The 71,294-nt window shown below is 41.3% G+C and overlaps 5 protein-coding genes across 6 annotated transcripts in view; 2 read left to right on the forward strand and 3 right to left on the reverse strand.

The window, feature by feature from the left end:
* Window positions 1–11,405: 11,405 nt before the first annotated feature.
* Window positions 11,406–16,723, reverse strand: LOC116565758 (putative tetratricopeptide repeat protein 41). The gene has a single exon (XM_032299571.1). The coding sequence runs from the start codon at window positions 15,187–15,189 to the stop codon at window positions 14,365–14,367; it is 825 nt and encodes a 274-aa protein (XP_032155462.1). The 5' UTR covers window positions 15,190–16,723; the 3' UTR covers window positions 11,406–14,364.
* A 14,128-nt stretch (window positions 16,724–30,851) lies between these two features.
* HSP90B1 (heat shock protein 90 beta family member 1) lies at window positions 30,852–49,146 on the forward strand. Its single transcript, XM_032299583.1, has 18 exons — window positions 30,852–31,077; window positions 32,030–32,132; window positions 32,756–32,897; window positions 33,751–33,867; window positions 34,833–35,164; window positions 38,216–38,327; window positions 38,857–38,976; window positions 40,025–40,141; window positions 42,032–42,169; window positions 42,251–42,328; window positions 42,454–42,519; window positions 43,156–43,425; window positions 43,695–43,940; window positions 44,372–44,508; window positions 47,841–47,919; window positions 48,009–48,164; window positions 48,530–48,652; window positions 48,857–49,146. Exons 1-18 carry the CDS (start codon window positions 31,029–31,031, stop codon window positions 48,884–48,886), a joined length of 2,415 nt encoding a protein of 804 aa, XP_032155474.1. The 5' UTR covers window positions 30,852–31,028; the 3' UTR covers window positions 48,887–49,146.
* Window positions 45,118–45,766, reverse strand: LOC116565775 (60S ribosomal protein L17). The gene has a single exon (XM_032299592.1). It carries the CDS (start codon window positions 45,712–45,714, stop codon window positions 45,160–45,162), a length of 555 nt encoding a protein of 184 aa, XP_032155483.1. The 5' UTR covers window positions 45,715–45,766; the 3' UTR covers window positions 45,118–45,159.
* Window positions 49,147–51,981: 2,835 nt separating the features above from the next.
* CUNH12orf73 (chromosome unknown C12orf73 homolog) lies at window positions 51,982–57,951 on the reverse strand. 2 transcript variants are annotated; one of them, XM_032299603.1, is made up of 3 exons: window positions 57,814–57,951; window positions 57,257–57,374; window positions 51,982–52,390 (listed from the first exon to the last, which is right to left on the reverse strand). In XM_032299603.1, exons 2-3 carry the CDS (start codon window positions 57,362–57,364, stop codon window positions 52,283–52,285), a joined length of 216 nt encoding a protein of 71 aa, XP_032155494.1. In that variant the 5' UTR covers window positions 57,365–57,374; window positions 57,814–57,951; the 3' UTR covers window positions 51,982–52,282. The 2 variants fall into 2 exon arrangements, with proteins under 2 accessions (XP_032155494.1, XP_032155502.1); XM_032299611.1 differs by lacking the exon at window positions 57,814–57,951 and adding an exon at window positions 57,512–57,807.
* A 12,462-nt stretch (window positions 57,952–70,413) lies between these two features.
* The window catches only part of TDG (thymine DNA glycosylase), a 23,374-nt gene continuing 22,493 nt past the window's right edge, over window positions 70,414–71,294 (forward strand). The window contains exon 1 of the mRNA XM_032299643.1: window positions 70,414–70,665. Coding sequence (XP_032155534.1) covers window positions 70,643–70,665 — 23 coding nt within the window. The 5' untranslated portion in view covers window positions 70,414–70,642. The remainder of the gene's footprint in view (window positions 70,666–71,294) is intronic.

Below are 71,294 nucleotides of genomic sequence, written 5' to 3' on the forward strand. Positions count from 1 at the left end.
AAATGGCAATAGCTCACATGTTTCAACAGCCACCTGGCGATTGACAACTTTGTGTGCTTTTTAGCAGTGTTGTCTCTCATTATTCAATGTAGGTTTATTGAGAAGCTCTGTGTCTGTGTCAGGCACTGCATATGACAATGGCAAATAAATAGATATGATCCCTGCACTCACAGAACTTACACAGGGAGACAAACAATAAGATAGATCACAGGACCATTTGTAATTCACCTGAGGGACCTAGAGAGGCAAGCTCACAGTGCCTGGAGGGAGACACTTGTGTAAACAAAGATGCAATGGGACGGGGGCTGCTGGTGCCGCCTGGTCAAAGTTAGGGCTGAGGGACAGAGGTACCCATCAGCCCATCTTATGAAAGGGTGACCTTTGAATAGGGCCATAAAAGATAAGAAGGATTCCACTGCCTTGAAACAAAGGAAGGGGCATTTTAGGAGGAGAGAACTGAATGGACAAAGGCATGGAGGGATGGATGTGTCTGCTGTTCTCCAAGGAGACCAAACGTGTGGGGCAAAGGGAAAGAGACCAAGATTTTCACCTTGGACAAAAAGCAAGCTCTGCCAAGGATTTCTGTCCATTCCACACCACCAACTTGAGCGGAGACTTCCCGATGCTGGGAGAGGAGGCGGATGAAAAGTATCCATAGGAGGGAAGTCGTCCCTGGCCGGCTCAAGGAGGAATGGCAGTGTAGCGATGAGGACTAGGGGCTTCGATCCCAACAGAGACCTAAGTTTGCACTCCCTGTTCTGCCCTTGCGTAGCTGTGTGACCCTGCCATTCTGAGCCCCATTCCCCCTATGTGGGATGATAATTCCATGGGTGGATCATTGAGAGCATTAAATGAGATGCTGATAAAGCCCTTAGCATGGCTACGTAGAAAGCCTTCAATAAGTGGAACTTAATCAAAGCTGTCCCCAGGTTCCATGGGGTCATATGGTGAGGAAACATCCAAAGAAGAAAATCAGTGACTGTGCTGAGCATGGTGGCTCACGCCTATAATTCCAGTACTTTGGGAAGCTGAGGTTGGAGGATCGCTTGAGCCCAGGAGTTCAAGACCAGCCTGGGCAACATGGTGAGAACCTGTCTCTAAATTAAAAAAAAAAAAAAAATTAACTGGACATGGTAGCACACCCCCGAGGTTCCAGTTACTAGGAGGGCTGAGGTAGGAAAATCACGTGGGCCCAGGAGGTCAAGGCTGTAGTGAGCTGTGATCACACCACTGCACTCTGGCCTGGACAACAGAACAAGACCCTGTCTCAAAAGGGAAAACAGAAAGAAAAAAGTAAGTGACTCTACTCTGACCTTCCGTGAAGCGTGCCTTCTGTGACACCAGTTGCCTGCAAGGCAGGCGAAGGCATGGGAGTCAGTAGAGCTGGCTACAGGCAGTTCCCATCTACAAGATCCCTTTATCCTGGCAAGCAGGGATTGAGGACTGAAAAGTAGAAATGTGAGCTTCACTGGGTGTGTTTAGGTCCCCCAGATAGAGAGGGTCCCTGGCTCACAGCCCACATAGGAGCTGCAGCTTCAGACAGCTGAGGCGGGTTGCAGAAAAATGATCTCTGCAAAGAGGCTGAATCTGCTCCGAGCACCTGGCCTCTCAGGCTGGCTGTGTTCACAACAGCAGCTCCTCCTCCTCTGCCCACATCCACCTCACCCAGGTGAAACCAAGTCTCAGCAAAGTCAGCCACAATAAATGACCCTGGGACCAGCCTTCTCCACTCACCTGCTGGCTCTCTGGGTTGCAGAGGCGACAACTGCAAAGTCTCTTGTTTTGCAACCCTTCCTCTCTTTGCTCAGTTCATGAACTAATGAGTGTCTTGTTTCCCCTAGCAGCCCCAGATCCCTGCTCCTTCTAGCTCAGAAAGAAATAATAACAACAATAATAATCACAGCTGTGTGCCATGTACTACTTTAAATTCCTTATTGTATTTTGTGTTATTTTTTTTAACATAGTTTTTTTTTTCTTTTGTATTATGTTTTAATTCTCACATAGCCTTATGAGGCTGGTACTATGATCCCTATCTTCATCCTACAGATGAGAAATTTGGGAACAGAGAGCGTAAGTAAACTGCCCAAGATCACACAGCTAGTAAGTAACAGAGCAGAATTGTGGACCAAGTCCAGGACCAGCCCTTCTTCTTGTTAATGAGAGCAGGTGTTCTCTCGCGGTTAAAAACGTCAAGTATTCTCAGGCTGGTCTGAGCTTATTCTACTGTTGTCAGCCTAAAAATCTGTTTGTTTGAAAGACAGCAGCTGTTTTTATTACGAGTTCTTTGCACCCAAAAACAAGTTCATTAAAATAACAATTCACTTTGGGAATAAAATCGTAATTGAGCATGTAAACCATGGAGTTTACATCATCAGCGTGGCCAGACTGAACACCTTTGGGCTGTGCCAGAATAGGATTAGTCATTATGTAGACACAGTCACACCTGTTTCTTGACTTTATCCATTTTATACGCCCTGAGAAATGCAACCATAAAGACCTCATACACACGTTCTTCCCTCTGTTTACTCACAGACACCCACCACACACACAGAAATTCAAATCCCTGTACCCTTGTACAGAGATAAGATACATCCATCAAAACTCACCGTGGGCACCTACATAACTCACTTAGGGCCCAGAGCACACATGGGTACATGTCCCTGTATGACAAGAGATGAATTCCCAAAAGCAAGAAAAGTCAGACACATACAAACATGGAAATACACAGCAGGTGCCTAATAATAGTAATAGCTAGGCTGGGCATGGTGGCTCACGCCTGTAATCCCAGCACCATGGGAGGCCGAGGTGGATGGATCACAAGGTCAGGAGTTCAAGATCAGCCTGGCCAAGATGGTGAAACCCCATCTCTACTAAAAATACAAAAATTAGCTGGGCCTGGTGGTGGGCACCTGTAATCCCAGCTACTTGGGAGGCTGAGGCAGAGAATTGTTTGAACCTGGGAAGCAGAGGTTGCAGGGAGCCGAGATTGTGCCACTGCACTCCAGCCTGGGCAACAGAGCAAGACTCATCTCAAAAAAAAAAAAAAGAAAAAAGAAAAAATAGTAATAGCTCCGATTTATCAATGCTTACATGCCAATGCTTACTAAGTGCTTTGGTCTTTCATACTTTATCTTAATCTTGTCAATTACCTGTAAGGCACATTTTAAAAATAATTATTATCCACATTTTACAAATAGGAAAATTGAGCCACTGAGGGTTAAAATAATTCCCCTAGGTTCACACTGCTAATAAGTAGTGAGACAAGGTTTGAATGCAGGTGGTCAGACTCCGCAGCTGCTTCTAGCACCGTGAGGCACAACACAGGTCCCACACGATTGTTATTACGCATTGGCACACACCTGGCAACTTAAGTTGCCCAAAGTAGAACTCCATTTCCCTCAAAACAGCTTCCCCTCCACCGCCCCACCAATGCTGGCCCATCTCAGTCAACAGCCGTCACCACCCATGTAGCTTTCAAAAGCCAAAAGCTATGAGTTCTCAATTTCTCCCTTTCCTTTAACGAACACATTCGATTCATCAGCAAATCCTCAACCCACCCAAAACCCTCCACCTCCACTGCTACTGTCCCCTCCCAGCTCTGTCATCCCTGGCTTGGACTACTGCAGTAGCCTCTAGCACCTGTCTCTGCCTCATGCTTGTCCCCTAAACCCATTTTTGACACATCAGATTGATTTTGATCTTTTAAAAATATCAATCGAGGCCAGGTACAGTGTCTCACACCTGTAATCCCAGAACTTTGGGAGGCCGAGGTGGGTGGATCACGAGGTCAGGAGTTCAAGACCAGCCTGGCCAAGATGATGAAACCCTGTCTCTACTAAAAATACAAAAAAAAAAAAAAAAAAAAAATTAGCCAGCTGTGGTGGTGGGCACCTGTAATCCCAGATAATTGGGAGGCTGAGGCAGAGAATTGCTTGAACCCAGGAGGCAGAGGTTGCAGTGAGCCAAGATTGCAGCACTGCACTCCAGCCTGGGTGACAGAGCAAGACTCAATCTCAAAAAAAAAAAAAAAAAAAAAATCGAATTATGTCATCCCCCTGCTTAAAACCCTCCACTGGCCTCCCACTGCACTCAAAAGAATCCAAACCTAATGTTATGGCCTGCAAAGCCCAGATACAAAGTCCCCCCCACCCACTTCCTGCAGTCCAACACCGTCCAGCCACACTGGCCCCTTTCCCTTTCTAGTTCATTCAACTGGCTTTCCAGCTGAGGAGCTGTAGGACCCAACTGTTTTCTTTGCCTGGATTGTTCTTTCTCCTGGTTTCCACATGGCGGCCTATCTTCTTGTCAATGGGATCTCCACAGAGAAAGTAGCAGAGAGGATGGTAACCTGTTCCACAAAAGCTCATGCTCCCCCTTCCACAGGGCAGGACTCATGTTCTGTCCCTGCTCAATTCCTGGTGTGCCATGTCAGCTGGGTGTGGACAAGGGCTTGTCAAAAGAATGGGCGTGGATGTGGCTAGGAATCCCTTCCAGCCTGAGACTTCGGAGGAACAGGTGTGCTTCTCCATGCTTTCCCCTCCCCCTCACACATGTGGAGGGCTCTGAGGCCCCAGAGGATGACATAGCCTCAATATGGAAAGAAAGCCTGTGTCTCCAAGTCACCACATGGAGGAAAACTAGGAACTCCATATTATACTGTGATATGAGTAAGAAATGAGCTTCCCTTTGAGAAGCCACTGAAATGGGATTCAGTTGACAAGGCGGCTAGAGTTGCCCTAAGTCAGAGACATCGTCCCTGACTGCTCAGATAGCCACCCTGACACCTTATCACCACACTGCATGGCACTGATTATTATTTGACATATTCCCTATTGATCTAACCATGAAGGCACCCTTGAACCATCCATGATTGCACAGTCTAGTGTTTTTGGCTTCCCGTTAGGTAACAACTCCAAGTTTCCTTTGGATAGTTCACCTGTTCGAAATTGGGGAGATGGAGAGGGAGATTTTCAGTTCAGACCATTTTTTGTAGGTTCTCCCACAGCACCTGAATCCAGCAACACCTTTTTTAGTTTTGCCTCTCCAAGTCATGAATTAGAGCAGCAGCAAGTTTCTAGCAGGGCCTTCAAAGTAAAAAGAATTTGAGTCAGGCATGATTTCACGCACCTGTGATCCCAGCTACTTAGCGGGTTGAGGCTGGGAGGATCACTTGAGCCCAGGAGTCTGAGGCTATAGGGATCTAAGATCATGCCACTGCACTCCAGCTTAAGCAATAGAGTGAGACCCTGTTTTGAAAAAAAAAAAAAAAAGTAAAGATAAATTAGCCAACTTTACAGAATGTTTCTATGTTCACTTTCAGTGATTTCATTTAGCAAATTCTTTTTCTAGACAGGACTCCCCAAGCCTCCCTGTGCTTTTAGGTCTCTGAAGTTGTCTTCACATTATCAACATAACCAACTCATTGGCAGTGGGGGGTGGTTTAGAGTCTGGTTTCTTTGTTTCTATTATTTAAAGCATGAGCATTTTATTAATCTCAATTCCAATGTGAACTGCTGAATTTTCATCCCTAGTGAGAAGGTTACAATAGTATTTGTTTCAATGGATAACTGTTTCTCTCTGGGCTGTTTCTGACTGAGCTGTGTGGTTTGTGCCTTAAGTACCTGTGTTATATGCTACATGTATGTCACTTTGAATTCTGGTATTTATACATGTCTATATATGTAAGCATATTAATTTACAGTGATATTTTGCTGTATTTGCCAGTATGTTTATATGAAAATTTTGGTCTCAGAAAATGGTGGGTGCTGTGTGGCTTATTTCGGTATGTGTATTTATTTGTATATATTTATGTATTTACCTTTATATTAACTTGTTTGGAGGTATGCTTATGTCAGTGTATGAGAGTACAATTTGATGCATGTATGTTCAGTCCCTATTTATATCTAAAAGTAACTCACATTGCTAAAGTTATTTTTTAAAGTTGATTTTTTTGGCGTTTATGGTTGGCCCTCCGTCCACATGTTCTGCATCTGCAAATTCAGACAACCTTCTATCAAAAATATTCAAGAAAAAAAAATAACCTAACAATAAAAAATACAAATTAAAAACCAATTCCGTATAACAACTATTTGGATAGCATTTACATTGTAGGTATTATAAATAATTTAGAGGTGATTTAAAGTATTTGGGAGAATCTGTAGGATATATGCAAATATGATGCCATTTTATAAAAGCGACATGAGCATCCAAGGATTTTGGTATCTGTGAGGGTTCCTGGAACCAATACCCCAGGGATACCAAAGGACACTATTTTAAAATAAAGCTACTTCTTTACCTTTTTGTCAACTGTTGCCTTGGGTTTACTTATTTAGGAATGCACTTCTGCTGAAAGTTTACCAACGTGTGACTGCTCTCAAGAGACTGTATTAAAATAATTTAAAAGATAAAAAGATGGCCGTTTAGCAGCAGCCCAGGATTGCAGCTCCGGGCTGCAGGGAGTGAGTGGACACCAGACTTGCAGACAAATTTTTGTTGCCCACGGACCAGGAGATTCCCAGTGGAGGAGCCCCACGGGTCGCCGGCGTGGCTGTTTAGCTGGCGTCCGGGCACGGCAGTTCTCAGTGCGGAGTATGCGGGACTGAGTGCCCTTTTAGTTAGCGTTTGGAGCTCTGGGAAGGCAGAGTCACCCATTCAGCTGATTGAAGGGGGGACTGAAGCGAGGAGCCAGACCGGGAGATTCCCGGGCAGAAAAGCACCACGAATCTCAGCGCAGCTGTTTCAGCCGGCCCGGTCGCCCCCAAGGGAAATTGCATAGATCCCGGTGCCTTTTTGGCAGGCGACTGGGCACCTGGGAGAGAATCGACCGTTCAATTTGGAAAAGAAAAAAAGGGACTCCGAGGCGGGGAGCCAGGTGATCGGACTCAGCTGGTCCCACCCCCACAAAAAAACAGTAAATGGAAACGCTGACCGTTGGGAGTTTCACAGCAAGCACAGCTGAACCTGGGAAGGGCCAGCTCTGTGGGAGAGGGGCATCCGCCAAAGGAAAACAAAGAAACAGAAATAACATCATCACCAACAAGCTAGACGTCCACTCAGAGACCCAATCTGAAAGTCAGCAATCACGAAGACTACAGGTGGATAAATCCACAAAGATGGGAAGAAACCAGCGCAAAAAGCCTGAAAACATCCGAAATCAGAATGCCTCTCCTCCTTCAGAGGATCGCAGCTCCTCATCAGCAAGGGAACAAGGCCTGCTGGAGAGTGAGTGTGATGAATTGTCAGAATCAGGCTTCAGAAGGTGGATAATAAGAAACTTCTGTGAGCTAAAAGAACATGTTCTAACCCAATGCAAAGAAAATAAGAACCTTGAAAAAAGGTTTGACAAAATGCTAATGAGAATAGACAATTTACAGAGGAATATAAGTGAATTAATGAAGCTGAAAAACACAATACGAGAACTTCGCGAAGTATACACAAGTTTTAACAGTCAAATTGACCAAGCAGAAGAAAGGATATCAGAGGTTGAAGACCAACTCAATGAAATAAAACAAGAAGACAAGATTAGAGAAAAAAGGGTAAAAAGGAATGAGCGAAGTCTCCAAGAAATATGGGACTATGTGAAAAGACCTAATCTACATTTGATAGGTGTACCTGAATGTGATGAAGAGAATGAATCCAAGCTGGAAAATATTCTTCAGGATATTATTCAGGAAAACTTTCCCAACCTAGCAAGGCAGGACAATATTCAACTCCAGGTAATACAGAGAACACCACAAAGATATTCCTCAAGAAGGGCAACCCCAAGGCACATAATCGTCATATTCACCAGGGTTGAAATGAAGGAGAAAATGCTAATGGCAGCCAGAGAGAAAGGTCAGGTTACCCACAAAGGGAAAGCTATCAGACTCACAGCAGATCTCTCAGCAGAAACCCTACAAGCCAGAAGAGAGTGGGGGGCAATATTCAACATCCTCAAAGAAAAGAACTTCCAACCCAGAATTTCATATCCAGCCAAACTAAGCTTCATAAGTGAAGGAAAAATAAAATCTTTCGTGAACAAGCAAGTACTCAGAGATTTCATCATCACCAGGCCCGCTTTACAAGAGCATCCGAAAGAGGCTCTACACATAGAAAGCAAAAACCAGTATCAGCCATCCAAAAATATACCAAAAGGTAAAGAGCATCACCATAATGAAGAATCTATATCAACTAATGGGCAAAACAGCCAGCTAGCATTAAATGGCAGTATTAAACTCACATATATTAATATTAATCCTAAATTTAAATCGACTAAATGCCCCAATCAAAAGACACAGACAGGCAAATTGGATAAAAAGCCAAAACCCATTGGTATGCTGCATCCAGACCCATCTCACATGCAAGGATACACAAAGACTCAAAACAAAGGGATGGAGGAAGATTTACCAACCAAATAGAGAGCAAAAAAATAAAAATAAAAAATAAAAAGTAGAAGTTGCAATTCTCGCCTCTGATAAAATAGACTTTAAAGCAACAAAGATCAAAAGAGGCAAAGAAGGACATTACATAATGGTAAAAGGATCAATGCAATAAGAAGAGCTAACGATCCTAAATATATATGCACCCAATACAGGAGCATCCAGATACATAAGGCAAGTTCTTAATGACTTATAAAGAGACTTAGACTCCCACACAATAATAGTGGGAGACTTTAACATCACATTGTCAATATTAGAACAACGAGACAGAAAATTAACAAGGATATCCAGGACTTGAACTCAGACCTGGAATAAGTAAACTAAATAAACATTTACAGAACTCTCCACCCCAAATCCACAAAGCATACATTCTTCTCAGTACCACATCACACCTACTCTAAAACTGACTACATAATTGGAAGTAAATCACTCCTCAGTAATTGCATAGCATTTCACAGGTTTAAATGAAATATTGGTTGGCCGCTTGTTTGTTATTTTCCTCCCTTATTCCTTCCTGTCTCCATTGTTAAGCACAATTATTGGCATAAAAGAGGTTTTTAATACCCATTTTAAAAAAAGATTAAAAAAAAACAGGAACATTCCTTTTCTGTTGACCTAGACACACTATTCAGGAACTTCAGGTACAGAGCATTGTTTCCAAACAGCAAAGCAAACAAAGCCCTGAATGTTTTCATGTATGTAATGTAAAAGAACTTATTTAATTGTTGTATTTGTATTGAGCACAATAATTTGAGTTGTTCAACTGCAATAAAATTTATTACATTTATCATCCACTCTGAAACACTGAACATTATAACCTAAGTGAGAAACAACTCATAGGCTACAAAATTCACCATTTTAAAGTGTACCCTTCCATGGGTTTCATTACATTCACAAGGTTGTACAAACATGACGGCTATCTAATTCCAGAACATTTCAGCATCCCCAAAGAGAAACTCTGTACCCACTAAGAATCATTCTCCATTTCTTTCACTACTCTCTTCCCCCAACAGCCACTAATCAACTTTCTGTCTCTGTGAATTTGTCTACTTGAAACCCAACATTCTTAACATATGACCTACATATTTCTCCTGTAGTCTGAAAATACTGACAGAGCACCATGTTGTATTAACTGAACAAATTGTCTTCCTCTTGGCATGGGTTCCCAGAGCCACAAGAATGTTGGTAGCCCTACACCTGAGTGAACTAGACCAGTAGGTTCTGAACCCAGGGCAGCAATGGTGAAAAACAGCCCTTAGCCATCCCAGCACTGCAGTTTTATTTCAAAGCACAAATCTCTCACAGGACACAAGATACATGATAAGAGCTGGAAAATGAGAATGGAAGAAATAACGCAATCCTAAGAACCTCCCGTTTCCAGAGATGAGACTAGCAGGGATACCATGGATAACCCCAGCTCTCTCACTGCTGGCCTCAGCCTCCTAATGGTGGTGAACACAGTATTTCACCACCCAGGGTGAGAAAGATGGAGGTTTTATTGTAGAGGACACTGGATAAAACAATGAAGGAGTGTATATATTGGGTAAGATAACCTGTTTTTTTCTTTAGAGATGGAGACCTGCCATGTTACCCAGGATGGGCTCAAACTCAGGCTCAAGGGATCCTCCTGCCTCAGCCTCCTGAGTAATTGGGATTACAGGCATACACCACCATGCCCAGCTCAAGATAACCTGATTCTTTATACACAAACACAATAATAATATGGTCCATATCATTTTCATAAGTGCTAGCTGAATATCTGAATGTAATTAATAATGAGCTAATACATGTGAAAACTCTTTGTAAATTACACAATATTATGCAGATACATTATTCATATTTCCTCATCTAATTTTTTATCTTTAAAGTCACTCCATCATTCTCAAAAATTACTTAGACAACCTTCGACGTATGGAAGAAAAAAGAAGGTGGTTCCCTGAACTCTGGAAGTGTCTAATCTTCTTGAGGACACTGGAAGAAACTATGTGAAATACCAGAAAAGCTTTGCAAAATGCAGAGTGATATCTGATAAGAAAATTCTAACCCTGGGGTGGCTTTTAGGGGGTCTCTCTTGCAGGAAGGGATGAGCATAGAATGGGGAAAGTTAGAAAAGGCATTTCAAGTGTGGGGGATTGCGTTTACCAAAGTCAGGCTGTTCTGCCTGAGCTTGGGATTTCTTGACATCTTACCTGGGGACAACATCTAAATTGGAACCTGCTGCAGTACTATTAAAATCAAGTTCCACATCCTTCAAGGCAAAATTTTCCAAGATTTCAAAGGTCCTGTTGGACTCCTTGGAAATAACAAACATTTGCTCACACTTCTCAGAAAATTCTTCATGATAGAAACATTCAAAGTTGTGCTTGTAATCTTGATAGTCAAAAAGATACGTTTTAATAACTTAGATTTGTAGTTTCACCTTTTCGATTGCACATGTTATTATGAATGCCCAGAAAGGTATCTCCGTATCTATATCACCTTCTATTTGGCTCCATATTTCACAGTCCATTAAATATACTAATGAAAGAAAACTACAGGAAAACAATTGAATTTTTCTTCTGCTTTTGTACATAGAATCCTACTTAGGATTCCAAGTTATTTCATGACCTCAGAATGACAAGGGCAAAAAAAAAATAGGCTTACTATACAATGCAAATCATTTTTTCAAACAGTTAGCTAAGAAGGAAGTTATCTAATTCAGTCTTGCAGGTATGTATGTATGCCAATCTATGACAAAGGTTAAGAGAGTGGGGTATATTTTTAGGGCAAATGCCCTAATAAGGATTACAGCCATGGCAGCTCTGCCATTGGGCAAGTTTTGAAAACTCTTTGGTAAAATAAGGGTGAAGGGCCAGACAATGGGTGATTTCTGAAGTTTCTTCCAGTTTCAATTTACTGCAATTCTAAATTCATTGCCTAATTTAAGTCAGGGTGTTCTGGGCTCCCAAAATGCCCTCCTGTCTCTGGAGACACCCAGGTTCCCTATGTTTTTTCTTTTTCTTTTTCTTTTTTTTAAGGAGTGAAGGCTGTTATCAACACATGCAGGAAAAGAAACACCAGAGAGTCTACTCTGACTGGTTCCCAAAATACTTACATGGTACCTTCATAGTTAACTGGGCTGCCTCATGGCTCAGACAGGACCAGAACAGACCTGGAGGATCCACAGGCTGGCCAAGGTCAGCTTTGAGTTTCAAGATCTTAAACAGAATTTGGATGACCACACAGTCTAAGTCCTCTTGCACTAAACCTGAACCTCGTGCACTAGTCTCAGAGATCTCCAAGGACCTCGGAAGTACTTCTATGGGTCAAGAGTGTAAACTGATAGTTCCATATTGTCTTACAATAACTACCAGCTGCCCAAATGGCCTATCACTACCCTAACTGCGGACTAGGAGAGTTTGGAGCTACCTAGGTGATTCAAGAGCACTGAAGATCCAAAAAAGAATGAATTTAGGACTTCTTTCTAATGGAAGGAAGGATTATTTTTTAAATAATCCATCCATGCCATGCCTTCTAATTCAGACATTTAGACCACATATATACATTCAAGAATAAAGTCTAAAACAAGCTAACCTTTCAGTGATATCCAAAATCAAAGACTAAGAATGTTACAGAGCAATAATATGACCTTAACCCCAAAACACAGAAAGGCTACATTCTTGAACACATTAGTGGATATTAATCAACAGAGGCAGTTCGGGTTGATATGACTAAAAGAATATTAATGTTAATCATGTTTCTGACTTTAACCAAATGTATATATTCCTCTAGAACCCACTTGTTATTCATCCTCACTAGTTATTAACTCTGTGCCTGATATGTGCCCGGTGCTGTTTTTAGTGGTTTAGATAATTACTCTCAAAGTGGCTGTTAACCCATTTTACAGAAGAAAAAACTATGGTTTACCAATGCTAAGTAACGCATTCAAGGTCACATAGCTAGGAGCTGAAAAACACAATACTGAAGGACATGTCTGTTGGATTCTAAAACCCTAAGCCTGTTATAAATATGTGGGTTCTTTCTGGCTGCTCAACATCCAACCACCCTCCCCTAGTTTCAGTAACAGCCCTAGATTATCACTGGGGATCTACCCAACCCAAATCTCAGTTCATACAATTCCAATGAGTCTAACTCCACTTCCAGGTCCAACTAGCCAATCAGAGCATCACATTCCCTCGGCACCAGTGATTGAATCAGATGCAAGCATATGGCCCAGGTCAGACTAATCAGAGCCAGAAAGACTCAGTGTTAGGAATGCTAGGACTTTGAGCCATTTCTGCTGGACTTGAACCTGGAGCTGCTATGGCCCATCTTCCTCTGCCTTCACAATAGAGGAGCCAAGGCGATAAGCTAACATCAGGACAGCAGGGCCAGGTTGAGTAGTCAGAGAAAAGGATCTGGTAACATCATTTGAGCAAATGAATGAAGCTTGAGCTGAATCAGACTTAATCTCGGGCTTTGTAGTTATATAAGCTAATAAATTCCCTTTTTGTTGAAATCGGTTTGAGTCACTTGCAACCAAAAGAGTTGAGACTGATACAATGTTCTTTTTCCAGGCCCAGATGATTTGGCTTCTAGGCAGAGTTTTGTCTAGCCTGCAGAGGTTTGTCTTCACCACCACCACCCACACTGAATTCAAATGATTCTCCTGTTCAGTACAGATCCATCTGCTCCCTATCACGTTACAGGGACTACTGTGTGCCTGGTCCCTGAAAGCATTTGAGAATGCACCACCTGCCAGCATTTTGCATCCTTATGTTAACTGGGCCCTTTCATCCGGAATTCATAACCTTTTTTGGGTCGCTAGCCTTCTGAGAATATGATCAAGGACACAGGCCATCTTGTTATCCCCAAGACACACACAGGCATATACACATTCTACTTTTCATACAATTTCATATTACTTTCATATATTCTATTTTTCATAGAATCATCACAGATCCCTCCTGAAGTCTGTCTAGGTGACAGACTCTTCCCTTTTTAATCTGGTACATGTCCACAGGACATTATTTCCCAAAATAATGGTAATCATTTCATTTAGAGGCAATATGATCAGGCAACGATTCTCAAACTTTAACGTACATGTAGAGCTCCTGGTCATCTTTTAAAATGCAAATTTTAATTCAGTTGACCTGAAATGGGGCTCAAGATTCTATTTTCTAACAAGCTCCCAGGTGATGCTGAGGCTGTCAATCCATGAATCACAATTAAATTAAAAAGGTGAAAGAGAGCAGGCACAGATTTTAGAGTAAGAGGGAACTGGTTTCAAATCCGGGATTGGTCCCTCACTAGTTTTGTGGCATTACTAAGCCACTTCACTGCTACACAGCAGCTCTCTTTTGCTCATCTGCAGAATCGGAATTATAATATAATACTTACTTGCAGGGTTAAACCTTGAAGATTAAATGTAATAAAATAACCAAAGCACCAAAAAATTAATAAAAGTTGATTCTCTTCCTCTTAGCTGAGGATTTCTCCACCTCATCACTATTGACATTTTTGGTTGGGTAATTCTTTATTATGGGGCTGTCCTGTGCACTGTAGGATGCTTGTCAGTATCCCTGGCCTTTCCCCACTAGATGCCAGTACCTCTCCCCCAATTGTGACAACCAAAAATGTTTTCAGACATGGCCAAATGTCCCTTGAGGGAGCAAAATTAGCTGTGTTTGAGAACGATTGCTCTAGACTCACTTATTAACTGCAGATATTTTGGGTCTCCTCTGACTTCCTTAACTCCCTAAAAAATCTTCCATGACTGACTCATTACTTGCTCTTATCTTCAGTTGCAAAAATCTTCAAAGTGGAGAAATACATGTCACAAGAACATAATAATAATTTTTAAATGTTTAAGGAATATTTGCAATCATTTAAAAATTCCTTTCACAAGGAAGAACTACAAAAATATTACCTTTATGTTGATAACGGACTTAGTTATCTCTACACTTTGCTAATCTATATTTTCAATCATTACAGTGGCTGGATGAAGCTTTTCTATCACAACTGACCAGTCCTTGAAAACCAGCTCACCCAACTGGTGGAGATCACTGTAAAATCTCACAGGGAGCCCTTTACTAATAATCTTGGCCTTAAGCTTTCCAATCCTCAATTTCTCCTCTTCATTCATTAATGAACTCGAGGGCAGCCTCTCTTCCTTTTCCTCATCATCTAAACCCTTCAGCAGGGTGGCTCCAGTCCTAATGTAAAAATACTGAAATTGAGGTTCATTCAGAAATGCTGCTTGGATTATCTCAAACTCCGTCAGACTGCAGTTGGGATTCTCCAGAACCCAAGGATAACCATTTTTTGCAGCAACATAGAGATTCTGTTCTACTTTGGATAAGTTTGACAAGTGAGTCACTTTGGAGGTCATGAAATGTGAGTAGTCAGGGAGGAAGTCTCCGTATGTCTGACCCAGCAAGCAGATGAAAAAGGGAAAGCAGCTGTTCACATAGTCCAGACAGAGCATCAGCTGTTGGGAGTGAAGACAAGAATACTGTCTAAATAGGTGGGTGGGTAAGGATTTCGGAGACTTCAATGCTGACCAACTCAGGTCCACGGCTTTGAAATATGTGCCCCAGGAATTGCAGAGTTCATTAAGCTGAGGGAAGATGTTTTTTGCCAAGAAGTCTCTCTCTTGTTGAAAATCATTCAGAGTCGAACAAATGTAAGGCTGAATGGGTATCTGGGGCTTTTGAAAAAATTGGGTATACCTTTTTATATTCTCATTTGTCTTCTGGCTCATTTCTGTTTGCTTAGGGACAGCCCTACGCATAAAATGTAACAATTTTCATCCTGGAACAGCCACCGACCTCCACCGCTTCTATGTCTTCCTCCCAATTATGTTTGCTATGGACACATGGAAATATTTCTTGAAAACTGTTTCTTATCGGTATTGGAATGTGAGAGATGCCAACCAAGGGACAGGCCAGAGTTGAAAAACAATCCAGTTTAAGTTAGGACTGAAAAAGAAAAAACATTCATTTTAGGTTACAGGCAGTGCGTGCCTCCCCTCTTCTTCCAAAGCTTTTGCTGAAGAACTGAGAACCAGAAGGCGAGTGGGCACAGGCCAGAGGCCTCCCCTTCTTTCCCAAGCCTCCCATTCTACCTTCTCAGTGTCCCTGCGGCCAGCTGCTACTTCTGTCCCCTATACATTTGGGAGTTAGGCAAGGGCACTTGCTGATAGTGTGAAAAAGAAAACAAACCCCGAAAAGGAGCCTAATGTCTGTAAGAGCAGAACAAACCAAGGAAGCCCCATGACTGTGACCAGAAGCAAGAATGAAGGCAGGTATGAAGATGAAGTGAGGACATGAGGAACAAAGGCCCTGGACTGAAAGCAGCTGGCAGCTGAAAGGCAAGGAAACCTGGATCTAAGAACCTGGTAGAATTCAGGGAATTTTTTTTAAATCTTAAGTTGTGCAGGCTCATACAACATTTCACTCACCTCCATGAATTTAATTCCACAGAGCTAACATACACCCTCCAACAAAGTCATAGCTATGCTTGCAAGAGCTCAGAAAAAAAAATATGGTAACCTAGTTTAATGAGCTTTTTCTTGATATGACTCATTTCCATGCCAAATACTGCTTTTCTTTGGTTATGTTTATTGCTTTCACTTGTGGAAAAAAACATATCACATTATAGAACAATTTTTCATCAAGATTACCTGACAATAATATAATAATGCAGCACCTTTTTAAAACGTGTTAACCCTTTGCATGGAATTGTCCTCACAATCCTATGATAACTAGGATTACCACCCTATTTTATGCATGAAGAAGCACAAGTGCAGACAGGATAAACAGCAAATCCAAAGTCAGTTAGCTAGGAAGTGGAGAGCCAGGATTGAAACACGGGTCAGCCTGACTCCAGAACACATATAGTATGCTGCCACCATAGTATAAAGATAAGACCCTGGGTCATGCAGACACTATAAAATTGGTGGGTGAGAAACACCTATCCAATAAGCAGTACTGTAATAAATAGGTGGCAATTTAGAAAAGAGTAATTTAGACAATAATCTCATACCATTTTACCAAAAAAAAAAAAAAGTTCTGAAAGATGGCAGAATAGATAGCAGGGGGGTTTTATTAATAGACATATCACCAGTCATGCAGGAAGCTCAAGATAGATTACTCGCCCTTGCAGATTCTACCTTCTCCTATTTCCCAGTGATCAAAGGTCATTCCTATTTTATTTACCACCAGTCCATTATCAATAGATATATCAACAGAACTACACTAAGAGATGAGTCAAATGTTGGAAACTTCGGATAAGTTTTAAATAGCTATGAGGAATTGGTTAAAAAAAACTAGCGGAGGGCCAGGTATGGTGGCTTATGCCTGTAATCCCAGCACTTTGGGAGGCCGAGGCAGGTGGATCACCTGAGGTCTGGAGTTCAAGACCAACCTGACCAACATCGTGAAACCCTATGTCTACTAAATATACAAAATTAGCGAGGGGAGGTAGCACATGCCTATAAGCCCAGCTACTCAGGAGGTTGATGCAGGAGAATCACTTGAACCCAGGAATCGGAGGTTGCAGTGAGCCAAGATCACACCATTGCACTCCAGCCTGGGAAACAAGAATAAAACTCCATCTCAAAAAAAAAGAAAGAAAGAAAGAAAGAAGGCTAATGGAAAATATGTAAAACATGCATAAATAGATGTAAAGTTTCAGCAAAGAGATGAAAACCGTAAGAAAGAATCAAATGAAAACATTAGAAAGAAAAAACATGGAATCAGAGATGAATTCCTTCATCAGTCTTTTTAGAAGACTAAACACAGCAGAGGAAAGAATCAGAAAATGTGAAGATGGGACAACAGAAATCCAAACTAAAACACAAAGAGGAAAACGAAGAGAGAGGAAAAAAACCACCAAGCACCCAAGAACTATGGCAACAATTTCATCTATTCCAAGTAGATAAAATTGAAGTACTAGAATGAGAAAAGAGTGAGGTAATGAGGCAGAAGACATAGCTGGGGGGAGGGAAGGGAATAGCTAGAATGTTCCAAAATAATGAAAGACATCAAACCGCAAATCCAAGAAACTCATATAAACCCAAGCAGCATAAATACAAAAAAAAGAGAAAAATTAAAAAAAATAATAAAACACCTAGACACATCATATAGAGAAACAAAAGATAATTGAGTAATTCCTTTTTTTAAAATATATTTTTATTTTTATTTTTTTATAGAGACAGGGTCTCACTTTGTTGCCCAGGCTAGTCTCAGACTCTTGGCTTCAAGCAATCCTCCCACCTCAGTCTCCAAAGTGTTGAGATTATAGGTGTGAGCCACTGCACCCAGCCAAGTGAACTCTTTAAAGTACTGACTGGGGAAGAAAAATGGTCAACACACAATTATGTATCAGGTGAAATGTCTATAAAAATGAAGGAAAACTGAAGACTTTTTCAGACAAACAAAACTGAGTAAATTGACTGCCAGGAGGCTTGTGCAATCACAAATGTTAAAAGAGTGTAAACCCTATAGCAACTAATACAAATTTTAAGAAGAAACATAACTGATAAGCCAATAGGATAGACCAACTGGCACCATTCAAAATAATCAATTAGTATAAAAGCATGCTGAAAAAGAGAGAAAAATAAACAGATGGGACAAATAGAAAACAAATAGCAAGATGGCAGATTGAAATCCCATGACGTCAACGATTAAACTAGATTATTTCTCCTAGGCAGCATGTAATGGGGTCTTGCTTTTTAAATCTTATCTCACAATCCCTCCCCACTTTTTAAATCTTATCTCATAAGACAGGTTTTAATTTAATAATATAGGCCCCCTAGTTTACTTTTAAATAGTGTTTGCACAGTATATATTTTTCCAAACTTTTGTTTCATCTATCTCTTTATATTTAGAGTAGATTTCTTCTAGGCAGCATGTAGTGCTGAGATAAGATTATGAGATAATATTTAAAAAGCAAGGCCCCACTACATGCTGCCTAGAAGAAATCTACTCTAAATATAAAGAGATAGATGAAACAAAAGTTTGGAAAAATATATACTGTGCAAACACTATTTAAAACTAAACTAGGGGGCCTATATTATTCAGAAAAATAGCAGACTGCAGAATAAGGACTACTACTATGAATAGAGAGTGACATTACATTACATTACATAATAACACATATAAAAATAACTCATAGGTCAAAAGAAAGTAAAAAGAAAATTAGAATGAGGATAGAAGGCAGCTCATTTAGCTGGAGGAGATTTTGGGAGGAAATACTATACATGGAAAGGAGCACAAGGAGACTCTGGAATGATGGAAATGTTCTATATCCAAATTATAGTGGTGGTTACACAGGTACAGATATTCATCAAAGTTTATCAATTGAACACTTTAAATGGGTGCATTTTATTGAATATAAATTATACCAAAATAAAGTTGATTCTTTTTAAGAATCCAAAAACTATATAGCAAGAGGAAAATGTTTATGTTAAGTGAAAAAAGGAAGAAAATTAATTATAGACCATAATAATAGCAATGTGAATAAAACACTGCTAAATATGGGAGACAGCATAGTATAGAGATTGACGGTCCAAGCTCAGAAGACCAATTCCCTGGATTCAAGTCCTTACAGTCAGTTTCTTAAATCCACTGTGCTTCAGTTTCCTCATCTGTAAAATAGGGATAACATTATATTGCAGAGTGGTTGAGAAGATTAAAGAAGTTATTAGATGCAAAATGCTTAGAACAGTGCCTAGAAACAAATACTCAACCAATGTTAATCATTATTATTAAAATGAATGCACACAAGGGAAAAGAGGAAAGAAAATCAACATGGCAGCTGTCTTAGAATACCCATATTATGGCCAGATGTGGTGGCTCACACCTGTAATCCCAGCACTTTGGGAGGCTGAGGCAGGTGTATCATGAGGTCAGGAGTTTAAGACCAGCCTGGCCAAGACGGTGAAACCCTATATCTACTAAAAATACAAAAATTAGCTGGGTGTGGTGGCAGGCACCTATAATCCCAGCTACTCGGGAGGCTGAGAGAGGGAAGTGCTTGAGCCCGGGAGGCAGAGGTTGCAGTGAGCCAAGATGGTGCCACTGCACTCCAGCCTGAGTGACAGAGCAAGCCTTTGTCTCAAAAAAAAAAAAAGAAAGAAAGAAAATAATACTCATATTATGGCAAAACTGCTTCTCTAATCAAAATTACTATAAAGTTATTTTGTAATTTAAAATTTAAATTAAAAAATAGTCCTCTCCATACTCTGTTTCACAATTGCTGATAAAAAAAAAAATTCTCAGTTTTTGCAGGAGGAAGAAATTAAGAACAGAATGCAGAAAGCTAAATGAAAAAAGAGTTATTTGAGTGGATAGAAAACACAGAAAAATAGGACATGTGTTTTTATTTTTTTATTTTTTTTTTTGAGACAGGGTATCGCTCTGTCACTCAGGCTGGAGTGCAGTGGTGTTATCATTGCTCACTGCAGCCTCAAACTCCTGGGATCATGCAATCCTCCTGCCTGTCTCTCGAACAGCTGAGACTACAGGTATGTGCCACTGTGCCTGGCTGAGTTTTTTTTTAAAGAAAAGGTCTCACTACGTTTCCCAGCCTGATCTTGAACTCCTAGCCTCAACTGATCCTCCTGCATCAACCTCCCAAAGTGGTATCCACCACGCCTGGTGTATTTTTCTTTAAAACAATTCAACTCAAAAAAATTTTATGCCAGCCAGGCGCGGTGGCTCACACCTGTAACCTCAACACTTTGGGAGGCCGAGGCGTGCGGGTCATGAGGTCAGAAGTTCGAGAGCAGCCGGGCCAATATGATGAAACCCTTTGTCTACTAAAAATACAAACAAAAAAAAAAATAGCCAGATGTGGTGGCACATGCCTGTAGTCCCAGCTACTCAGGATGAGGCAGGAGCATTGCTTGAACCCAGGAGGCAGAGGTTGCAGTGAGCCACGATCGCACCACTGCACTCCAGCCTGGGTGAAAGAGTGACACTCTGTCTCAAAAAAACAAAACAAAACAAAATTTTACTAGAACTATTTCACTATTACTGTAAGTGGGGGGGGGGAAGCCCTTATATGGCACAAATAGACAGTAGCTGTAAAAATAAATGCATTAAGGCCAGGCGTCATGGCTCACACCTATAATCCCAACACTTCAGGAAGCCAAAGAGGGAGGACTGCTTGAGCCCAAAAGTGTCCAGGCTGCAGTGAAGTATGATGCAACTACTGCACTCCAGCCTGAGTGACAGAGCGAGGCCCTGTCTCTAAAGAAGTAAGTGCATTAAAAAGAAAACAATGTAATTAAATTCTAGTTCAATACAGTTCTTTTTATTGGAAAGGGAGATTAACATGTACTTAGACAGAGGTACCAAACTGACTTTCTCTTCCCATAATCAGTAAGACTGAAACAGAATTGAAAGGGTTCAACTTTTGCACTAGAGAATCAATGTTATTTAATATTTTGTCCCTGGCCCACCTGATAGCAGCAACTGGCATCACAGTGGCACCTCCTACTTTTGTTTGGTACACTCCCAGAGGTCCAGCATGGACTTCAGAGTCATATAAACCTTGCCTCGGGCTCTGACTCTGACACAGTTTTTGCAGCTGTAAATCTGGAATATTGACCATACCCATGTGATGAGATTAAATGAGGCCTTGTATAATAAGCACCTCGTAAGCCTTTGTCTTTTAAAATTTTTTCTTTTAACACTGTGAAGGTAGACTTCTCATTAAGAAATATCCTTCCCAACAGATTCTCAATCAAGCTATCACTGTTTAATACACATTTTAGAATCTGCAAGGTCTACACAAAGTCCTCGATAAATGTTTGCTATTCCTATTATTGTTAATTATTATTTCTGCTGTAAATGTCTAAATTCATATTTTGTGATAAAACAGCCTCAATAATATCACTGCATGTATTGTAGCTCTTTTTTTTTTTTTTTTTTTTTTTTGAGACAGAGTCTTGCACGGGTTGCAGTGCAATGGCGCGATCTTGGCTCACTGCAATCTCTACCTGCTGGGTTCAAGCAATTCTCCTATCTCAGCCTCCCAAGTAGCTGGGATTACAGGCACCTGCCACCATGCCTGGCTAATTATTTTGCATTTTTAGTAGAGATGGGGTTTCACTATGTTGCCAGGCTGGTCTCAAACTCCTGACCTCATGATCCGCCCACCTCAGTCTCCCAAAGTGCTGGGATTACAGGCATGAGCCACTACACTCAGCCTTATCATAGCTCTTTATAACTAAAAGTTATAAGACAATCTATTAACTGGTCAAAAAAGCCTCTGATCTTTTTCAGAAATTTATTGCAACATTTTAAGGCTTAGAAATTTCTATATTCAAATCCCACCTCACACCCACCCCACAATCATTTTAGTATCATTTTATTAATTTTACCTGACAACCCCAAGTTGTATTTTTTCTTTTTTAAAAAGTTTCTTATAGCCTGGCCAAATGGTGAAATTCCGTCTCTACCAAATAATACAAAAATTAGCCACGTGTGATGGCACGTGCCTATAGTCCCAGCTACTCAGGAGGCTGAGATGGGAGAACTGCTTGAACCCAGGGGGTGGAGGCTGTAGTGAGACAAGATCATGCCATTGCATTCCAGCCTGGGCAACAGAGTGAGAACCTATCATAAAAAAAAAGAAGTTTCTTATGCTTAAAATGTAAATTGATGGGAATGCAAGTTTGTGCAACTTTCCTAGGGGCAATCTGTCAGTGTATAGCCAAAGCCTTGTAAAACAAATCATATACTTTTACCAAGCATTCCAATTTTAGGACGTCATTCTATTTGTCTATAAGAATTTACCTCTAAGGATTTTCATTGAAGCAATATTTATAGTGGTTTTAAAATTGGTAACAAACTAAAGGTCTAACAATAATAAACTGGATATCTTGTGGAAAATGTTTACCACATGTTGGTAAGTGAAGAAGATAATTACAAAACCGTATTATTGTATGATCCCATTTTTAACTTAAAATGTGTTAAATATTAATAAAGACATCAAGATGCTAATAATGATATATCTGATTAAAGAAAATGGGTTATTTTAATTTTCTTCCTTGACTTTTTCTTTTCTTTTTTTTTTTTTTTTTTTGTTTTTTGAGGAGTCTCTCTCTGTCGCCAAGTCTGGAGTGCAGTGGTGCCATCTCAGCTCAATGCAACCTCTGCCTCCTGGGTTCAAGGGATTCTCCTGCCTCAGCCTCCCAAGTAGTTGATTTACAGGTGTATACCACCACACCCAGCTAATTTTTATATTTTAGTGGAGACTGGGTTTCACCATGTTGGCCAGGCTAGTGTCAAACTCCTGACCTCAAGTGATCTACCCGCCTCGACCTCCCAAAGTGCTGGAATTACAGGCATAAGCCCGGCCCATAAAAGACTGGTAAATATCCATGATAATTTGAATCCATATACTCTTTCACCTAACTGTTCCAAAACTAACAACTGACTCTCCAGATAAACTTGCACAAATAGAAATGGTTATGTGCATTAAAACATTCCTTGCAGCATTGACTGTAATAGCAACAAACTGGAAACCATTCAAAGGCCTATCAAATAGGAGAGTAGATAAAAAGGGATAAGACATCTAAAATCTATTAAATGAAATAACCTAGTGTGGATTGTTTTATTTAATCTATTTAATATTTCCAATTTAATACACATACCTGTATGTACACATACATACACACACTAGAACATTTCTGGAAGCATGCAAAAAAAACCTCTATCAGAAGAAACCTCTAGGGATTAAGAACAGTAGAGTAGGGGAAACCTGGGATGTTTACCTTTGAACTTGTACTTTTCTGTCCCAATTAATTTTTTTAACCATGAAAATCAATTAGTTTTATAATTTAAAGCCAAAAGCAAGAATTGTGTAATTCCATAATTTCTAAGATTCCTTCCAGCACTAAAACTCCAGTAAGTCCTTAATATAAATTATTAACAACATGGCTGATTTGATCACTCAAAATACTGAATTTATTTACCAAATTTTTAAATTTAACAAATCCCTATTTGAAATTCAGTTCTGCTTGTGCTCTGCTAGGACCCAAAATTGACAGGGGACAACCGGATACATATTTTTAAATTGATTTGTTTTTCTAAGGCAGATTTTAGGAAGATTGTTTATTTTTAATTGATAGGAAATGAAACATAAGCTACAAGACTATGGATGAATTTAATTTATGGCAGGTTGAAACTTTCTGATTGCATATACGAAAGTCAGAGCACCCAGAGGTTTTTTTATTAGCAGCTGCAGGTAACTATGTTATAAATCCAAAGTCAGTTCTCAAGGAGGGTAATATGGTGTGAGCTGGGGTAAGAGGGTATAGGGAAAAGATCACAAGTAACTCAAAATTGCAGCTAAAACTTGTCAAAAGAGTATATAATGTAAATTTGGTTGTAATTACATCCAATATTTAGAAACACACTATTGCTCTATAGCCCAAAATAATGCAAGTTCCATAGTTTGGAAACACTGAACATCATATAAATTGCTTCATGAGAAACAACCAAGAGGTTAATATGGGAAAATAATTATGGTTGCTTAACGTCTTCGCTGAAATCTGATCTTTTGGAAACATGACAATGGGACCAAGGACTTCAACATCTACTATGTAGATCTACATCTACATTCAACTGTGACAATTTCAAGCAGAACTGCCCTCCTCCCAGAACCACGAAAGAGGCTGAAGGAGATACTTGAGAAACAATTGATTTAAAGGCATCAGATAGATACCTAGCAGCCAGGATTTGAAGAGACAAGGTTTCAGAGAGAAGGGAAGCTTTGAGAAGTGGACCCCACCTTCTCCTGTTGCCTTTCCCCGTTGAAGTGTTTGCTGATTCTTATGCCACACAAAACAAATATTCTTAGAAGGCACAATGCTGAGAAGCTCAGCAAAGTTCAGTGGCCTCATGGTGCTTGCTAGTGCTAGATGGACAAAAATTGGAGCTCAGAGCCTACCCAGGAGGAAGAGGCATGGGAAACACCCTAGGCTTTCTGTTACACGTTTTCTGGATGCTCATTCTTGGTTAAGAAGGTGTCTCCTGCCAGGCACAGTGGCTCATGCCTGTAATCCCAGCAGTTTGGGAGGCTGAGGCGGGCAGTTCAAGAGGTCAGGAGTTCAAGACCAGCCTGGCCAACATGGTGAAACTCCATCTCTACTAAAAATACAAAAATTAGCTGGGTGTGGTGGTACACACCTGTAATCCCAGCTACTCGGGAGGCTGAGGCAGGAATATCGCTTGAACCCAGGAGGCAGAAGTTGCAGTGAGCTGAGATTGCACCACTGCACTCCAGCCTGGGTGACAAAGATTCCATCTCAAAAAAAAAAAAAAAAAAAAAAAAGGTCTATCCCATCCCTGCCTTGTATACTCACAGGCTCTCTTAATTTCTTGTAAGCAGGAATTTATTTTTTATATGGTGCAAGATAGGAGTTTAACTATTTTGATTGAGATGGATAACCAGTCAAGGCTAGCACCATTTATGATATTAACTATCCTTTCCCCTCCTAATTGAAATATCGCTTTTGTCTTATCTTTTTTTTTTTAAGACGGGGTTTCACCATGTTGGTCAGGCTGGTCTTGAACTCCCTACCTGAGGTGATCCGCCCGCCTTGGCCTCCAAAGTGCTTGGATTACAGGCATGAGCCACCACACCCGGCCTTTTGTCTTATCTTAAATGAAAACAATCTATTTTTAGATTATTTGGTTGCACTGATTTTGTTGTTTTTGAAATAGTCTTGCTCTATCACCCACGCTGGAATGCAGTGGCGCAATCTCCACTCACTGCAACCTCTGTCTCCTGAGCTGAAGCAATTCTCCCGTCTCAGCCTCCCAAGTAGCTGGGATTACAGGTGCACACCACTACGCCTGGCTAACTCTTGTATTTTTAATAGAGATGGGTTTTACCACGTTGACCAGGCTGGCCTTGAACTCCTGACCTGAAGTGATCCACCTACCTCAGCCTCCCAAAGTGCTGGGATTACAGGCGTGAGCCTCTGTAACTCTGGCCGGTTGCAGTAATCTGTTTGTATATTCAAATATGTTGGGGACACATCATTCTTTTTCACCATACAGCATCTGAATCCCATTCTTATATGAAGGAAACCCGCACCTTATGATTCTGAGCCTCCCAGAAGAGAAGCTGAAAATGCCATGTAAAACCCTTCCTAGCTTCCCTTGCAACTAAGGTATGATAAGCAGCCTCCAAACGGGTCCCAGTGATCTCTGGCTGCTGGTATTTACAGCCTCGTATAACCTCATTGAGTAGGGTTGTTTCAGAAATGAGGGTGTGCGACTTCTGAGGTTGGTTATGAGTCGCTGTGCCTCCTGCTCTGTTCTCTGCCTTGGCTCACACACTCCAGGGGAGGCCAGCTGCCATGCTGTGAGCACACTTAAGCAGCCCTACAGAGAGATCCATGTGGTGAGGAACTGAGGCCCCAGCCAACAGCCATGTGAAGGAGCCATCATGGAAGCAGAGCCTCCAGCTCCGCTCCAGCCTTCAGATGATTTCAGCATTGGCCAACATCTTGACCACAGGCTCATGAGAGACTCCAAGCCACAACCACCCAGTTAGGTGATGATTCCTGACCTACAGATACTGTCTGAGAGAATAAATGTTTATTGTTTTCAGCTGCTAAATTTAGGGGTAATTAGTTATGCAACAATAGATAATATAAGGGGTATGGGATCTGACCCAAGTTCTTCATTTGTTTTATGTTCCTCAATATTTTAGTGTTCTTCATGTTGGAACTGTCTTTCTTAAGTTTATTTCTAAGAATTTTATAGTTTTTGTCTCTAATACGAATGACACTTTTTAAAATTTTCACTTCCATGTGTTTTTTGCAAGATTAGAGCAAAACTATTGATTCTTACATATTTATCTTATAGCCAGTAATTTACCAGATTCTCATATTATTCTACATTTTTTTTTTTTTTTTTTTTTGAGACGGAGTCTTGTTCTGTCACCAGGCTGGAGTACAGTGGCGTGAATTCGGCTTACTGCAACCTCCACTTCCAGGGTTCAAGAGATTCTCCTGCCTCAGCCTCCAGAGTAGCTGGGACTACAGGCATGTGCCACCACATCCAGCTAATTTTTGTATTTTCAGCAGAGATGGGGTTTCACCATACTGGCCAGGATGGTCTTGGTCTCGACCTTGTGATCCACCCACCTTGGCCTCCCAAAGTGCTGGGATTACAGGTGTGAGCCACTGCGCCTGGCACTCTATACTTTTGTTTTAAGGGGTTGATCGGGAAGTGGCTCAACTCGAGGTGGATCACCCGCCCACTTCCAAGATCCAACTATAAGCTTTTTAACAGTAGCAACTTAAATATATGCTATTAGAGCTGGAATTAATCATTTTGTACTTAAAACAGAAAAAAAACCTACTGTCTCCTAGATTTCTGGGAGATGCAACTATCATCAGTAAGAAGGAATTTCAAAATAAAGGACTCCACCTTTCTAAAATTTATGCCAATTACTTGATTTCCTTGTTGTTAAATCCTCCTAAACAGTGTAGGACAATACTGACAATAGCAGGCATCTCTGTCTGGTTCCTCATTCTTAGTGAAATGGTTTTTAGTGTTTTGATGTTTAGAATGATAGTTGCTGTTAGTTTTCTTTAATTGAGGTACATATAACAAAATTCACCCTTTTAAAGTACACAGTTTGATGAGTTTTAACAACTACTGATATCAAGATCAAGAGCATTTCCATCACCCCAAAAAGTTCCCTGGTACTCCTTTGCAGTCATTCTTTTATATCTTTACTTCAGTTTAAATAAGACACTTGCACTTATGACGTAACTCTATTGTTAATATTTGCACAAGGCTGGGCACAGGGGCTCACGTCTGTAATCCCAGAACTTTGGGAGGCCGAGGTAGGCTTGAGCACAGGAGTTTGAGACCAGCCTGGACAACAAGGGAGATCCCATCTTTACAAAAGAAAAGAGCCTCAAAGTTGTTCACAATGAGCTCAAAGTATTTTTTTTTTATTTTTGAGACAGACTCTCTGTTACCCAGGCTGGAGTGCAATGGTATAATCTTGGCTCACTGCAACCTCCACCTCCAGAGTTCAAGAGATTCTCCTGCCTCAGCCTCCTGTGTGGCTGGGTTTACAGGTGTGCACCACCACACCCACCTAACTTTTGTATTTTGTAAGTAGAGACGGGGTTTCACCACGTTGGCCAGGCTGGTCTCGAACTCCTGACCTCGAGCAATCCATCTGCCTTGGCCTCCCAAAGTGCTGGGATTACAAGCCTGAGCCACCGCACCTGGCTTACAAAAAATTTTTTTAATTAGCCAGGTGTTGGTGTTACGTGCCTGCAGTCCCACCAGCTACTTGAGAGGCTGAGATGGGAGGACAGCTTGAGCTCAGAAGGTTGGGCCTGCAGTAAGCCATGATCCTGACTGGGTAATAGAGCAAGACCCTGTCTCAAAAACTATGTAATTTTTAAATTTAAATTTAAAAATTAAAACACATATTTGTACAAGTTCTATATGAACAGAAACCATATCGTATTGCTCACCCCTGTATTTCTAGCACATATTGTAATTCCTGACACACACCAGGCCCTCAACATTTGCTAAATTAACGAGTTAATGAACGAATAAACCCATCGACCAACCAACCAATTCACCTTGGAGGTTGACTCTATTCCTCACTGTTCCCTGATGCCAGCTGCTTTCTTGCCTTAGTCTCCCGAGTCTGCATTCCCCTGACTCCCCACTGCTGGACTCCACCTGCCTACTAGGTAAGCTATCCACTGCCCTTAACTGCATTCCCTTACCTATTGGTTTTATCTTCCAAGTTTAACTACAAAGTGGGGTGCTATCTAGTGGAATTACCTATGTTCAAGGAGAAGCTTAACAACAACAGCAGTAGCAGTTTCCAGCAATACAAAGAAAAAAGCTAAAACTAGGAAGCAAGGGAATCAGATAAAAAGGCAGGAAGCTTAATAACCATCTGGAGTGTTCGCTCTGGAGGAGCTAGGCCAAGAGGAGAACTAGGGATCAGTAATGCGTGAAAAGTCAGAAGAGGTGAAAAGACCACAGCCAGAAACAACAAAGCTGGGAATTAAGTAAGCAGCCTATTTTCTTTACACGGTGCTCAACTGGAAAGCCAATCTTTTTTTTTCTTTTTTCTTTTTTTAAGATGGAGTTTCACTCTTGTTGCCCAGGCTGGAGTGCAGTGGCTGGATCTCGGCTCACAGCAACCTCCGCCTCCTGGGTTCAAGTGATTCTCCAGCCTCAGCCTCTCAAGTAGCTGGGATTACAGGTGCCTGGCTAATTTTTGTGTTTTTAGTAGAGACAGGGTTTCACCGTGTTGGCCGGGCTGGTCTTGAACCCCTAACCTAAGGTGATCCACCCACCTCAGCCTCCCAAAGTGTTGGGATTACAGGCATGAGCGTCCAGCCCAGGGAGCCAATCTTTAAGGGACAGAGCTGAGTCAGACAATGGCCTGCCATCTTCTGCCAGCCTACCTAGCGTCTTGTGCTCTGCCTGCCTCATGAATTCCCACCATTATCTGCAGAAACGTCTACCCACAAGCAGTGACTCTATTTTGAAGGACATGTCACATTCTCAGTTCCCTCCAGGTGCAGCACCAACTCCCCACCACTCACTAGTTAAGGTGGCATTTGCAGTTTCAGAACTGGTTGCTTACTTATTCAGAATTGGAGGAAAACGTGAAGAAGTTCAGCTGTGAAATGCCAAAAAAAGTGAAGAAACTCATTTTTCTCTAAAAACAGAAAATAAATGAGCTAAAATATACAAAAATGCAACTGAAATCTCTGAATGTAATTCACACTGTAGTATGCTCTTTTTAAAAAAAGATGCAAGCACAGAAGCACACATAAAACATTATTTGTAAGCTACTCTTTGCTTACTAATAACAAATGTAGGTAAATTTGGCAGATGTAAATAAGGCACCACCACAACACGTGAGTGCCAACCACAGAACCAAGATCCGCATACCTAAATACGGAAAGTTGTAAAAGACTATGACAGACTGTCACTAAAAGGCTTGTCTTCAGGAATTTGGATGATTATATCTGAAAAGATATTCAGAGTTCAATTTTGTTGGAGAAAGTAATAAGGAAGGGGGTGTCTATGTCAGAGATGGGTGCGGGTACGCGTAGGGGTAATCTATAGAGGACGTAGAAACTATTTCCAAAGGCACAAGTTTAGCATGAGGGACTTCCCTCACAGGAAAGACACCTGGTGTTTTATATGTCCTTCTGAACGCGGACAGGGTATTTCTATGAAGTTACAAAGCTGCAATCCCGTTCTCATGTGCAGCACCACAGGTTTTGCTTTCAAATATCTGCAGGTGCATCCTCCTGCACTCGTTAAACGAAAGGTTTTCCTTTTCTGTGCTAAACCCGCTTTTACCACCGCGCTCTCCACCTGATTCACAGCAGGGGTTCTAAGACCGTCAGATCACCGCAGCCTTTGTATTTTATGGGGGAGTTGAAAGCCTCAGAGCTGCTCGCGATACCTCTAGGGTGGTCGGGGAGGTCCCCACCGCGCACTTCTGCAAACCAGATTAGGGAGGCCTGGGGATTCCGGCCGCGGAAAGGCGCAGAGGAGGTAAAGGTTCGGCCTGCCAGAGTGACGCACTTGTAGGCGGATTCGGAAACGCGAGCTCTCGAGCCGGAGGGACTCGGACCGATCCCCCCAGAACCGGGCGGCCTTGGCCGAGGCGTGGCGGCTTTCCAAGCGCGCTTCTAAAAGCTGTGTACAATGGAGACTCCTGGAATAGCCACAGATCACTACTGTGATCAGAACGAGATGTAAAATCTATGACGCAGGATAGGGCTACGGCGACATTTTGGGAGAAAATGAAAGAGTGCCAAACTACGCAGCGGGTCCAGAGAGACCAAAGACTACGATTCCCAGCATTCAATGCAGTGTACCCCCACCCCTAAGTTGTTGCATGCCGGGAGCTGTAGTTTCTAACCACCACCATCCGAAAGCGTTCTAGGGATTTTCGGTCTCTCTCGTGTGTTTCTCCTGTCTGAGAAGCGCCGCTACACAAGAAAGCTGGCCGCGAAAGTCGTGCTGGAATTACTCCCAACGTAACCCCAGGCGTAGATGGGAAAGGGTAAAGAACACGTTGCCACGACTACCGTTTCCCCTGGTCACGGAATAAACGCTCTCTAGGATCCGGAAGTAGTTCCGCCGCGACCTCTCGAAAAGGATGGATGTGTTCTGTGCCTACGTTCATTGGACGGTTTCCCTTAGAGGCCAAGGCCTCCCAGGCAAAGGGGCGGTCCCACGTGTGAGGGGCCCGCGGAGCCATTTGATTGGAGAAAAGCTGCAAACCCTGACTAATCGGAAGGAGCCACGCTTTGGGCATCGGTCACCGCACCTGGACAGCTGCGATTGGTGGACTTCCGACCCCCCCACGAGTCCCCATTGGGTGCCGTGGGTGCGTGGTGCGGCGCGATTGGTAGGTTTGTGTGTCCCAACCCCCGCCCGCGTGAAGTGGGGGTGAAAAGCGGCCCGACCTGCTTGGGGTGTAGTGGGCGGACCGCACGGCTAGAGGTGTGAGGATCTGGCTCCGCGGTTGGGGGGTGGAGGCGGCTCCTGCGATCGAAAGGGACTTGAGACTCACCGGCCGCACGCCATGAGGGCCCTGTGGGTGCTGGGCCTCTGCTGCGTCCTGCTGACCTTCGGTGAGTGATTCTGGAGGAGCAGACGCCCCCCCCTCCACACGCGCGGCCGCTTCTCGAAGGTTCTGGGGGCGTTGAACCTGGGCGGAGGGGGCATCCCAGGGCCTGCGATGGGCCAAGGGACGTCGCCTTTCCTCGAAAGAGGACTAGGGGATTACGTTTATTCTCTTCTTCCTTTGGAATTAGAAAAGAATAGAATCATCGAAGTTCCCTGCCGGTCTAATAGTGTCTTTCCCGGAGGTCTCAGCGACCTCGGGGAGGGGCCTCACTGGAGCTCGGGCTCCCCCGGGAACTGTGCGAGTCCCCCCCACCCCGAAGGACTTTTTTAGCCACCGCAACCTTCGGCCACCCCAGCTTTCCCGACCCCGAATTCCCCAGACTCCGACTCCTCGCAAGCGCGTGTCCTTTCTTAGATGTCGGCGTCGGAAGCGTGAGGCCTGGGGCCAGCGGAATGGCAGTGTCAGCGTGTTTGATTCGGTTTTGGTGGAGCTCGGTTCTTCACATTTCTCCCCCTTCTCATGCCTCTGGGCTCAATTTCAGTTCCTCTCGCCAGAGGTTGCATAAATCCTGTTTGTATTCTGACCTGTGATAACGAAGGCCGAAGTTTTGGCTTGGAGAGTTGGGAGGACTTGGCTCGGCCTACGAGCAACACGTGTGGGTGTAAAAGAGGCCTGGCATCAGTGTGCTTAACGTTATTTATAAAGGATCGGAGACAAGCTGTTTAGAAGTGGTGGCTGCCTCCGTATTTTAGAATCTACGGGGCACCTCAGCATCTGAACTTAGATGTGCTGTCTTGGCTTTACCTTGGATATTTAAGCCAGGGAATGTGCACTCTTTCATCCCCACCTCCCTTATTTACCAACTGAATTTTGCAATCCCTACCCTTCCGTATTTGATCATCCTCCTTGAAGAAGTGCAATGTTGAAGAGTTTTCCCGTGTTAAATCTTTCTTCAGGGTCAGTCAGAGCTGATGATGAAGTTGACGTGGATGGTACAGTAGAAGCGGATCTGGGTAAAAGTAGAGAAGGCTCAAGGACGGATGATGAAGTAGTACAGAGGTTTGTGTTCATTTGAGCTTACCTACACAGATAAGCCCTGTGAACCTTGTGAGTTATGGTCACTTCTTATGGATCTCTTCTCCAAAAGTCCAGATAAAGTCTAACACCCTTGTATTTAATACTTAGTGAGTTATGTGCATACATACCTCCTAACTTGTACCTAGGAGTGATTAAACTGAGTGAATTCCTTTGAAAACTATATTGCAGAATACTAGCACCATAAACTTTGTAAGACTAGAAAAGACTTTCAGTTGGATTTGTATTCATTAACTGTGTACACCTCGTAAGCTTAAAAATGGGGTTTCTGTCAGTTGAACAGTATTTTAAAATTTGGCCTCTTGGGACTTAATGACAGTTTTGAAGGCCTCACTGTGGAAGATAAATGAGTAGGAAAAGTTGGGATTTATTTTTCTGGCAATTTTAAGAACCCAGTATTTCCAATACAATATTAAAGGTAGCCTACTGCTGTGCTAACATAATGAGATGGTATATCAGTAATATTTTATAAAGGTTTCCATTTTAACTCCCAAGACAATATTCAGAGGCCACTGTGCTCTCATCATAGTTCCTCTAGTTTTGAAGGGAGCTAAGCCATGCTGTATTTGCTTATCTGATTTCCTTAGAGAGGAAGAAGCTATTCAGTTGGATGGATTAAATGCATCACAAATAAGAGAACTTAGAGAGAAGTCGGAAAAGTTTGCCTTCCAAGCTGAAGTTAATAGAATGATGAAACTGATCATCAATTCATTGTATAAAAATAAAGAGGTAAGCAACATGTGGTTAGAGTATTTTGCCTCTGTATGTTGGCATACCTGTTTACTTAAATTTGCATAAATTACTCTGAAAGTAATGTAGTATCCAAGTAAGTAGTAACAACCTTTAAATACTTAATAAGTCCAAGAATTGCTGGTAGATATCTGGGGAGAAAGAGGGTGTCAGACATGTACTTTTTTCTTTACCTCCAAATAGGTTCATGGCCTGATAATAGTTGTGAGTCTAGGCCAGGCATGGTGGCTCAGGCCTGTAATCCCAAGACTGGGAGGCCGAGGTGGGCTTATCACGAGATCAGGAGATCGAGAACAACCTGGCTAACACGGTGAAACTCTGTCTCTACTAAAAATAGAAAAGATAATTAGCCAGGCATGGTAGTGCATGCCTGTAGTCCCAGCTGTTCGGGAGGCTGAGGCAGAAGAATCACTTGAACCCAGGAGGCGGAGGTTGCAGTGAGCCGAGATCACACCAGTGCACTCCAGCCTGGGCGACAGAGCGAGGCTCTGTCTTAAGAAAAAAAAAAAAGTTGTGAATCTAAGAGCAGTCACGTAAACTAAACTTCTTGCATTGCATACCTGCAGATCACTGTTAGGTGAGTAGTGTTACTATCCATGCCAGTTAATGTATCCCTTACAGTTGTCACAGTTCTTTGTGTAAGGAGCTAGGCTTCATTTTTTATTTTTTAAATCAAAAGAGTAATGCCACTCCTATACCATAAGAAGTCTTAAATCCTTAAAGAGTGCTTTTATAAGGTACAGAAAAGAAATAAAATGGGTTTGGCATAAAATTGAATGTCTTAATGCATATTGAAGATAATCTAAGTGTACTACCTCTGGCTTCCATTTAGATTTTCCTAAGAGAACTGATTTCAAATGCTTCTGACGCTTTAGATAAAATAAGGCTAATATCACTGACTGATGAAAATGCTCTTTCTGGAAATGAGGAACTAACAGTCAAAATTAAGGTAAGTGTAAGGCAGGTTTTCTTCCTTTTAAAGGAAAAGGAATTCTTAGAGAATCCATATTAGTCAAGACAGGCTAGATTATATTGCAGTGACAAAAATCTCCCAAGTCTCAGTGGCTTGAGAGTCAGCAAACTATGGTCACATCCGACTTGATTTGTTTTTATAAGCAGTTTTATTGAAATGCAGTCATGCCCATTTGTTTATGATCTGTGACTGCTTCTGTGCTTCAACAGCAGAGTTGAGTTGTTGTAGCAGAAAACATAATTCTCCCAAAGCCTAAAATATTTGCTGTGTGGCCCTTTACAGAAAAAAATTGCCAGGCCCTGGCTTAAATCATCGATCACAGGCTGCCTGTGGCCTTTGCTGTGCCTCATCCTCACGCAGCCAATTGGAGTGTAGCCAGTTGCCATGGTGCAGAGCAAACGTAGAGGGTCTCGTACTATTATATTACAGTTAATGGTTCATCCTGAAAGCAGAGCTCTCCTTCACAACTCATTGGCCAGAACTAGTCACATGGCCTTAGCCATTCTTAAATTTAGGAGAAAGTAAAATCCTCCTAAATTCCTGGAAGGCAGAGAGCCAGAGTGAAAAATATTAATGATCCATAACAGATTCCAAATAGAGGAATCATTCAAGTTTTGTTTTCTATTAAAGAAATGGGCAAAACATAAAATTATATTTTTCTTGAATTATTTTCCTTCAAAGGTAACTTGATTTAGGTCAGTCTCTAACCTTTGACTTTTAGGCCAGTCTGCCCATTAATATTAATACTTTCTCAAATACATAAATTACTTTAAGATGTACACTTTCGGAAAAGGCCATAAAAAACTATGTAGAAGAAAATATCTCAGTTTAGTTTTCTGTATTAGAATTGATGGGACCCAAAGCTCTGGTTAGTTTCTCAATATTTGCTTGGCATAATGTAAATATTAAATACAACTATCTGGTTCTTGTCTTGCTTTTAGTGTGATAAGGAGAAGAACCTGCTGCATGTCACAGATACTGGTGTAGGAATGACCAGAGAAGAGCTGGTTAAAAACCTTGGTACCATAGCCAAATCTGGGACAAGCGAGTTTTTAAACAAAATGACTGAAGCACAGGAAGATGGCCAGTCAACTTCTGAATTGATTGGCCAGTTTGGTGTCGGTTTCTATTCCGCCTTCCTTGTAGCAGATAAGGTTATAGTCACATCAAAACACAACAACGATACCCAGCACATCTGGGAGTCCGACTCCAATGAATTTTCTGTAATTGCTGACCCAAGAGGAAACACTCTAGGACGGGGAACGACAATTACGTGAGTATGACTGATCCCTAATAAGAATTAATAGTCATGCTGAGGATCTTGACTCTCTAGTTCCACTCTCTGAGCAAATGACTTATTCTGGGCTTTAATTTTTCTGCCTATGAAATGAGGAAACAGAACTGTTACCACTTGAAGAAATATTTGAGGACCTGCAAAGGGCCAGGCACAAAGGTTTGTGATTGCTATTGTATATGGAGGGTATAAAGTAGAAAATACCTACGGAGAAGGTGTGGGTTGGTCAGTTTCCCAGGTTAGAAGAGTAGTTTGTCTGTGGAGCATCCTGAATAAAGGCATGGAGGCACAGCATGCTCACTAGATGAACAGAGTTCTTCTTGGTGGCCGTTTCAGATAGAACGTGATGAACTTTTATTTAAGAGTCTCAGGGTGGTGTGGAGGAGGCGAGGATTAGACAAGGGGAGATTCTTTGGAGGAACCATTGAAAATATTCAAGATGAGTGGTAGCAACCAGGGCTGGGCTGGCTTGTAGAGATAAAGGGCTTAAAGTTCATGAAAGTTGTAAAAGCTCTAGAATAAAACTAAGATTCCTTTTAAGCCAATAACTGTTGTTTGTACAGATGAGAACAGAGCCAGTGCCCTACACTGGCTCTCATTGCTTGTAGCACTGTGACGTAGGCAGGGCAGCTTTTTGACTTTTTAAAATTTTACCATCTTGGAGATAAGGATTCCTCATTTCAGAGGTCAGTTGGCTTGCCAACTCCTGCTGAGTAACAGAAGGTGCCTACAGCTTCTTTTTTTTTTTTCTTAATTCAATTTTAAATTTTCTTAACATTAAGGAAAAGAAGTACATACTTATTGTGACAAACTTTCTTCATCCTAGAAAGTAACCTTTCCTGTTTTTACTGCAACATATGTTCTTTTAATGAAGACTAATTAGATGACTGCCTTTTAGTACTTTGAAACTTGTGTTCCCAATTTACTTTTCCCTGCCTTCTTACTAACATTGATATCTCCAGGTCTCATTTGGAGGCATCACTAAGAGTTATGCCCCAGTGCCCTCTCTTTTAAAGCACTGTGCTAGCTGTTAGAGAAGCATAGGTAAATCATTCCTACAGAAAGAAAGTGATGTCCCAAGAGGTGTTAATGTCAGGTTGCTAAGAAACAGGTGAAATTTTCTGGATATAAGTTCTAGGAAGGCAAACATTTTGTTGGAAGCTCCATTCCCAGAGCCTAACACTTAATTGGCAGCTATTTGTGTGAATGAGTGAGGATAAACAGTACACTTCCATGCAGGTAAGATGCAACCTATCCAGTACCTAGTTTCCATGACTATACATATCTTTTTAAAAATTTCCTTTGCCCGCTTCTTAAATGTTGATATGCACTTTCTCCAAGTTAAGTTTCAGCCCTTTTCTCATTGTCCATATGATCCTTTTGTAGTCTTATGTACTGCCACGGCCTCAGGTTCCATCTCTAGGTCTCAGAGTTACATTCTTAGCCTAGATCAGGAGTCAGCAAACTTTTTCTTAGAAGAGCCAGCTAGTAGAAAAAAAGATTAAAGAAAAAACAGCAACAAAAAAGAAAGAGCCAGCTAGTAAATATTTTTAGCTTGTGAGCTGTATGGTCTGTCACATGTCCCATCTCTGTTTAGCTTAAAAGCAGTCATAGGCCATACATAAGGATGTGTCCCAGCCAGGTGTGGTGGCTCATGCCGGTAATCTCAACACATTGGGAGGCTGAGATGGGAGGATCACTTGAACCCAGGAGTTTGAGGTCAGACTGGGCAACAAAGTGGCATCCCATCTCTACGAAAAAAAAAAAAAATATAAATATATATATATATATATATATATATATATATACAAAAATTAGCTGGGCATGGTGGTGCATGCCTGTAGTCCCAGCTACTCAGGAGGCTGAGGTAGGATGATTGCTTGAGTCTGGGAGGTCAAGGCTGCAGTGAGCCATGACCACACCACTGTACATGATCACAGCTGGGTGTCAGAGTGAGACCCACGTCCCCCTCCTCACCAAAAAAAGATGTGTCTCAGTAAAATTTCCAGTGGGTGCCAGCTATACAGTTATAGTTTGCCAACCCCTTGTCTAGGTCTCACTGCTGGGCTCCGTGTTCATGTGTTTAAGTGCCTTTTAAATGCTTCTACCTAAGATAATCTACCCAGCAGCTTCTACTTGCATCCAAAACTGAACTCTTAATCCCTAAATCACTAGAACATGTGCCCTGAGACCAGCAGCCTAGTCACTCACTAGGCTTTGTCATCATATCATGGCTACTTACTGGCCAGTTACCACTAAACTAATGAGCCTTTTGAGACAGGGAGGGAACCACAGATAGGCCATTCCCCATACTTAATTGGAAACACAAATATCAAGATGTGGGCTACCTACTGTGCTTAAGAGTAGGTTTGGGCACAGTGGCTCAAGCTTGTAATCCCTACACTGCCCCGTATAATTTTATGTAATAGTGGAAATGTTCTATATGTGGACTTCCTAGTTTGGCAGCCACCAGCCACATGTGACTGTTGAGTACTTGGAATGTAGCAATGTGACTGGAACTGAACTGTGTGTTTTATTTAAATAAGTCACATGTGCCCAGTGGCTACCATTTTGGATAGTGGAGATATAAATTATCCAGATTAATTTTCTAGCTTTTTTAAGGCAAATGTTTTTATTAATTAGGAATAGTTATCTACAATAATCATTAGGTTTCTAGAACAACAGTAAAAGCTATGAGAGTGCATGATTCCATTTTTCTCCAGAATTTTTCAGTGCTCTTTCACCTTGACAAATGAAAAAAACCAATCTATTTAGAAGATTGGGAATATTTTCATTTTCTACGGTTATTCTCCACTTCGGGTAATGTAGAGGAGATTCCTCTCTTTACTGAATATCTATATGTGTTAACATTTTAGCTCACAAACTCTTATTGGTGATGGAGAGTTAACATGAATAATTAGGACATCTTGGATTACACAGAACTGTTGGCTATTACCATGGTATTTAGATGAATTTATAATCTCATATCCTAAATGTTAGATGTTGCTAAACTTCGAATTTTTCTTGCAGCCTTGTCTTAAAAGAAGAAGCATCTGATTACCTTGAATTGGATACAATTAAAAATCTCGTCAAAAAATACTCACAGTTCATAAACTTTCCTATTTATGTATGGAGCAGCAAGGTAAATCTATATTGATTAAAAACATATATGTATTACCTTGGCACATATTTAAATATTTAACACTAAAAGAATGAAGGCAGGCCGTGCACGGTGGCTAACGCCTGTAATCCTAACACTTTGAGAGGCCAAGGCACGTGGATCACCTCAGGTCAGGAGTTTGAGACCAGCCTGGCCAACATGGCAAAACCCTGTCTCTACTAAAACTACAAAAAAGTTAGCTGGGTGTGGTGGCACATGCCTGTAGTCCCAGCTACTTGGGAGGCTGACGCAGGAGAATCGCTTAAACCTGGGAGATAGAGGTTGTGGTGAGCTGAGATTGCCCCCACTGTATTCCAGCATGGGCGACAAAGGGAGACTTTGTCTCAGAAAAAAAAAAAAAGAATGAAGGCAAAGTGTGGTATATTAGTTGAGGATACATACCCTCAGGGTTTTCTTACAAAGACCTATTTTTTGTCATGTTATGTCATATTCTGTAGACAGGATTGTTAAACAAATGAGTTTAACCATAATTCTCCTTTTATCTCAACAGACTGAAACTGTTGAGGAGCCTATGGAGGAAGAAGAAGCAGCAAAAGAAGAGAAAGAAGAATCTGATGATGAAGCTGCAGTAGAGGAAGAAGAAGAAGAAAAGAAACCAAAGACTAAAAAGGTAAAGTCTGCTTCATCTCCCTGCGTAAGATACTATTTAACATGTATGGGCAAAACCAGGAAAACCCAAGTAGACACTGGCTCTTTTGAGGTCAGCTTCAGTTCTTAAAGTTCTACTTTCTCCAGGTGCTAAGTCCATGGAGCCAGCTTTTAAAATAAGGCGTATGTTTGTATGTTGAGTACATTGTCTTGTAGAAGGTTTTAAATATCAAACCCAGGTCATTTTTATGAAGAGTTTTCTGACTTTTATATATTGCCTAGGACTGGTGGCTTATATGTTTGGAATTTTAAAATATTAAAAAGCTTTCTGAGTCCTCTTTTGTCCTTTTATGATGTAGGGATTAACTATAAAAATAGTTCTGGCTTGCTTAGGTAGCAGAGTAAGAAGTATTGGTTGTGGTGGTTAAGAAATATTTTTGTAAAATGTTGGATTCTTTAAGTCATGAAATAGGAATATGTAATATGTATTTCCTTCTAATCTCAAAACAACTATTTTCAAGAAAAATTTTTGCTAGTTAAAAATAACAAAAAAATTTAGTTGGCTTTTCATCAGTTAACAATTGTCTTTTTGAATTAAATATTGAGAAAAATACTTTGCTTTTGATGGGGGATGACAGAAAACTTACTAGATAACAGGTATCTTTTGGTGCCTTTTTTTTTCTTTAATCTGGAGACAGAGTCTCTGCCACCTAGTCTGGAGTGCAGTGGCATGATCATAGCTCCCTTCAACCTTGAACTCCTAAGCTTAAGCAGTCCTTTTGCCTCAGCCTCCCAAGTAGGTAGGACTACAGGCACACACCAACATGACTGGCTAATTTTTAAATATTTTTTTGTAGAGACGGAGGTTTTGCTATGTTGCCTCGACTGGTCTTGAACTCCTGTGTTCAAACAGTCCCCTGGCCTCCCAAAGTGCTAGAATTGCAGGTGTGAGCCACCACGCCAGGCCTCTGGTTCCATATATATTCTTTTGAAATCTGAAGCCATGGTTACTGCTAGGATAATCTTGATGAGTGCTAAGAGAGACTAATCAAATACTATAATAACTTCAGGTTGAAAAAACTGTTTGGGACTGGGAACTTATGAATGATATCAAACCAATATGGCAGAGACCATCAAAAGAAGTAGAAGAAGATGAATACAAAGCTTTCTACAAATCATTTTCAAAGGTAAATATTTATAATTCCCTAGCTTCTGGTTATTAATGAGTAGACAAAATATCATCCTTTTAGTTTAATTGTATATGGTATATTACCATGAATATGAGATGGTTCATTCCTGTTTTTTCCCAGAGAGAAAATTCAAAAAAATTTAGGCCAGCTATAATATATCTATTTCTGGCTTATTGACCTAATCATTTAAATTTTATATGAAGCTTTGAGATTGGCATCTCAGTAGAGAATTTAAGAGTAATTGGTTTCCAGAACACACCATTTTTACTTAAATTGAATTATTACGCTCATCACTACTTCAAAATTGCAGCAGTTATTACATTTAGTCCTAGCTCGTAGTTAATGTAATAGTGAAACATTACAAAATCAAGAATGTTTGAAACAGTTTTGTGGCTGTTTAAACAGAATTGGTTTCCTTTTTATTCCTGTGTATTTTGTAATATGTGATTTTTTAAAAAATTATTTTGAGAAGGCATCTGTAGGCTTCACCAGCTTGCCAAGGATTTTGTGTGACAAAAAAAGATTAAGAACCACCTACATAGGTAGATGTGTGATTTCCACCACAAAACCCGTAAAACATGAAATCATGTTAAGTGGCTTTAATCTTTAAAGAGCTTGCTTACGACATCAGACACTTACTGTGAGATCCTTCGCCTATGTTTCCTTACCTATTTTTTTTTTCTTTTACGGATCCCTTCTTGAAAGTCTTAAAAATGCAAAACTAGCATTAAGGTTGTTTCAAGTCAATGTTTCCCCAGCAGCATTTGGTATGAGTAATAGAATGCGCTAATGGACTTACCCATAGCTAAATAAAACTTCATATTCTGTGTCTGTATTTGTTGTTTTCTCTATTCCATAGCCTTTAAATTTCAGCTCTTGAAACACTGTTGCTTGTTCCTTCACTTTTATTCCCATAAACTCTAAAGTTTTAGTGTCTATCGACTTATTTTATATTAAGGCAGCCGTATTAGAAATACAATTAATGTGGCCGGGCGCGGTGGCTCAAGCCTGTAATCCCAGCACTTTGGGAGGCCGAGGCGGGTGGATCACGAGGTCAAGAAATCGAGACCATCCTGGCTGAGATGGTGAAACCCCCTCTTTTTTTTTTTTTTTTTTTTTAAAAAAAAAGAAAAATATAATTAATGTGAGCCACACATAAGATTCTAAATTTTTTAGAAGCCATACAAAAAAAAGGGAACCATGAGTGTTAATAATGTAGTTTATTTAACCCAGCATATGCCAAATAGTATTATTTCAACATATAATCAATACAAAAACTAATGAGACATTTTACATCCTTTTAAAAATTTTGTACTATGCTGTCAAAATGTATTTTACACTTAACAGCACATCTGAATTTGAACTACCTACATTTCAAGTGTTTAACAGCCATATATGTGGTACAGTAATACATTAATGCAAATCAACAGAATTTCTGATTTTGTTTTACGGGTATTTACATACATCTTTGTGGCCACTGCTAGAGCTAAGTTCCATAGAAGAAACATGTCCTTGATTACTTACTGTAGTTCAAGGGTACACTGAAGTGTTGTATATAATTTTGTCATTTAGGCAGGGTGGTGGTTTTCCTATTCACTTCTCTCACACGTAGGAAACATAAACTCATCCATCCTTCTGCAAGTTTAGGAAATAATGTTACTGACAGTCATTATCAAAACAACCATGTCTAGTGAATTAGAATTGCAGTCCTACTTATTTCTTCACTCTACCCTTTTCTTTCTCTTCTTTTTTGGTGGGGGGAGGGGCGGGTAAGGGAAATTTTTTGTTAATTGCTAAACTGAATGTGTACGACATAGTACATTTCTTAGTTCTTACACTGCTTTTCTCCTGTGTTATTTGAATGACTAAGATGCCAATTTTCCACAGGAAAGTGATGACCCCATGGCTTATATTCACTTTACTGCTGAAGGGGAAGTTACCTTCAAATCAATTTTATTTGTACCCACATCTGCTCCACGTGGTCTATTTGACGAATATGGATCTAAAAAGAGTGATTACATTAAGGTGAGTTTTTAAGTCGTATAAACTGCGTTTAAAATTTTAAAGTCTAATTTTTAGAAAGTGACCTTTTTTTGGTCTCTTTAGCTCTATGTGCGCCGTGTGTTCATCACAGACGACTTCCATGATATGATGCCTAAGTACCTTAATTTTGTCAAGGGTGTGGTAAGTATCTGAAGTTTGGGAGAAGGGGTCATTGTTGTGGGGGTCTGGCAGTGTAGCGTGTTTGTTTGGCTTTGCTTTCTTCCAATGGTTTTATTGCTCACTGAACTTTGTTTTGCCATCTGAAGGTGGACTCAGATGATCTCCCCTTGAATGTTTCCCGTGAGACTCTTCAGCAACATAAACTGCTTAAGGTAAGTGTCTCTAGGAAGAAACTGTCCACTTCGCCTTTTGATTGGGGTTCAGAGGGCAGGCTTCATTTTTAGAGTAACCAGATTTTGGGTCTAGTCCATGAATCTTCAGATGAACTTTCATTCTGGGCTTATCAGGTCCTAGGAATCTGATTATTTTTCTCCCAACATTTAACAATGAAGTTTCAAACATCTAGAAAAAATTAAAGAATTGTGCAGTGAACATCCATATAGACCCACTGAGTGGTCCACAATTAACATTTTGTCATACAGACTTTATCCCTTAGCCACCTTTTTTATTAAGCCTTTCATTAAACCTTTCCCTAGTTTTTTATGTTTAGTTTTTGATTTTAAAAGTATTTAAAAGTAACATATTTGTTCACTTCATTTAGATCCTAGAGAGTATCAGTGAGCCCTAGGGTTAGAATATAAACATTAAAGCAATCTTGTGGCTATTTGCACAGACAGCTAAGTTTCAGCCCAGTCTGAATGAATGGGAGTGCTTCACCATTTCCTGCCCCTCAACAAATGGCAATGATGATACCATCTTTGTAGCTTTCATACTCCTCCCTGGGTACCTTACATTCTCAAAACTTTCAGATTAACTTCTCTAATCAGTTATTCATTCATTGTGTTTAGGTGATTAGGAAGAAGCTTGTTCGTAAAACTCTGGACATGATCAAGAAGATTGCTGATGAGAAATACAATGATACTTTTTGGAAAGAATTTGGTACCAACATCAAGCTTGGTGTGATTGAAGACCACTCAAATCGAACACGTCTTGCTAAACTTCTTAGGTTCCAATCTTCTCATCATCCAACTGACATTACTAGCTTAGACCAGTATGTGGAAAGAATGAAGGAAAAACAAGACAAAATCTACTTCATGGCTGGGTCCAGCAGAAAAGAGGTGAGATGAACTCCAAGTGTTGTCAGCCATTCTGGAATGTAGCTGGGGATTTACAGCCAACTCTTGATGGGGAGAAAAGGAAAACTTAATTGTGTAACTTGAGTAGTTATAAGTCCTGGTCAGTCACTGACGGGAAGGTCATTTACATTCACTGAGCCTACTTCACCTGTAAAATGGGGTTTTTACTAATGTATGAACATAGCAGCTGCTAAGATAAACAATACACCAAGGCCAGACCTGGAAAACATTGACTTCTCTTAATTTTGTAGGCTGAATCTTCTCCATTTGTTGAGCGACTTCTGAAAAAGGGCTATGAAGTTATTTACCTCACAGAACCTGTGGATGAATACTGCATTCAGGCTCTTCCTGAGTTTGATGGGAAGAGGTTCCAGAATGTTGCCAAGGAAGGAGTGAAATTTGATGAAAGTGAGAAAACTAAGGAGAGTCGCGAAGCAGTTGAGAAAGAATTTGAGCCTCTGCTCAATTGGATGAAAGATAAAGCCCTTAAGGACAAGGTATTGTGGAAATTTAAAATTGTGAAAATATTAGTATCTGCATTTAAGAGAAAGATATTTTGTCAACAAATTAAGCTGCAGCTGGTTACTTTGTAACCATTAGAATGGTAAAATTTTCGTTTAATTAATGTAAATTATTGGGAGAACGCTTAAAACTTGTGACAGTAGTTTAATATTGCTTTGTTAATAACTTTTTATAGATTAAATTTTACATATTTTTAAAAGCTGATGTTTAGTTCCTTCTGACTAAAATCATATTATCAAATAAGTGTCTTCTACAAATTCTCCTAAACCTTAAGAAAAGCTGTTTTTATGACCTGCTTCGATGTTGACAATCTTAAGTGATAAAGTCCTAGAAAGTTGAAATACAATTGCTGAATGACCTTACCTGTTGATATTAATTTATATCTGACTTGATTTCTTTTCCTAAGATTGAAAAGGCTGTGGTGTCTCAGCGCCTGACAGAATCTCCGTGTGCTTTGGTGGCCAGCCAGTATGGATGGTCTGGCAACATGGAAAGAATCATGAAAGCACAAGCGTACCAGACGGGCAAGGACATCTCTACAAAGTAAGCATCCTTGGGAAAGTCCCTGCCAGGGTGTTGGCTCTTACCCATTCTTCCTTTTGGAGATGATACCAGCTTCAATACAAAGAGTAAAATTGTCTTAAATGTCTACCCCTGTCTACTAGAAGGTAGACAACAAATTTACAAAGGGATTGCTCCTACATTCGATTGAGAAGGAAAAGGTCTTTGACTCATGACTTTATCATATTTATTGTATTTGATATATAAATGGGGATTTTCTTAATCTGTTATACATAGTGTCTCTTTTTTTCTTTTTTGAGACAGAGTCTCACTGTCACTAGGCTGGAGTGTAACAGTGCAATCTCAACTCACTGCAACCTCTACCTTCTGGGCTCAAGCGATTCTCCTGCCTTGGCCTCCCGAGTAGCTGGGACTACAGGCACGCGCCACCATGCTCAGCTAATTTTTGTATTTTCAGTAGAGACAGGACTTCACCATGTTGGCCAGGATGGTCTCAATCTCTTGACCTAATAATCTGCCCACCTCGGCCTTCCAAATGCAGGGATTCATGAGCCACTGTGCCTGGCTGCATATCGTCTTTGCTTTTGCATTGGATTATATGCTTAGCCTCATATCTGAATTTATTTTACATTTTTTTTTTTCCTTTTTGTTGCATTTATTTTAAGGCTGAATTTACTCCCGTGCCATAAGTTTTTGTTTCTTCAGTTTCTTCTGGGATATCTTCTTCTTCTGGGCAACCTCCTCTTCTGGTTTAGGAACAATCTGTTCCTTTTCAGTAAGGATCATCTCAATGTGGCAGGGAGAACTCATGTACGGGTTAATTCGACCGTGAGCTCTGTAGGTCCGGCGGCGCATCTTGGGTGCTTTGTTCACTTGGATATGCTCAATGACCAGAGAATCTACATCTAAACCCTTAAGTTCAGCATTACTCTCCGCATTTTTAAGCATGTGCAGCAAAAATTCAGCACTCTTTTTGGGCCACCGGCCTTGTGTCCAGCCCCACTGCTTGGCCTGGGCACACCTGCCAACTCCACCATTGTAACGTCGGAATGGTACGCACTGTTTCTGTAAAGTGACATCTTTCAGATACTTCGTGGCTTTTCGTATATGCATACCCTTGATGGCCTGGGCAGTTTCACGTGTGTTCTTAAAGTGAACACGAAGATTGGAACCTCTTGATTTGCATGACTTTGTGGGGTTCTCCGGATCAAGTGAATAGCGAACCATTTTCACAGATTACCTCAGGCCGCTTAGGGAAAGAGGAGCTATTTTACATTTTCAAATGTAATAGTTGCACATGAGGTTAATGACATTTCTCAATTGAGTTATTCATTTCAAATCATGTCCTCCACACCCCAAGCATTAAATTATAGGTACCCAGACAGAATGTCTCTTAAAGTAAATAGTACACGACCTGTGAATTAACAATATTTCAGCTCAAGGGCCTATACCTGGAGGTTTAATGAGTCTTTGGTAACTTTTATTTTCAAGAAATATAGTATTTTATGTTTATGTTTTAATTTCACAGCAATGACCTTGAAAATGACTTCTTCCCTGCTTTTATTCACTTTCACCTGGGTGTGTTTCTGATATGCTATCTAGTCATCATCCTTTTTTCCCCAAGGCCTAGTTTAAGGATTCTTCTTCTTAAAGCCTTTTCTCATAAACGTAGTTTCCATTGTTGTCATAATTCCAAAATTCATATATGTCTTATGTCTTGACTATAAATTTCATGTAGAGAATAGTGTTCTGTTTATCTGATATCCCATTGCAGCAGTACACGGGCCATTTAAAACATGTTCACCTATGAATTTCAGGAAATAATTAACGGGAAGTTACTTTTCATTCAACAAATATGAACACTTACTGTGTCACAGGTAGATATAACTCCTGTCTTTTGTAACTTCAGACTGGTGAAAATGACAGATCAAAGCTAGGCATGGTTGGTGACTTACTCCTGTTGTCCCCAATACTCAGGAGGCTGAGGCAAGAGGATCAATTGATCCCAGGACTTCAATACTGTAGTGTGCTGTAATGGCCCTGCACTTTAGCTCTATTCTGGGTAACAAAGCCAGATCCCGTCTCTAAAAAAAAAAGGCAAATCAAGTTATAATCCAAGCTCTACATCGATAATGGGTACACCAGGATAGGGACAGATGTGGTTCCTCCGTGTCCTCAGAGCTTTAAACTAGAGAAGAGAGAATAATCACAATGAACAGTAAAATGCTAAGTATTTTGAAGGTATATTCAAAACGCATTTGGAACTGAGTTCAGATAAAAAGTTAATTTTTCTTAGAATCATATTGGTGAAGGCATTATAGAGAAGGTATTATTATTGGAGCAGCACCCAGAGACTATATAGATTTTTCTGAACTCTGGGAGGCAGAGCTACAATTATGAGAGTAAGAATAAGAGGGAACAAACAGGACATTAAATCAGTTCATCCGTTCAGGCGTGCTCTTAGGTACTTTGGACTCATCAATAAATAATTCCTTTCATTTTTATCTAACCATGTCCACTCGCCCCCTGCCTGCCTCCCCGTTAAAAGGGAGCAATACAGGCTGGGCACATGGCTCACATGTATAATCCCAATACTCTGGGAGGCTGAGGTGAGAAGATCACTTGAGGCCGTGAGTTCAAGACCAGCCTATGCAATATAATGATGCCCTATCTCCACAAAATCTAAGGAAATAATGCAGTCATCCCTTTGTATCCTGGGGTATTGGTTCCAGGACATCCATGGATACCAAAATCCACACATAGTCAAGTCTCATAAAGTCACGTTGTATTTGCATATAACCTAGGCACATCTTCTCATATACTTTAATCTGTAGATTAACACCTAATGCAATGTAAGTGCTATATAAATAGCTATTATACTGTGTTGGGTTATTTTTTGTTTTGTCCTTTCTAATATTTTTTAATCCAAGCTCGGTTGACTCTGCAGATAAAGTGGACCGGAAAAGTACAGTTGTCCCTAGGTGTACAAGGGGGATTGGTTCTAGGACCCCTGCCAAAATCCACACACATATTCTAGTCCCCCAGTCTGCCTTGTGGAACCCGTGTATATGAAGAGCTGGAGTTCTGTATGTGTGGATTCCACATCCCAAGAATACAGTATTTTCTATCCAAGTTTGGTTGTTGAATCTGCAGACATGGAGGGTGGGCTGTATTTACTGGGGAAAAACTAGCATATAAGTGGACCCTCAAAATTCAAACCTGTGGTGGTAAAGTGTCAATAGTACATTTTTATTTTTTTACCAAAAGTTGTTCTCTGTAATTATGAAAGAGTAAGGGAAATGAACCCTACAATTGGATAAGTTTTGTTAATGTTCATTCTTATCCCTTAACAGTTACTATGCAAGTCAGAAGAAAACATTTGAAATTAATCCCAGACACCCGCTGATCAGAGACATGCTTCGACGAATTAAGGTAGTGTTACAGGAGTCTTCTTGCTTGTCTTTTGATTTAAATACTTTGTATCTTTTAATATTAATCTGGTGTATCTTCTTGCATCTCAGGAAGATGAAGATGATAAAACAGTTTTGGATCTTGCTGTGGTTTTATTTGAAACAGCAACACTTCGGTCAGGATATCTTTTACCAGACACTAAAGCATATGGAGATAGAATAGAAAGAATGCTTCGCCTCAGTTTGAACATTGACCCTGATGCAAAGGTTTGTATCCCCAACCTTTCCATGGAGGCTGGCTGGCTTTCTTCGTGTCTGCTCTTTCAGAATAGGCTTCTCATGATTGAAGGATGTAGCTTTGAGACATTTGCCTAATTTCTACCTTTTGAAATAATTGTATTGAGTGTTTGAATCCCTCTAGTGTTGGACACTGCACTAGATACTAAGTCCTCCTATGTCCTCTTTCCTTTTTGCCTGCCTCCCTTCATTAGCTTGACTATTCATTCTAGTTAGAGGATTTACTCTCTGGTTCTGAATAAATAGACATGACATTAATTATGATTTTATACATTGAAATGAGCAAAGTGGCAATAAATCCACAGCATTAATGGGCCCATAAATCTTGCATTTAGGTGGAAGAAGAACCCGAAGAAGAACCTGAAGAGACAACAGAAGACACAACAGAAGACACAGAGCAAGATGAAGACGAAGAAATGGATGCAGGAACAGATGAAGAAGAACAAGAAACAGCAAAGGTATAGCAAATCAAGAATGTGACTTGCATTTTCAGTTCTTACAAAGTTAGGCAGAGTTTTAGTTCTGACAAAGTTAGGACTGTGTAACTTACAGAAGTCAGACTGAGCATTTAAATCGCATCTTTCATGCATGAACCTTCTGTGAGCTAGGGGTATTTTTCTCTGCTTTTAATATCGTCTGGGTTTTTTTTTTTTTTTTAACAGGAATCTACAGTTGAAAAAGATGAATTGTAAATTATACTCTCACCGTTTGGATCCTGTGTGGAGAGGGACTTTGAAGTCATTTCTTTTGGGAGAGACTTGTTTTGGATGCCCCCCACCAGTCCCTTTCTCCCCTGCACTGTAAAATGTGGGATTATGGGTCACAGGAAGAAGTGGGTTTTTTAGTTGAATTTTTTTTAACATTCCTCATGAATGTAAATTTGTACTATTTAACTGACTATTCTTGATGTAAAATCTTGTCATGTGTATAAAAATAAAAAAGATCCCAAATACCCAGTGTCTTGACTGTCTTGCACAGAACTGCCTAATACTTGGCTGAATTTTTTTTTTTTTTTTAAATCACGTGTCTTTGGTTCTTTTTGTTAGAAAAGTGACTCAGGCTTATGAAGTTTTTTTGTTTGTTTTTGTTTTTGTTTTTTTCTTTTTTTGAGAGACAGAGTCCCCCACCTCTCCCGGCTAATTTTTGTATTTTTAGTAGAGATGGGGTTTCACCATCTTGGCCAGGCTGGTCTTGAACTCCTGACCTCCACCCCCCTCAGCCTTCCAAAAGATTTTTTTAAAAAAACAAAAGTTGAGGCAGCCATGGTGGCATAGACCTGTGGTTCCAGCTCTTCAGAAAGCTGAGGCAGGAAGATTATTTGAACTCAGGAGCTATTGAAAAACCAAAGACTTTTAAAAGTCTCCCACAGGGAGAAGAATTTCCTTAAAGATTTCCAAATATATGTAGATACTTACCCTTTCACAGAGTGAAGCTTAAGAACATGGGCAAGATTTAGTGACTCCTGAAGAAAAGAGTATATAGGGAAAAGAGTAACTTTGCAGTGGAGAAACTTGGCAGACTTACCCAAGTGATCAATGTTAATATCACCAGTGATGTGTACCCCCTGATACGATGTGAAGTGTACTGTACTTCTATGATTTCCAAAAACCTGTAACCTGAATCTAATGAGAAAAAGACATTTGGAATATGTGAAGAGTATTCTTCAAAATTTCCAGGTCATAGAAAAACAGGCTGAGAAGTAATCATGGATGGCAGAAGACTAAGGATACAGGACAACTACTAATAAATGCAGTGGGGTACCCTGGAAATAAAACGTTGTTAAGTGGAAAAACATGAAATCTGAAAGTCCAGAGTCTAGAGTATAGTTGAATATTCTATCAATATTGGGTTTTTTCATTTGTTTTGAGACTGAGTATAACTTACCCAGGCTGGAGTGCAGTGGTGTGATCTTGGCTCAACTGCAACCTCCACGTCCTGCGTTCAAGCAGTTTTCCTGCCTCAGCCTCCTGAGTAGCTCCAGCCTGGGAAACAAGTGAAATTCCATCTCAAAAAAAAAAAAAAAAAGAAAAATGTACTCTTGTTTAGGGGACAATTTTTTAATTTCACTAGTTTGTTACAGCCAACTGAAATGGTAGTCTTAAGTTTTTGTTGTTTTTACAATGGGCTAGAGAGAGATGTCTTAGCTGTATATTCAAGGATGATGTGTGTATTGGAAAATTTTGCAAAATTAATTTATGTACTACAGAGTTTCATTAGAGACTACAGTTTTTCTGATGATCTAGTACTCCTCTATGCACTACTCCTGATCAGGCTTCCCTACTCTCTACCTTAAGGTATTTTTCTAGAATTAGTTGGCAATAATCATTACCAGCCTCCCTACTAGAGTGTATATCTTCTGAAAACCACCCTGCTTTTCCCTTTATAGTAGAATGGCAGCTCAGTTACAGAAACATGGTATAATTAAGGTATAGCTTCCTTTCATGATATAGGCTTGTATTAATTGCTACTTGTAATGTTTCCCATTTTGGGGCCACTATGCATTACCATTGTTAATATTGCTATGATATACTTGTAGAAATCAAAGCTATCAGATCACACTGAATTAGTGATATCTTGACACTTTTGCTCCTCAGAATCCTACAATTACAGTTTCTAAATTTCTGTTGTTCCCAGCAGGAAACCATCATACTCCCTCAATTTTCGGTGAAAATAAACAGCTCAACCATACCTATTTTGCACAAAAACTGTTTAACTGGCCTAATTTAATTACCAAACAGGTTGCAACTGGTCTATCTTGGTCTTTAAGTTAAAAAACATCATTAGTAGGGGGTAATATTGTACTGCTTTTAATTTTTAATGCGTATATGTTACAGATTTGTTTCTCCAAGAAACACTCAAGTGCAGTTTAGTGGCGGGGGGGGGGGGTGGGGGACTGTGTTTATTAAAGCGCACCCTTGGATCAACACCTGTGGAAGGAAACGGGACTGAGCAGAGGGAGAAGTTGAGCTGCAACGCAGATCCAAAGACAGTGTCTATAAAGCCCAGAGGGAGTTGTGGTGGGCCCATCAGAGTTGCCCACCCACTCATGTGCTGAAGGGACCAGGCCTTTTCTACTCTCACCTCCAACAGTCATTGTATTTGGGCCCCTTCAGGAGGCATGGCTTTGAGCAAGACCACCACAGCCAAGGCAATCCTTCCAGAAACCGGCCATTGAAAGCTGCTGGCATGCCTGACGCTAGGGCAACAAGCCTTCCTTAGGGAGTCCGGATGGCGCATTTCCATGACCACTACAATGTATATTTTTCACAATGGGGATCAACTCAAAAAAGGAAGAAAATGTATCTTAATGGAAGTCATTTAGAACCAGCACTTAATGAAATAAAGATGGCATTTTTACTCGAGGTAAATTTTTACTTTAATAACCATAAAACTGATTTTTCACCTTCATGAAGTCATTATTTTACCAGAGACTCAGATTCAAATCATGACTCTTTCCCTCAGTAGCAGTAGCCAAACCACTTACTCTGTACCTGTAAAAGGAAAGTATGCGGTGCTTCTAAAATGTCCACTAAGTGATGGTCTATCCTCCCCTTAAGCACAAACTGGCCCTAAAGGGCAGGTCTTTTCTTCACACAAAAGGTGAGCAATGCCCCTGGCCTTTCATTTTAGAGAGTGATAAGGCGATAATGATTTTGTATCCATAAAACATATTATCAAAGCTCACCACTTTGATGTTCACTTACTAAAGTTAGTAGAGATTCAGAATTTGAAAATATCAGTTTAGCAATGAGAAATAACTCCACTTAGCAAATTCAATTAATGAAACCAGTTTTACATGATTTTTTTAATGTATATGAAATAAAGACAACCCATATAATGGACTTATAAATATTGTATTTCACATTATATTCAAGACTAAACATCTTCCAAACCATATTCATGAAGCTGATATGTGCTTTGGCAGTTTTCAGGAAGTATATATTTCAGCATATCAGTTAAACGTCCACTGAGCACCTCCTCTTGCAGTTAGCATTGGACTAAGTGCTTAAGGACAAGTAGTTTGATGCAATAAATTAAGAAACACAAATTTAAGACTTAGAATGTTATTTGCAGAATTCTTGGCATAGTTATTTAAGTTCCTCCTGTTGAGAAACTTGAGGTTTGTGTTTTCTTTCTTTCAGTCCCAAAAGCTCTGTTTTGAGTTCTCCACGCTTCGGTGGAATTTCAGGTATTGTCTGCAAAAAAACAAAACAAAAAACATAGATGTCTAACCCTTACTTAGGCTGTAATTCAATGTAACCTGAAAGACTTTAAAGAGTAAAACATAACAAAAAATCTCCCTGCATGCTACTCAATCAATGATAAATCTTTATCATGAGAACCTCTGGTTGATCTAAATAGATTTGCCTGTTCTGGATATTTTATATAAATGGAATCATATAATATGTGGCCCTCTGTGACTGGCTTCTTTCATGCAGCATAATGTTTTCAAGGTTCATCCATGTTGTAGCTTGGATCAGTATTTCATTTTTTATTACTGAATAATGCTCCATTGTATGGATACACCGTCTATCCATTCATCAGCTAATAGGTATTTGGATTTTCCACCTTTTGGATATTATGAGTAACACTGCTCTGAACATTCATATACAAGTTTCAGGTGGATATGTGTTTTCATGTTTATTGGGTATAAACCTAAAAAAGGAATTGCTGCATCATATGGTAACTCCATGGGCTTTTTTTGTTTGTTTTTTTTTTTGAGACAGAGTTTCACTCTTGTTGCCCAGGCTGAAGTGCAATGGTGCGATCTCAGCTCACTGCAACCTCCGCCTCCCGGGTTCAAGCAATTCTCCTGCCTCAGCCTCCCAAGTAGCTGGGATTACAGGCATGCGGCACCACGCCTGGCTAATTCTGTATTTTTTTTAAGTAGAGACAGGGTATCTCCATGTTGGTCAGGCTGGTCTCGAACTCCCAACCTCAGGTGATCTGCCTGCCTCTGTCTCCCAAAGTGCTGGGATTACAGGCATGAGCCATTGCCCCCAGCCAGTAATTCTATGTTTAACTGCTTGAGGAACTACCAGGCTTTTCTGAAGCCACTGCACCATTTTATATTCCCATCAGCAATGCATGAGGCTTCCAATTTCTTCACATCCTTGACAACACTTGTTATGATCTGTTTTACTATAACCATTGTAGCGGATATGATGTGGTGTTTCACTGTGGTTTTGATTTGCCTTTGTCTAGTGGCTAATGATGCTGAGCATCTTTCTGTGTGCTTACTGGTGTTCAGAAGATGACTTCAGAAAAAGAGATGAAGGAGGATGAGGGAGCCAGCCATGCAGTTACCTAGGAGCATTTCAGGCAGATGGAACCACAAGTACAGAGGACCTAAGGCAGGAGTGTGCCTTCACGTTCAAGGAGAAGCAAGGCTGTCAGTATAGCTGGTACAATGTATTCAAGGAGAGGTTAGGAAGAGACAAGGGCAGAGAAAAAAGGGAGTGGGGAGATAAAGTCTCCAGTGTTTTCTACTCTGAAATGGGAAGGCACTGGAGAGTTCTGGAGAAGAGTGGCATGGCCTCACTCAAGTGGACAAAGATGACAATGGTGGCTTTGTTGAGAATAGACCATAGGAGAGCAAGAGTGGAAGGCAGAAGACAGGTCAGAAAACTATTATAATAACAGGTGAAAGCTGACTGACAGTGGATTGAATTGGGTAGTAGCAACAGAGGTGGGGAGAAGCAGGCACATCTGGATGTACTTTTCAGGTTAATCAAGTGGGATTTGCTGATATGTACAGTATGAGAGAGGAATTAAGGACGACTCCTAGCCTTCAACTTGAACTAGAACAGAGTCATCTCCTTTGCTATTCTGATGAGCTGAGCTGGACAACTAAACAAAGCAACTGTAGCAGTTCTCCCCAAGACAGCACTGAGCACAAGTCTAGGCAGTCATAATGGTCTCCTCTGCTCTTGACTCTGCCCAGACCTTCCAGCTCTCAGACTGAAAGACTTGTGATCCAGCTTTGTTATGGTTGACAATAGTGACAGTAATTGCTGGAGCAATACCAAAAGACATAGGTAAAGAACATATAAATGTTAATACAGCACACTGCTTCCTATACACAGCCAGCCACCTGGGCCTTCAAGTTCCTATATAGATATCCCATTGCCAATGTCACTACCCAATCAAACTGAGGTGGCCTGAGACTCTTCAGTATGGCCCTTCCAAAGACTGTGGCTTCATTCTATCTCCTCCCAAGGTACAGGTAGCTGCTGCTGTAACAACCCTTGCACACTCCCAATTATAATGAAATGGGTGAATCAAACGTCAACCTCCCAAGGTCAAATCACAGGCATTCCTTCTTTTGCAAGGCCTGCCTTATGTCTATTCCTGCACAAGCTATAGACTAAACTGCATTTCTGTGAAAGGTTCTTGTCACTTTGTGTCCACTAGGTATCCTTGATGCTCAATAGAACCCTTTTTAAAAGAGAAGCACTCTGAAGTGGTAAGAAAGAGCTCTTGCAGCATTGTCTATACAAAAACTACATACTACCTAAATGTCAATAAGGGATTGATCAAACAATATATGTCATAGCTATATTATGAAATACTATGCAATAGTTAAAAGGAAGATTTAATATACACAAATGTCTATTTATGTAGATGTTAACCAAAACAGGGAAGCTGCAGAGAAATGTGTACATGAACTCCTATTCATATGAAGGAAAGACATTCCACAAACTGTGTGTGCACATGCATGCACAGATGCATTAGTCCATGTTGCACTGCTATAAAGGAATACCTGGGGCTGGGTAATTTATAAAGAAAACAGGTGTATTTGGCTCATGGTTCTGCAGACTGTACAAGCATGGCACCAGCATTGGTCCAGCTTTTGGTGAGGCCTCAGAAAGCTTTAACTCATGACAGAAGGCAAAGTAGGAGCAGGAGTGACACATGGCAAGAGAGGGAGTGAGAGAGAGAGGCCAGGCTCTTCTAAACAATCAGCTCTCATGAACTAGTAAAGTGAGAACTCACTCATCACCACAGGGAAGGCACCAAGCCATTCATGAGGGATTCATCCCCATGACCCAAATACCTCCCACCAGGTCCTACTTCCAACACTGGGGATCACATTTCAGCATGCAATCTGGAGGGGTCAAATACCCAAACCATATCAGTGGGCATTCAACAACAGTGAGAGGTAGCGAAGGATATACACCAAACAAGAAACAGTAGTTACATGTGGGGAGCAGATGGGAGAAAGGGGGTTATAAGAGGGGATTTTCACTTTTTACTCTACATACTTAAATTCAATTTGAGTGTTTTACAAGGGTACTGAATTATTTTATGAATAGGAGCAAAAAAGAGACATACCAAACAGAAAGCTTGGGCTTCAGATCCTTAAATCAATGTCTCATTAAGCGATGTGACCTTGAGAAATCACCTTCACTTTTCTGAACCTGTTTTTCAAAATTGTAATGACAATTAACTGATATCAAAAATACAAATGGGCCAGGCATGCCTGTAACCCCAGCACTGTGGGAGGCAGAGATGGGCGGATCACCTGGGGCCAGGAGCTCAAGACCAGCCAGTCCAACACAGTGAAACCCTGTCTCTACTAAAAAATAGAAAAAAAATTAGCCATGCACGGTAATGTGTGCCTGAAATCCCAACTATTCAGGAGGCTGAGGCATGAGATTTGCTTGAACCTGGAAGGCAGAGGTTGCAGTGAGCTGAGATCATGCCACTGCACTCCAGCCTGGGCGACAGAGTGAGACACTGTCTCAAAAAATAAAAATAAAACACAAGTGCAACTACGAATAGAGCCAGGCACAGTGGCTCACACCTGTAATCCCAGCACTTTCGGAGGCCAAGGTGGGGACTGCTTGAAGTCAGGAGTTGGAGACCAGCCAACAAAAAAAATTTTTGTAGAGACCAATCTCTACAAAAAATTTTAAAACTAGCCGGGTGTGATGGTGCACATTTGTCATCCCAGCTACTTAGGAGGCTGAGGCAGGAGGATTGATTGAGCCCAGAAATGTGAGGCTGCAGTGAGCTCTGATTGTACCATTGCACTCCAACCTGGGCAAGAGAATGAGAACTGCCTCTAATTTTTTAAAAATTATTTTTCAATAAAAAACTCTTAAAAAAGAAACCCAAATGGTTGATTTTCTGTGTTACCTGTCCAGGCAGAGTCCACACAGAAATGACTGCTCCCAACGCTGTGCTCCAACCCACTATTCACGCCTATGACATAACAGCATTCTTGTAATTATTTGCACCATACTCTCATCTCCACCTCCCCATGACTATAATTCCTGAAAAGAACCTTTAATTCCAGTTCCTAATTCAATGAATGCTTATTAAAATCAATTTAAATTTCTCCCTCCTTTAAATGCCTATATTCACTCATCCTTCATTCAGCAAATATTTATTGAGTGTCTGCTACATTCCAAGCAGTTGAGATACAAGAGTGAACCAGACAGACACAGTCTGGAGCTTACATTCTACTGAAGCAAACTAACAAAGAAATAAATAAACAAAACAACTGCAAACTGCAGACAAGTGCTCTATGGAAACAAAGGATGAGACAAATCGCAGAGGAGGAATTATTTGGGAGGTAGCCTAGGGACCCTCATTGCTGAAGAAGAGACCTGAGCTAAGACTTGAAGTTTTGAAGAAGGAAACCAAGCGAAATTGTGGGGGGCGGTGGGAGCATGCCAAGGATAAGAAAAAGAATGGCCCTGAAATGGGGACAAGTTTAATGAGTTTGAGAAACAGCAAGGAAGCAGGCGTGAATGTTAACAGGAGGAAGAAGTGGTCAAATAGTAGCAGATGGGCCACACGTAGGCAGCGGCCAGACTGTGTAAGACCTCACAGGCCATGCATTGCCATCGATGCAATGGGATGCCATCCAAAGGTTTTGGGCCCAGGGCAAATGTGATCCTAATTTCGTTTAAGGTCACTTTTGCTGCCCCAAAGAGAATGGAGTGGTCCGTGGGCATTTGCATTGCTATAAATGAATGCCTAAGCCTGGGTAATTTACCAAGAAAAGAGGTGTATTTGGCTCATAAAGAAAATATGAGCCCTTCCGCACTCACCAGGTCTGGTCGGTAGTACCTGTGCACCACTTCTGCCCCCGCGCACATGGCCAGGAGGCTGGCTGCGAGCATTTTCACGTAGGTGGACATGGGCACGCCCGCGGGCATGGTCGGTGGGCTGGACGGGGAGGGAAGGGGTGGTGTCAAAGGTTTCAGCTCACGACTACACCGAGTCGGGGCTGAGGCGCTCCAGCGAGCGCTGGACCCGAGATACACGGCGGAGGGAGGAGTGCGGGAGGTGCGCGCTCACGACACCTGGGTTCTCACCCAACCCCTCCTCATTTACGACCTGAGGTCACGGAGGGGACTAACGCCTTTTCCAGGCCGAGGCCCAGCCCCAATCGTTTACCAGTGAAGGGCGCCGGCCTGCGGCATTAAAGGGAGCTCTTGCTCAGCAATCGGAAGAGCGACGCCAGGTGGTTTCCCCGCGCCCTTTCTACCTCTAGGAGAAGGGGAACTGTGGACAAGTGCTCGCTTCTACAGCACATACACTAAAATTGGAACTGTGGACTTCACTCCCCTCTGCCCCTATGCACACACCCTAGAAGAAACTTTACCGGGAACTGCAGGAGTCCTGAGCAGCGGGTCTAAGGGCTGACGGAGTGGACCGAGCAGACAGCGAGCAGACCGGACCCAAAGTACAGGGACCCGGGGCCGCAGCGGACAGGAAAGCGGGAGCGCTGCCGGCGCGGGCACGTGACCCCGGCGGAAGTGGGACGCTGAGGAGAAAGCCAGTGACTTTTTTTTTTTTTTTAAGCAATTTTCACACTTTCTCAGGCCCGGGCTTCCAGCGCCTCCATCACCCTCCCTGTAGTTAAATTTTCCTGGCAGATGTGGAGTCTAAGGCCAGGCCGTGTACTATCATTACATCGTTTGTTCTTTCGTGTACACAAACGAAATTGCACGCCTTTACCACTTTTATAGGAGGGGTGGAGTCACACTTTGAGCATTTGCGTGCTTTTAAGGGAGGTCACCCTCCAGTGAGCGAAGTTAAAGGCACTCATTGTCCCTGTATCTGGCGTCTTTGGATACCCGAAATAGAGTCACATCCACACAGCTGTGTCCTTATGACCTGGTGCTACTGGGAAAGGGGAAATTTGAAACCGACATAATTTAATCCAGGCATTTTTAGATTGTTGTGATCATGGATTGATTTTAAAGTAAAAGGTTAGTGCAAGGGCCTGGCTCCATGGCTCACGCCTGTAATCCCAACACTTTGGGAGGCCGAGGCGGGTGGATCGCTTGAGGCCAGAAGTTCGAGACCAGCCTGCCCAACATGGCAAGCTGGTAAGACCTCATCACTACTGAAAAAAAAAAAAAAATACTAAATACAAAAATTAGCTGGGCGTGGTGACAGGCGCCTGTAATCCTAGCTACTCTGGAGGCTTAGGCGGCGGAATCTCTTGAACCCAGGAGGCAGAGGTTTCAGTGAGCTGAGATAGCGCCACTGCACTCCAGCCTGGGCAACGAAACAAGACTCCATCTCAAAAAAAAAAAAAAAGGGCAAGGCTGAATTCTGAAGGATTAAACTTGTATGTACGACAAATCACAATACTCATAATACTTATTTATTTGAGACGGTGTCTCGCTCTTGTCGCCCAGGCTGGAGTGCACTGGCATAATCTCGGCTCACGGCAACCTCCACCTCCCAGGTTCAAGCAATTCTCCTGCCTCAGTCTCCCGAGTAGCTGGGACTACAGGCACACGCTGCCACGCCGGGCTAATTTTTTGTATTTTAGTAGAGACGGGGTTTCACCTTGTTGCCCAGGCTGGTCACGAACTCGTGAACTCAGGCAATCTGCCCGCCTCAGCCTCTCAAAGTGCTAGGATTACAGGCATGAGCCACCATACCCGGCCCATGATACTCATATTTTTAAAGAGTTTTATGGAGGTATATTTGACATACAATAAACTGCTCATAAAGTATACAATATATTTGACATATGTGAGACCATTACCACAATGAAGATAATGAACATACCCATGACCCTCAAGTTTCTTAGTGCTTCTTTCTACTCCCTCCCTCCTCCACGGCCTCATTTCCCTGGGTAATCACAGATCTGCTTTCTGTCACTATAAATGAGTTTGCATTTTCTGGACTGCTACATAAATAGAATTATACAGTATGTACTATTTTTTGTGTTGCTTATTTCATGCAGCACAGTTCTTTTGAGATTCATCCATGTTGTTGCATGTCTCAGTATTTCACTCTTTATTGCTAGGTGGGTTAAAACTATAATTGGTTTATCTATTCACTTATTGGTGAACATTCTGGTTGTTGCCAGTTGTCGGTGTGAAAATAAATAAAATTTAAAAGATGGTGGAACCAAAAAAAGCCACTGTAAGCCTTGAGAGAGATGTGACTAATCTCAGTCACATATGATTACAACTTCTGTTCTCAGATTATATATTAACTCATTTTCTTACTTTTCTTGTTCTATATGACTAGAAAAAAATGATGCCAATGACAGAAACCTCCTGCCTTAATGACCCTTGTTACAGATTAATTTCCCCTTTATTGTCCTGCTTTGCTGAGACCAGATAACAGAAAACCCGAGCGTTACACCCTCTGTAAAAAAATGTTAAATGCACCTTTCCCAGACAGAAACACTGCGTATAACCAACCAAATTGCTCTTTGTGCCAATCTTGTATGAAAAGTATTGCAATCCTGCTAAAAAACTACTCTCTCTGCCTGTATGAATGAAATCTTCAGTTTCTTACTTCAGAACGCTGACTCGATTCCTTTGGCATCAGTGTTTCTGGGTGATGCATTCTCACTCTTTGTACTTGAATAAACCCTCTTTAAGTTAGATTCTGACCCTTTGGTTATTTTAGGTTGACACTGACTGATAGATACAAAGCTACAATGAACAGTGAAGTATAACAGAAAGACTGGTATAGAAGTCTTTCTGAGAACATATGCTTCCATTTTTATTAAGTACATGTCTAGGAGAAGAATTACTAGAGCATATGGTATATATTTAACTTTTTAAGAAATAAAAGTTAAATTTATTTCTTTTATATTTAACTTTTTAAGAAATAAAAGTTAAATTTATTTTTTTATATTTAACTTTTTAAGAAATTGCCAAATGAATCTCCAAAGTAGCTATACAATTTTATTATGTTTTCCTTTTTATTGTATTTATTTTTTTGAGATGGAGTCTCAGTCTGTTGTCCAGACTGGAGTGCAGTGGCACAATCTCGGCTCACTGCAGCCTCTGCCTCCTGGGTTCCAGCGATTCTCCCACAGGATTTCGCCATGTTGGCCAGGCTGGCCTCAAACTCCTGACCTCAGGTGATCCACCCACTTCAGCCTCCCAAAGTGTTGGGATTATAGGCGTAAGCCACCACATCCAGCTTTTTTTTTTTTTTTTTTTTTTCCTGAGATGGAGTCTCACTCTGTCACCCAGGATAAAGTGCAGTGGCGTGATGTTGACTCACTGCAACCTCTGCCTCCCAAGTTCAAGCGATTCTCCTGCCTCAGCCTCCTGAATAGCTGGAATTAAAGGCTGGCACCACCACACCTGGCTAATTTTTGTATTTTTTTTAGTAGAGATGGGGTTTCACCACGTTGGCCAGGGTGGTCTTGGAACTCCTGACCTCATGTGAACCACCCACCTTAGCTTCTGAAAGAGCTGGGATTACAGGTGTGAGCCACCACACCCGGCTGAGCTGTACAATTTTACATTCCCATCAGTAGCATATGAGACATAAAAGACATAAGACATCCCCATCCAGTTCCTTCACATTCTCACCAACATCTGCTCTGGTCAGTCTTTTTTATTTTAGCATTCTAATATGTTGGTAATGGTTTCTCATTTTGGTTTTAATTTACATTTCCTCATGACTAATGACTCAGATATTTTCATGAGAAAAAAAAAACATACAAAACCTGGACACATACCCCACACCATATTAAAAATTTTAAATGGATCACAGACGTTCATGTGCTTATACAGTCATATGCTGCATAACAACATTTCAGTCAATGGACCACATACATAACCCACTAGCCCCATAAAATTACAATGAAGCTGAAAAAATCCTATAGCCTAATGACATCATAACTGTCAAACACGTGTTTGTGGTGACGCTGGTGTAAATACACTTACTGTGCTGCCAGTCATCTAAAAATATACCACATACAATCATGTATACTACATAATACTTGATAATCAATTTTGTTACTAGTATATTTACTATACTTTTGTGGTTATTTTATAGTGTACTCCTTTTATTCATTAAAAAAAAAAAAAAGTTAACTCTAAAACATCCTCGGCCAGATCCTTCAGAAGGTACTCCAGAAAGCACTGTTATCATGGGAGATGATGACTCCTTGTGGGTTACTGCCCTTGAAGACTTTCCAGTGGGACAAGATGTAGAGGTGGAGACAGTGATGTTGATGATCCTGACCCTGTGTGGGCCTAGGCTAATGTGTTTCTGTCTTAGTTTTTAACAAACTTTTTAAAAGTAAAAAAATTAAAAAGAAAAAAGGCTTATAAAATAAAGACATAATAAATTTTTTACAGCTGTATAGTGTGTTCAAGTTTTAAGCTAAGTGTCATTACAAAAAAGTCAAAAAGATTAAAAAATTAAAAAGTCTATAAAATTACAGAAAGCTAAGGTTAATATATTATTGAAGAAAGACAAATACTTTTTAATTAAACTTAGTGTAGCCTAGGTATACAGTGTTGAGAAAGTCTACAGTACTGTAATGTCCTTGCCCTTCATGTTCACTCAGCACTCACTGACACCTAGAGCAACTTGCAGTCCTGCAAGCTCCACTCATGGTAAGTGACTGCTACAATTTTTTTTTAATACTGTTTGTTTTTGTTGTTGTTTTGAGACAGAGTCTTGCTCTGTCACTCAGGCTGGAGTGCAGTGGCTCAATCTTGGCTCACTGAAACTTCCACCTGCCAGGTTCAAGCAATTCTCCTGCCTCAGCCTCCCAAAGAGCTGGGACTACAGGCACCTGCCACCACACCTGGCTAAGTTTTCTTTGTATTTTAGTAGAGATGAGGTTTTGCCATGTTGCCCAGTGTGGTCTCGAACTCCTGAGCTCAGGAGATCCACATGCCTCAGCCTCCCAAAGTGCTGAGATTATAGGCGTCAGCCACCATCCCCAGCCTAATACTGTATTTTTTCTGTACCTTTTCTATGTTTAGATACCTACTTACCATTGAGTTACAATTGCCTACAGTATTCACTATGGTAACATGCTGAACAGGTTTGTAGCCTAGGAACAACAGGCCATACAATATAGCCTAGGTATACAGTAGGCTGTACCATCTAGGTTTGTGTAAGTACACTCTATAATGTTTTCACAACGACAAAATCACCTAGTGACATTTCTCAGAATACATCCCTGTTGTTAAATGACAAATGACCATATTTTCTTGTGCTTCTACTTTCTTCGATGATGTATCTGTTCAAATCTTTTGCCCATTTTTAAAATTGAGTTGTTTTCTTATGGGTTTTGAGTGTTCTATGTTCTGGACACAAATCCTTTATCAGACATGATTTGGAAATATTTTCTCCCACTTTACTGCTTTTCATTAATAGCTCTTGGAGAGAAGTTTTTAATTTTAATAAAGTACAATTTATTAACTTTCCCTTTTGTATTATATTTCAAAAATATAACCCAGGGTCATAAATATTATCTTCTATATTTTCTTTTTTTTTTTCACAGTACAATAGGATCTATTTAATAGTTCACATAATTTAAGATTTACATATACAGGAGCACATGAACCAATATTAGTTTGCTAGAACAGAGATTTAAGAGATCTTCTATATTTTCTTCTAGAAGTTTTACAGCTTTGGGTTTTACATTTAAAATGATCCATTTTGGCTTTTTATATGGTGTGAGATATAGGTGAGGCAGGAGGCGGGACTTGACTCCTAAGGTGGAGCTTGGCACAGGACCAGATTGAGGACTAGCTAAAACAGGGAAGAGGTGGAAGCGCTTCTCCATAAAACACACCACCTAGTGTACCATGTCAATTTAGCTTTGCCATGGCAACACCCAAGACGCTACCACCCAAAAGTTACCTCCCTTTTTCTAGAAATTTCTGCATAATCAGCCCCTTTATTTGCATATAATTAGAAGTGGGTATAAATATGACTGCAGAACTGCCTCTGAGCTGCTACTCTGATGAGCACACGCCTACAGGAAATCCTTGCTCTGCAGGAAGAGTCTTAGAGCTGTAACACTGCTGCCTCAATAAAGCTGTTTTCTTCTACCACCAGCTCACTCTTGAATTATTTATTTCCTGGGCGAAGCCAAGAACGCTCCTGCGCTAAGAGCTTGCCTGCTTTGCATCATAGGTATAACTTGATTTGTTTTGTTTTTGCATATAGATATCTGAACTGCCTTTGAAGCTTAGTTGAAAATCAACTTCATCACTTGTCCATGTACGTATGCATCTATTTCTGGACTCTGTTCTGTTGCACTGACATATTTCTCTCTCTTGATGTCAATACTAGCCATGAATTATGCAGACTGATTTTCAAATGTTAACCCAATTTTGTATTACTCAGATAAACTCTACTTGGTCAATTTTGTTTTATATATATTATTTATTTATTTATTTATCTGAGACAGGGTCTCATTCTGTTGCCCAGGCTGGAGTGTAATGGCATGATCTCGGCTCACTGCAACTTCCACCTCCTGGGTTCAAGTGATTCTCTCATCCCAGCCTCCTGAGTAGGTGGGACTACAGGCATGTGCCACCACGTCTGGCTAATTTTTGTATTTTTTAGTAGTCAGGGTTTCACCATGTTGCCGAGGCTGGTCTCAAACTCCTGGCCGTGGGTGATCCACCAGCCTTGCCCTCACAAAGTCCTGGGGTTACAGGCATGAGTCACTGTGACCGAATGACCCTGTCTTGATTACTGTAGCCTTATAATAAATCTTAAGTCAGGCAGTATTAGCTCTCCCAACTTTGGTTATTCTACATCTTTGCATTTCCATATAAATTTTAGAATTGTTGCCGGGCGCGGTGGCTCACGCCTGTAATCCCAGCACTTTGGGAGGCCGAGGCGGGTGGATCACGAGGTCAAGAGATCGAGACCATCCTGGTCAACACGGTGAAACCCCGTCTCTACTAAAAACTACAAAAAATTGGCTGGGCATGGTGGCGTGTGCCTGTAATCCCAGCTTCTCAGGAGGCTGAGGAAGGAGAATTGCCTGAACCCAGGAGGCGGAGGTTGCGGTGAGCCGAGATCGCGCCATTGCACTCCAGCCTGGGTAACAAGAGCGAAACTCCGTCTTAAAAAAAAAAAAAAAAGAATTGTTTTGTCAATTTCTACCCAAAAATGCTTACCTAGATTTTGGTTAGCATTATATTGAATCTTTAGACATCATCACAATACTAGTCTTCTGATCCATGAATACAATATATCCATGTACTTATTTACTTCTTACCTAATTTCTATCAGCAATGCTTTATATGTTTTATACAGGTCTTGCTTTTTTTTTTTTTTTCTTTTGAGATGGAGTCTCACTTGTGACCCTGGCTGGAGTGCAATGGCTCGATCTCAGCTCACTGCAACCTCTGCCTCCTGAGTTCAAGCGATTCTCCTGCCTCAGCCTCCCTTGTAGCTGGGACTACAGGTGCATGCCACCACACCTGGCTAATTTTTTTTTTTTTTTAAGTAGAGACGGGGTTTCACTGTGTTAGCCAGGATGGTCTTGATATCCTGACCTCCTGATCCACCCAACTCGGCCTCCCAAAGTGCTGGGATTACAGGCGTGAGCCACCACGCCCGGCTAGGTCTTGCATATCTTTTGTCAGCTCTATCCTTAAATATTTATATTTTTTATGCTATTGTGAATAGTATTTTTTCTAATTGTTTGCTGTTAGTACATAAACTGCAATTGCTCTTCCTTGGTATTTTATCTTGCAACATTGTGAAGCTCACTTATTAGTTGTACTAGGTTTTTTGTAGGTTCCATAGGATTTTCTACATAAACCAGCAGCTGAGCAATGAATAAGGACAGTAAGGCATTTTTAAAATAGATGTCATTTGAAAGTTCCCAATCCTGTTCCTAGATTGCTGAAAGTTTTTATTACAAATGAATGCTGGATTTTGTCAAATCCTTAAACCGCATCTGTGGAGATAATCACACTTAAAAAAAAATATCAATGTCATGAATTATACAGACTGATTTTCAAATGTTAAACCAATTTTGTATTACTCAGATAAACTCTATTGGTCAATTTTGTCTTTTATATATTACCGGATTATAAGTATACAGTTGGATTCAATTTGATAAATTTTGTTCAGAATTATGTTAATAATAGCACTAATCTGTAGCTTCTTTTCTTGCAATATTTTTATACTTTTAGTAATGAGGTAATGTTGCCCTTATAGAATGGGTTGGAAAATATTTTTCTTCAATATTCTGAAAGATCTTGATAGGATTGGTTTTATTTCTTCCTTAATTGTCTGGTAGAATTCATTGGTGAACCCAGCTGGGCCTGGAGTTTTTGTTGTAAGAAGGTTTTTTTTTTTTTTTTTTTTTTTTTTTTTGAGACAGAGTTTCACTCTTGTTACCCAGGCTGGAGTGCAATGGGATCTCGACTCACCACAACCTCCGCCTCCTGGGTTCAGGCAATTCTTCTGCCTCAGCCTCCTGAGTAGCTGGGATTACAGGCACGTGCCACCATGCCCAGCTAATTTTTTATAGTTTTAGTAGAGACGGGGTTTCACCATGTTGACCAGGATGGTCTCGATCTCTTGACCTCGTGATCCGCCCGCCTCGGCCTCCCAAAGTGCTGGGATTACAGGCGTGAGCCACCGCGCCCGGCCGTAAGAAGGTTTTTAACTACAAATTTGTGTTAGTCCATTGCATTGCTACAAATATCGAAGGCAGGGTAATTTATAAAGAAAAGAGGTTTGCTTGGTTCATAGTTCTTCTGCAGGCTTTACAGGAAGCACGGTGCCAGAATCTGCTCCTGGTGAGGGCCTTGGGAAGCCTCTAACCACAGAAGAAGGTAAAGGGGGAGCAGCACGTCACAAGGCGAGAGTGGAAGCAAGAGAGAGCCGGGAGGTGACACACACTTTTTTTTTGAGATAGTCTTGCTTTGTTGCCCAGGCTGGAGTGCAGTGGTACAATCTCACTGCAACCTCCACCTCCTCAGTTCAAGCGATTCTCCTGCCTCAGCTTCCTGAGTAGCCAGATTACAGGCACACATCACCATCTCTGGCTAATTTTGTATTTTTAGTAGAGATGGGGTTTTGCCATGTTGGCCAGACTGGTCTCGAACTCCTAAACTCGTGACTCACCCACCTTGGCATCCACCCACCTTGGCCTCCCAAAGTACTGGGATTACAGGCATGAGCCACTGCACCTGGCTTGCCACACACTTTTAAACAACCAGATCTAGTGTGAACTCAGAGTGAGAACACTCTCATCACCAAGGGGTTGTTGCTAAGCCATTCACGAAAAATCTGCCCCCATGATTCAAACACTTCCCACTAGCCCCCACCTCCAACATTGGGTATTACAATTCAACATGAGATTTGGAAAAGGTGGCCATCCAAACCATAACCAAGTTAAATTTATTTAGTAAATATAGGGCTATGTAGGTTATCTATTCTTGAGTGAACTTTGATAGTTTGTATCTTAGGGAATTCATCCACTTCATCAAAATTGTTGAAGTTATACAAATGTAAATTGTTCAAAATATTTCTATTATCCTTTTAATACACATAGAATCTGTAAATATGTAACTTCTTTCATTTTCATATTATTAGTTTGTGTCTCCACTCTTTTTTCTATTAAGCCTGACTAGAAGTTTATCAATTTTATTGATCTTCTCAACATACGAGGTTTGGTGGCACTGATTTTTCTTTTGTTTTCTAGTTCATTGTTTTAAACTGAGTATCATTTCTTTTATTTTGCTTATGTTGGTGTAAGTTACTCTTCATTCTCTAGTTCTTAAGATGGAAGCTGAGGTCATTGATTTGAAAGCTTTCTTGTTTTATTTGGCACTTAGTGCTATCAATGGTAGGTGACTCTTTAGGCTTTGAATATCCTTCTGCCTGAAGTCCCTCTGCCTCCTCACACTCTGCTGAGACTCTCAAAGAGCCCTGAGAGGGTGGAATCTGGTGTCACACTGCCCTGACAATAACAATCTTGACTCTGCCACTTAATTGCTGTGTGACCTTGCTCAAGTCACTGAACCTCCTGTATGTCAGTTTCTTTGCCTGTAAAATGTAAATAATAGTAGCTACCTATTAATTTTAGAAGTCCAATAGGCAGGACAGTTATGCTCAGATGTGTGGTCAAACATTCTGGATGTTTCTGTGAGGGTGTTTTTGGATGAGATTTAACATTTAAATAGGTAGACTTCGAGTACCTATTTAAATGTTAAATACATTTAATAAAGTACACTTCCAAAATGTGAGTGGGCCTAATCCAGTCAGTTGAAGGTGTGAATAAAGCAAAAGACTGACCTCCCCAGAGCATGCTGGAATTCTCCAGCAGACAGCTTTTGGACTTGAACTATATACAATGCACTGAACGTTTATGAATGCCCCCCCCACCCCACCCCCCGCACCAGTTCCTATGTTGAAACCTAATCACCAATATGATGCTATTAGGAGGCCTTTGGGAGGTGGTTAGACCAAGAGGACACAGCTCTGATGAATGTAATTAGTGTCCTTATAAAAGAGGCCCAGAGAGCTGCCTCTTCCCTTCCACCACGTGAAGACACAGCTAGAAGGTACCATCTATCAACCAGAAAGTGTGTACTTACCAGACACTGAATCTGCAGGCACCCAGATCTTGAGCCTCCTAGCCTCTAGGACTCTGAGAAATAAATGTGGATTGTCTATAAGCCACCCAGTTTTTGGTATTTTGTTACAGCAGCCCAAACAGACTAAGATACAACCTTGACTCATATTTAATTCGTTAAGGATTAAATGAATTAATATATACAAAGTACTTAGAGCAGTCCATGGCACATATTAAATGGTCTATAAATGTTGGCTGCTATAATGACTACCATCATCATTATCATTATTATTCTGAACATAACTACTGTCTTTAGCACCAATTCTCATAGCTGTGAGCTACTGGTCTTGAAGGCCCTCATATGCAGTAAGGACATTGGCACTTACAAATCTACTGTTGGACAAACCCTCCCCAGTGGCAAACCTTATTGACAACAAGACATAATGAACTGGCATAACATTAGCTAATAGGGAAGTAAGCTCACTAGGTTCCTGAAAGGGAGAGGAGGCATTAGAAAGAAGACAAAAGGAAACAAGCTGAAGTGACTTGACTTGTCTTTTGCAGTTGTCCTATCATTTGTCCTATCACATAAAGTCTCTCTGAAGTAGAGGCACGTATGGCAAAGATAGGAGAGTAACATAGCTCCCAGCTTCCCCAAGCTCTGGTGGGCCAGGCTGAGAGCAGAAGAAATGTGTCTTCCAGACTCAGATGCAGGATGTTAAGAGAGAAATACTGATAGGATAGAAGCCAGTTTGCTGCAATTGCTTCACCATTTTCAGGTTCATGTCCTGCTCAATCACCAACTCCTAACATAAGCTTTTTTTTGGAGACATAGTCTCACTCTGTCACCCAGACTGGAGTGCAGTGGTGCAATCTCTGCTGCCTCTTGGGTTCAAGCAATTCTCCCACCTCAGCCTTCCTAGTGCTGGGACTACAGGTGGCAGAGATGGGGTTTCAACACATTGGCCACGTGGGTCTCGAACTCCTGACCTCAGGTGATCCACCTACCTTGGCTTCCCAAAGTGCTGGGGTTACAGGCATGAACCACCTTGCCTGGCCTCCTTTCATAAACTTTCTTTTGCCATGCAAGACTGAGCAGAGGACCCTGGTCTCTTGAGGCTATGAATGGAGCTGGCAGGACCCAGAAGCACAGCAACCCACAGTGAAGGAAGCCCTTGCTGCCCAAGGTAATTCCCTGAATGCAGACATCCTGAGAAAAGTTTGCAGCTCTTCACACACACTTTCATTCACCAGAATTCTCTCCTTGAAATAACTGAGGCAAGCCACCTGCTTTGAGACTTTTCTAGATCATGGTCCTGAGCCATTAGCAAAATCATAGAGGATGGGCTTTTTTCATTCATTCAACAAATAGTCATTGAATATTTACCATGTACCAGGTTCTGAGTAGTATCTACTAATGGTCAGGATATTCATAAAAGTTCTGTACTGTTCTAAAAGTTTCATTTAAACTTTAAACAACTGATATACTACAAATTAACCTTTCTGTATTTACTCATGAGAGCCTTTTCCTACATCCTAGAATGAAGAAAACACACTGAGCACAGAGCCACAGCCAATCTTCCGGCTCACAGGTCACGTGAGCGAGAAATAAACTTCTGTCTGTAAACCATTGAAGGTTTGGAGTTACCTGTTACTACATGCATAAACTCAGGAAAGCTAAAACACAGCAGCTATGCTTTTCATCGTCCTGCAAATTAGAAAAACCCAAAAGCCTATTTCCATTAAGAGTTACTTAATAAAGTACAAACACCAGTGACAGAAAATTGAGAACTAATGAAACAAAAGTCAGCTGTAAGAACCACATGAAAGTGGGGTTAGTCTGTAAGGTTATGAACCACTGAGACGAAAAAGAGGGGTTAGTCTGTAAGGTTATGGGAGGTGAAGCTTGAATGGGACCTTGTCTTATAGACGTCAAACGTTAGTATTCTCACACATCCAAAGTAATGCAGAGAACGGTTTATGTAAAGCTTTACATTTTACATAGTAGCTTTACATTCACCCACATTTCACCGTTACGGAAACTGAGGCCCAGGATGGCACAGTGGCCTCGATGCCCAGGTTTTCCACTTCCAAAGTCTTTCCCACACATCTCATTACCTGATAATGCAACACAGTCTTTAATCGGGGCAAATTTAGGGGTAGAAAGGACTAGATAATGCTGATAAGGCTCATCACCCCATATACACAGCACCCAAAGGACAGCACCCTATAGCCCAAGCGTCCACCAACCCCCGAAAATACTGGGGACAAAAGCTGACGTCAGCGAAGCGCTCCTAGTCCGGGTGTTCTGATCCTCCACCCTTCCCGAGAGGCCAAGCGGCGGAGCTGGGGCGCCCCGCGAGAAGGGGGTGACCGTGATTGGGCTGCCCTGCATCACGTGAAGGCCAGTACGCATGGGATTTGGCTCCGAGGAGGCGGAAGTACAGTGTGGCAAGGGGGTCCGTGGGGGAGGGTAGAAGCCTAGGGGAGGAGCTTGAGTCCAGGCAGTGTCCGAGTACTGCCAGCCATCGGGCCCAGGTCTCTGGGGTTGGCTTACCGCAGTGAGTACGACGCGGTACTACAGACACCGGCCGCCCGTGTGCCTGGCAGGTGGAGCCGCCCGCAACAGCGGCCTTGGGGAATGGAAGCGGAGAACGCGGGCAGGTAAAATTGGGGCCAGCGCCGCCCCTCCCTCGCGCCCCTCGCGCCCCTCGCGCCGGGGTGGGCTAGCTGGCGAGCGCGCCCACGCAGGGGGGTCTTTTAAAGCCCAGCCGGAGTACAAAGGCCGGGGCCGCGCGTGCGCACTGTGGCCTGCTCGGCCCTTCTTGCCCTGACGGCGGCGGCGGCTCGGGCTGCTGGGAGGGTTACCTGGTGCACCTACAGTATATCCTTCTTTAGTTCCCTCCGATAACCAGCTGGCTATAAAACATGTTAGTAAGCAACCGGCAGTCTCTGGTTAATGTGTCTTTCTGGATGTCATTCTTGAATACGTTTCCCATCACCCTCCATTATCATGCAGAAGGCTGTAAAGATGAGTGTCGAACAATTTACAGCTCCAGCTTTCATTTTAAAGTTGGTTGATTTGTTGCGGCTTCCTCCCCAAAGGCCTACAAAAGGCAACGTTAAGGGTCACAGGCTAGATAATTTTGTTTTGGGAATATGTATACCACTCTTGAGTAGTCAGTCTAAAAATTATCTTTGAGTTTTCCAGTGGTCATACGTTTTTTAAAAGTCCTTTGGAGGAGTCAAGAGCAGGGTTTGCAAAAGCGGAGATGTAGGAATTTAAACTCCTG

The sequence above is a fragment of the Sapajus apella genome, unplaced genomic scaffold (genome assembly GCF_009761245.1).
Source record: "Sapajus apella isolate SASKATOON/1434 unplaced genomic scaffold, GSC_monkey_1.0 scaffold2, whole genome shotgun sequence".
In the NCBI taxonomy this organism is placed as follows: Eukaryota; Metazoa; Chordata; class Mammalia; order Primates; family Cebidae; genus Sapajus; species Sapajus apella.

Excerpts from the sequence above, each read along its gene's own strand:
- LOC116565758 (XM_032299571.1), bottom strand. The coding sequence starts at position 15,189 with ATGCGTAGGGCTGTCCCTAAGCAAACAGAAATGAGCCAGAAGACAAAT.
- HSP90B1 (XM_032299583.1), top strand. The coding sequence starts at position 31,029 with ATGAGGGCCCTGTGGGTGCTGGGCCTCTGCTGCGTCCTGCTGACCTTC. Across the intron at positions 31,078-32,029 it reads CTGCGTCCTGCTGACCTTCG|GGTCAGTCAGAGCTGATGAT; the intron begins GTGAGTGATTCT and ends ATCTTTCTTCAG. Across the intron at positions 47,920-48,008 it reads ACATGCTTCGACGAATTAAG|GAAGATGAAGATGATAAAAC; the intron begins GTAGTGTTACAG and ends CTTGCATCTCAG.
- LOC116565775 (XM_032299592.1), bottom strand. The coding sequence starts at position 45,714 with ATGGTTCGCTATTCACTTGATCCGGAGAACCCCACAAAGTCATGCAAA.
- CUNH12orf73 (XM_032299603.1), bottom strand. The coding sequence starts at position 57,364 with ATGCCCGCGGGCGTGCCCATGTCCACCTACGTGAAAATGCTCGCAGCC. Across the intron at positions 52,391-57,256 it reads GGTACTACCGACCAGACCTG|ACAATACCTGAAATTCCACC; the intron begins GTGAGTGCGGAA and ends GTTTTTTTGCAG.